Source organism: Neopelma chrysocephalum, unplaced genomic scaffold, assembly GCF_003984885.1.
Source record: "Neopelma chrysocephalum unplaced genomic scaffold, ASM398488v2 Primary Assembly neopelma1_95109, whole genome shotgun sequence".
NCBI lineage: Eukaryota > Metazoa > Chordata > Aves > Passeriformes > Pipridae > Neopelma > Neopelma chrysocephalum.
The window spans coordinates 21,203-87,301 of record NW_020923804.1 but is presented as its reverse complement, the minus strand read 5'-3'; the positions used below and the strand labels follow the sequence as shown (position 1 = coordinate 87,301).

Here is a 66,099-nt window from a genome sequence, read left to right as displayed (position 1 = left end):
AAACTTTTGCCGTCTTTCTAAATTCAATAAATGAGATTTTTCTCACACATGTAAGACTCACTTTGTGCTTCTGCTGACGCTTTCCTTCCCCACTATGCCTTAAGCCCCTTCTCTCCCCACACTCTCACCCAAGTATTGCCTGGTTGTGCCTCCCTCTGATTTTCTGCTGTCCTGTTATTTTCCAAGATCAAGCTGTTGGCCCCCAGCCCCCATACATCATACACCCATGTATGATCCTCACCGAGACCTTCCCTCCATGACTCTCTTCAGCTCTTCTGTTTCAGATACTGAGGTGTCACACAGCCATGGCTGCTCATGAAATCTGGGACAAAGTTCCTCATCTTTCCACCTTTCTCTCTCTGTCATTTGTCAAGCTAGATATAAAATTTCTCTCTCTCACAGATTAAACCACCTTTGGGGGGCAGGAGCAGTGGAAGCTGTCTCCATTCTGCAGCTCTGGCTTGCCTCAATAACCTCAGTTAAGGTAGGCAGATGGGCAATGGCTTCAAATATCTGCCCTACCTTTTACAGGATCAGTTGATGACCAAGTAGTTATGCTGCTATTTTAAGCTTTAATCTCCTTGCTTTCTAGCTAACTGCAGGCAACTGAGAAAGTGGATGTGTTGCTACCTCCTTGCACATCCACGCTGCAGTTCTTCTCTCTGTGTAGTAAATCAGGAGTCCCACTCCAGTACAAAATGTCATGGTGGAATTTCAGTTGCACTTGGCTCTAACCCCCTTAAAAAGCAGAGAGGAGGACAGAATTCACTTTCAAGTACTTTTAACCCTCTTTACCCTAAAATTATTTGAACAAGGATTTGGTACCTTATGTGTGGTGGGTTTGAACTCCATTCTTCAAGTAGCATTAAGGTGAAAGTGCTAGATGCAGGGTCCCTTGTTGGCACGGCACTCTCCCACAAGGCAACAAGACCATAAATACAAGCAGCAATCTGCCTACATTTCATTCAGAGACAGAACCTAGACCCAGGCCTAAACAACCCTGAAACTTTGCTTTGAAGTGTGCATTTGCCTTGGGGTCAGTTATAATTTAAATAATTTATTTGAAGTGCTCACTTTGGGAAGACAGGAGGGAGTTACACACTCCACACTGTCCCCATGATCCTGGGCACACAGGCCAACATACATGGAAGCTCTTCTAATTCCAGATGATCTCATGATGTCCTTTTCCATGTGGGACCTCAGCATCTCCTGGGAGATGAGGTCTGTGGAGCATAGGGCCAGACACATACCTGCAAGAGCAGGGACTAAAAGGGAGCCTGTGGCACAGGTGGGGACAAAGAGCACATCAATAGGTGCTGCTGACACCCAGGCCTGGGGGAGCTTGTGGGGATCTGGCAGAAGCCCTGGGATAACGTGGGTCATGGCAAATTCACATCTTCCCATCTCTCTGCCTTGTCTTTGCTCTTCAAATCTTTTGCAAAGTTCTTCAAATGTGCCCAAAAAACTTGTTTGAAGCTGAACCAAAGAGCACATGCCCCCAGGATGATCCGGTAAAACCACTATGAAATATAAATGTTCGTCAGTGAATAGCAAGGGATTCATTTGGCCGGCAAATGGCAGGTTTTTCCAGCCAGGCACATGCGAATTCTCCTCCGACCAGGCAGACTGATGGAGACACAGTGCCATCAGCTGGGCACTTGCAGCCACCTGCTCGGAGCTTTCCGACCAGAAGGCGGGGGCTCCACATAACCACATCTTTTGTGCTCGAAAAGCTCTTTGTGGCAGACAACAGCGCACTCAGAACATGGGTCTGCCCCAGGTGAGGAGGGGAAACCAGTCTGCAGCACAAAATCGAGATTAGGAGGTCTTGAGTCCACTAAGAGGATAGCGGCTAATCCTGGCTCTGAAGCAGCTTTAGGGACCTTGTATCCCGCATGGTGCACCCCACCATCCACTAGCACTCACTACCTGGAGTGTGTGCTGGATTTGACTGAGATAGAGTTAATTTTCTTCAGAGTAGGCAGGGCTGTTCTGGATCTGTGCTGGAAAAAGTGCTGATAATACAGGAATGTAGGGGTTTTTATTTCTGAAGAGGGTTGCACAGCATCAAGACCTTTTCTCCTTTTCTCACCACCCCATCAGTGAGGGGGCTGGGGGTGCACAAGGAGTTGGGAGGGGACCTAGCCAGGACACCTGCTCCCAACTGACCAGAGAGATATTCCAGACCATATGGTGTCAGGCTTAGTATATAGAGCTGGACAGAGAAAGAGGAAGGGAGTGTGTTTGGAGTGATGGCATTTGTCTTCCCAACACCTGCCTGCCCATGGGAAGCAGTGAATAAACTCCTTGTTCTGCTTTGCCTGTGTGCATGACTTTTGCTTTACCTGTGAAACTGTCCTTACCTTAACCCATGAGTTTTCTCACTTTTACCATTTTAATTCTCTCCTCCATCCCTCTGGTGGGCCAGTGAGGGAGCAGCTGTGTGGTGCTCCTTTCTGGACAGGGTTAAACCACAACAGCATGGCACCAGCAGTGCCCCTGCCATAGAGGCAAAAGCCTTTGCCCACAATTTGTTTTGGGAACCTCTTATAAAGGAGAGGGAGGTGGCAAGTTAGAGAAGTGGTATTCCATAATCTTTAATAGCCAGAGGAGTGCAGCCGACTGTACAGCCCAGCAAAGTGCAGACAGCCTTGAAAACCTTATTAATTATGCTCCCTCTCTTCCTAACTGCAACTAGCCTCTCCACTGGAGTGTACCAGCGCATCTCTCCCTGAAGGTGAGAACTCATATTTCCTCCTCTCCTCTTACCTCCTGCTGCCTCATTCTCTACTGGAAAAACAGCAGCAGACCCTTTTTCCCAGGTGTGCTTGGTGTTATGCCATGTGAAAAAAACTTCTTTTCTCTGCTTTGTCTCCTTCTATTGCCTCTGTTCCTCCCCATTTATCTCCTTGCTGCCTGTCTTCTTTTTGCTGCTGGCTGGCTGCAAGGCTTCTTAAATCTGGTTTTAAAATGTAAAGTGACTCCAGGACTGCGTGGCTCCGGGCCAGGCCTTCACAGGCAGTGGCTGAGAAAGAAAATGTACTTATTCACTGCTTTCTGACATGGGTCAAAGCTTGTTCCAATAGGTGCTTTGGCATGAGAGGAGCAACTTCAGAAACTGACAAAATTATTTGATTTGAAGAACTCAGCCTTCAGCTTCATGGATGGGTGACTCCTGAGCAATATACATGTTTTTATGTAATGGGTCTTTTGTTTCTTTGCAGCAGCTCCCAAGAACTTTTTTTGCTCTGCTTAATTTGAGTCTTGTATATGGGTATATCCTACTTATACAGATATATACTGTGTCCTGAAGAGTTTCTCTGTCTCTCTCTCTCTCAGCACTTATTGAGGAAATTTGCCTGTCTGGCCACCAGGAGCCACTACCCAAGACTTTAATTACTGGAACTGAAGCCTCTTCACAGCAGACAGTGTGAGGGGTCAGAAAAGAAAGAAATTCACACTAGTTAAGTGAAATTGAAGGTGAAGGCATACTCAAAATGTGCACAACCCATCTCTGTTCAGTTTCCTCTGCAGCCACATACAGTTTTTCTTATCACTGTACTGATCTGAAGAAGACTGTGACCCAGGGTGCAGCTGTGAGTGTCTGTGATACTTCTGGTACCATGGCATGGGGTGGGATCCAGGAGGTTTTAGAAGCCTGTCTCTTGGAAAATACACTCTCACACTCATGGATGAAGCAGCTGATTTAAAAAATGAAATGGCATGTGGTATACATGGGAAATTTGTGCAATATCAAAAGTATAAAACAAAATAAGAAGTGAGAGAGAAAAGAAACGTGGAATTTAACAGTAAAAGGTACTCCGGAGAACACAAGGTATGGTTTGATTAGGCATGGTTTTGTGTCACGTCTTTAGGAATTTTATAAAGTAGGTTTTGGGCCATGTGCAGATAATAACCTTTGTATGAACATGAGGAGTACCAGGAGCATGCAGAGATGCTTTCACCAAAATTACAAAACTAATCTGTGTGAGAAAGGATGTTTGTGTCTTCTGGAAGAGTCTGTGGTTTAACATCAGGCCAGCAATACTCCTGTCCACGAGCTAAATGACCTCCTCTGGGGCAGCCTGTTGTGCACCTTCCCAGCTGTGCTTACAGAAGTCAGGTTTCTACAGAGGCAATGAGCAAAACCTCCAAATCCAAGTGCTGCAGCTGATAAAGGAGATGCTCCATGACACATTTCTTTTTTTCTTATTTTCCTTTCCCCTCAGAAATACCCAAAGCTTGAACTCCAGGCTGCATGGAGCAAGGGAGAGTGAGCCAGCACAGGCACTCTGCTACCGGGTGCAGCATGTGTCCTTAGTGGATTCAGACTCCAAGCTTTTCTGTCACATTGATGATGTGAAGTTGGAGCTGGGGTGAAAAAATATTTCATCCTGCCTATCCTGATTTATTGTGTACTGAGTGACGATGGTTGTTTGGTGGTTTTAACATCAATCTCACCAAACAACTTTCTTCCCTCTTTGCAATCCAGTGCCCCTAAGACAGATTTACCACTGACTTAGAGTGCTTTAAATGAGGAGCCCTAATTTGACACCTTATTTATACTGGCATGAGGGTATCACTAAATGAAGAGCAATTCAAGTCTCAGGTTTTTTTGTTTGGTTTGTTTTATTTTTAGTTCTAGGGTTTGTTTTTCTTTTTCTAAAAAAAGAGTACCTTAGTGTGTTATGCTGGTTTTGACCAGCATACAATTAATTTGCTTCACAGTAGCTGGTATGAGGCTGTATTTTTAACTTGTGCTGAAAACACAAGACAATATAGAGATGCTTTTGCTGTTGCTGAAGAGCGCTTGAACAACATTCAGGCCTTTTCAACTTCTCCTACTGCTCTGATGCCAAGGGGGTGGGGGGGTTCATGGGAAGCTGGGAGGAGACACAGCTGGGACAGCTGATCCCAACTGACCAAAGCAATATACCATATATTCCAGACCACATGATGCTGGGCTCAGCATATTGAGCTGGGGGGAGAAGAAGGAAGGGGAGGACATTTGGGGAAATGGCATTTGTCTTCCCGAGTCTTCATTAACCCATGACAGAACACAGCTTTCCTGGGAATGGCTGAACACCTGCCTGCCCATGACAAGCACTGAATGAATTCCTTGCTTTGCTTTGCTTGTGTGAGGGGTTTTTCTTTACCTGTTAAGCTGTCTTTATCTCATCCCATAAGTTTTCTCACTTTTACTGTAGTGGTTTAGTCTAGGCCTTCCCTGGCAACCAGGTCAATATCCAAGGAAATATCCATGTCCCAGTATTCCATTCAATTTCTTTACGTAAGCAGAAGAAGGGGAAGAAAGTTAGGGATCAGATCTCTTCCTGCGAAGTTGGAGACAGCAGGTTCCCTGTGGCTGGTCTCGCTTATGTGGGAGTGAGGCCTGTGAGGCCTGTTGTTTTTCCGATCCAAGAGGAGAGATTTAGTAGAATGGCTCTTGTTTTCTTAAGGAAAGTATTAAAATTTTGGTTCGTTAGTTCATTATTAGTTGGGTATATCTGTTTTTCTGGTTTTTGGGGGTTGGGGTTCTCTTTTCTTATACGTATATAGTGTTTTTGTAACTGTAATTAAGTATAAATATAGATATATATTGCTTTAATGCTGTTATTTTTGGTTCTTTGGGGTTTTTTTTTCCTCCCTTCTCCCTCTTTCCCTGTTATCGAGAAAGGAGGGGAAAGGTCTCACTGTGGTCCTGAGGACTGGGCGAGGAGCCAAATCCAAACTAATACATTTACCCTTCTGCTTCTCTCCCCCATCCTGCTGCTCAGGGAATGAGAGAGTGGATGCATGGGGCTTGGTTGCCAGCTGTGGTTAAACCACAATATGTGTATAAAACCAGAAATGCAGTAGATTTTAATGTGCATTCCAGGGCAGGAAAAGCAGTTTTTCAAGTCGCAGAACAGATTTTACTCTCCTTCCTTTATAACTGGAAGAACTACTAAGAAAATTCATCAAAACCCAAAGTTCTGCTACAGTAAGTATACAACACACAATTCTTACAGCAAACCAATGTGTGTGTGTAGATTTTAATTTTAAATGATTGCAGAGCCTGTAGAAATAAATAATATAATAAAGCAGAATAAATAAAAATAAATAATAAAACAGATTTGATAGCCATAGCCTTCTCTGCATGCACATAAATAAAAACTTACTGTGTTTCCCTCAGCACAGTGACTAATTCAAAAAACAGAGGGAAAGCCTGTTTTCGTCTGCCCACTGTCCTCTCTTCTTGACATGCGGCAAAGGACCCCAAGAGAGATGACAGAAATTGTCAGAGAGGAGAAGGAAATTTCACAAAACTTGTTTTCTTGAGTTATGATAGAAACACTGCATTAATTGCATTTGGTATAACGAGCCGTCATCAGACTGAATTTTGAGGCTTTAGTATTCATCAAGGTAACAAAGCGATAATCAAGAACTGTCACGATCTCTTAGCCCATCCACAGTGACTTCCAGGAAGCCCTGGGTGTGGCCCACAAAAGCCCTGCTACCCAGCTTAGCTATTTTCAGGCAGTTTGCTGGCAGGAAAGCCAGGGAAGTCTTTGCTGTTCTTTGTTTCCTATCCCATACATTGAGGCACCCAGGATTCTCTGCTGCTCCACTGATCTCCCCTCTAACTGGCTGGTTGTGCTGATGGTTTCTGACCTTCTTCTCAAAGAGGGGAAAAAAAAAAGAGAAATTATGCAGGAAGAAAAGTCTGCAACAATGAGAAGCCTGTTGGGTCAGTTTGTCTGGGACTTGCTCCTTCTTTTTGTACATGTCCACATGTACCCTCAAAAAACACAGAAGGGCTCCAAGTCAATGGTGGGAGTGAGTGGCCCTGTGGGATCTTTTTAAACACCAAAAAAAAGACCTTTTCAAAGTCACAGTGACTTTGAGCTGCACAAGAAGAAAGGTAACTTGAAGAGCCATGCTGAGTTGCATATAAGCAACCTCAGTGTCTGTAGGGAGTTATCACAGGGTCCAGCCCTTCTCAAAGCAAACATACTATGTCATAAAGGCCATCCATAGCCTCCTTCCTTTTTTCTTATTTAGTTAACTTGTTTTTTCAGACAGAGTTTTAGTATCAGTTTTAACTACTTTCAAGCCTTCATCCATACAGAAATGCAATAATTTGCTGCCTCCTCCTCTCACAATACATAGATTTATCTGGCACTGCAAATAAGTGTAAGTCTGCGGTCCAACTATCGTTTGAAGAAAATACAACAATGGCATGCCTGGAGCAAGAAGAATAGGATATTAACTTTCTAATTCTCATGAGTCTCAAGGTAGCAAGTGCTTCTAGGAGGTGACTAGGTACGGCTGAATCTTGGTTTATGCTTCAGATATTAAATGTAAGAAAGTAATATGTTTGGTGCCAGAACAAAATAGCTCTGGAGAAAAGTCCTTTCTTACATTTCTAACCTCAGTTTTAAAGAAAACTGACAAATAGATGCACCTAATTCACCATCCAGTGTGGACACAATTTAAATGCAACTTCTAGTTATTCTGTGATTACCCACGTTGATCCATTCTTGTTTTAGGGACCTGAAGTATTTTCCCCTTCTCCAACTTCTTGCCGTTGTTTCCTTTGAGTCTTCTTTCTGTGATATCTCTTTTTTTGGCCTAAAATATGCTAACAGCTTTAACTTACAAGATATTCTCTGTCCCCTAGCATCCTGGCAGTAACATTTCTGCCCATACATTAGTTCAGTGACCGTCTGCTTGTCCAGGACCCAGGTTCCCAAGGGCTTCCAAGAAATTGCACAGGTTCCTGTCATGTTCCCCAATTTCCCAGTGTATAAGGGAGCAATAAGTCATTACAGGTTCCTTTAGGACCAACTCTAATCATCTGAAGTATTTCTTTTAATCAGCCCTTTCCCTTTTAAAAATCTCCCATCGGGGAAAAAAAGAACACAAGCAACTATAAAGAAAATATTCTTAGTAGGTCTTTCGTTGATCAAATTCAAAGATTCGTAGAATGGTTTGGGTTGGAAGGGATCTTAAAGATCATGTAGTTCCACCCTCCTGCCACAGGCAGGGACACTTTTCACTAGACCAGGTTCCTCCAAGCTTCGCCCAACCTGGCCTTGGACACTTTCTAGGGATGGGGCAGCCACAGATTCTCTGGGCAACCTGTGCAAGTGCCTCACCACCCTCACAGGGAAGAGCTTCCTCCTAATACCTAATCTAAACCTTCTCTCCTTTAATTTGAATCCATTCCCCCTTGTCCTGTTACTATATGGCCTCGTCAAAAGTCCCTCTCCAACTTTCCTGCAGGCTCCCTTCAGGTACTGGAAGGCTGCAATTAGGTCACACCAAAGCTCTCTCCTCTCCAGGCTGAACAATCCCAATTTTCTTAGCCTTTCCTTGTACAAGATATGCTTCATCCCTCTAAACATCTTGGTGGCCTCCTCTGGACTTGTGTTCACAAGAGTGCTGAATGAATCCATAAAACTGTGGAATAATGTCTTGATGGTGACCCTTTCCCTGCATTTGTAGTTTAGAAATGAGAAGGCATACAGGAAGATGTGAGGCTGAATCTTTCCACATAGTCCAGATCTGGAATTAAGAAGTGAGCCCACAGCTGCAAAAATCAATTCAAACACCCACCCCAAGACACTGCAGAGGATTTCAGAGCCAAATGTGCCCCTTTCTGAGGCTGGTGTTACTGGCAGCCTGGGTGACCACAGCCACTATTTCTGATTCCACTGCCAACTTCTCTCATATTTTGTTGGTAAACAAAATTTGGGGATAAACAGGGACCTCTGGAGATCACCCAGTTCAACCCTGCTGCTAAGGCAGGGTCAACGGGAGCAGGAGATACAGGAACATGTCCAAGTGGGTTTGGAACGTCTCCAGAGAGGGAGACTCCACAATCTCCCTGGGCAGCCTGTTCCAGTGCTCTGCCACCCTCAGTGGAAAGAAGTTCTTCCTCATGTTGATCGGAACTTTTTGTATTTCAGTTTATGGCCACTGCTCCCCGACCACTGAAAAGAGGCTGAGACCATCGTCTTGGCACCTGCCTTGGAGATATTTATATGGATTAATGACACTAAGCAGGCCCAGTACGCCTGACAGACACTCCAACTCCGCGTTCCTCAGCCGGAACGCTCCTCCTCAACCCCGCACGCCCCGGCCCGGCCAGGGCTGGGATTCGAACCCGAGGGCCCGGGAGCGGCGGAGGGCGCGCAGGCGCGCGCACGCTCTGTGCGGGCGGGGCGGGGTCGCGCGGCCGCTTATGCCGGGGGCGGGGGGAGCGCATCTCTGTATCCCTCTGCCCCGCATCCCCGCCTGCGCCGCTCCCACCGCCATGGACGAGGAACGCGTGAGTCCCCGCGGGGCCGGGCCGGGTGGGCAGCGCCGGGGCGGAGGGGGGGGAGAGGGGCTGGAGAAGTGTCGGCGGAGCGTTTTCCCGGCCGTGTTGGCGTTTCCCGACGCTAGGCCTGGCTGCCTGGGGAGGGGTGGTGGAAGAGGGAGTTGTACGAGAGGACAGCGGCGCAAGGGAGGACTTCGGGGGATGCGCATCCAGAGAGGCTTCCCCGAATCTGCTCGCTCCCCGCCTGTGTTGCGGGAGCAAGGAATATCTGCAGACGAGGAATGTCTCCCTCTCTCTGGAGATATCTCGGACCCACCAGGACGCGCTCCTGTGTCACCTGCTCGAGGTGACGCTGCCTGGGCAGGGGGGATTGGGCTGGATGATCTCCAGAGGTCCTTTCCAACCCCAGCAATTCCTGTTGTTCTGTAAGGAAGTGCGACAGCGGTGCGGAGCCCTTTCACCCTGTGTATCCCTGTCATAAGTGATTATGGTGCGTACATAAGCCCTTCTGTTTGCCACTGATGCAATCTAGAGTTGAAGGGAATTAATGAATAAAAGCGTTTTGCGGCTTTTCTTTTCCCAGTGGCTGCTACCCTACAATTCCCTCCTTCCTTTACTTGCTATCACCCCCCTTGGGGAAATCACTGGCCAAGATTTGGGGCTTTCTAAAAATGATGCTCCCCTGAAAAAAGTTATGACTCAGCCTTTTGGCTCTCAGTCTGTTGGTGCAGAAGGGCTTCTGTTACTGTCTCTGTGAGGATTGTGCTTTCCTCAGCTTAGAAACTGGCTTGTGAGTGGGGTCAGAGTGACTTAGCGCTACTGATGGCTTGAAACTTACAGATTAGGGATGTTTGATACTTCAGTTAAGTGTTTGTGCACTGCCAGGCTGTGTGTTAGAGGAGAAGTTGTTGCCTGAACATTCTCACACCATTTAAGGAGTCGCAGCTTCTTCAGGCTTAGCCTCAGGTCTCCCATAATACAGTCTTCAGGTGTCAGATTTACCAAAATAAATCCCTTAAGAGAGTGGTACAGCAGCAGGTCAGCTTAAGCTGAGACCCAAAACAATCTCCTCACAGTTATGCCCTGATGACTTTGCACATGCTCACGTGCTTTTGGTCTGGTGCTGATTTTTCGTCTGGGGTCCTCTGACACATCTTGGGATTCTTTCTCTGCATCCACACAGGCAGGCTCTTCACTGTTCTTACCTTGTTCAGTTACAGTTTCTGCTGATAACTGTATCCTCCTTTGTGCCTCCAGTGCACCTGCTCGCTGGCAGAGCATGGGAAGCTAAAAAAGCCCCAGACTTGTGGTAAATGTTACTTAAAGACAACCAGAACATCAGTGTTATGTCAGTATGCTTCACATCCTAAAGCCAAAACCCAGCACTGTGCCTGCTACTAGGAAAATTACTGAGGAAATTAACTCTGTTCCAACTGACAGCAGAGCTTGGTGTGAGTTCCCAGCTTGTGGTCAGCAAATCCAGCTGCTCATCCTAAGCAAGTAAAGCTAAGCAAGCAATATGCCAGATCACACAGTATTGTATCTCTGTGTAACTCATTCTCCTTAAAACTTATTTATGCTAAGCAACTAATGTCTCTGAACACATGCTTTGGAAGGTGAGATTGATGTGAAATGGCAATAAGTGTACTTCTGGTAGGAACTATGTGAATTTGAGTCTGTCTGCCTTTGCCTGCTCTATGTGAGATTAGTCTCTGGAAGATGAGTAAATGAGGGCTGCAGCTGCTGTGGGTGCCCTAAGTGGTTGTTTCTGAATGGACTCATATTTGAATTTCAGTGCTGCTCAGAGGTTCTGAATACAGTAGCAAAATTGCAGAGGATCTCACATTTTACAATACTTTCTCTAAGAGTATTAAATTTGCTACTGCCACCTGCACTGTATGAAGTTCTCCTTCAAACTTCAGCTTCAGTGTCTTGACAAGTGCAGAAAATTAAATTAATGAAGGCTAAGTAAGCATGTCCTCTTTGAAATTTGATATGGGCGTGAAGGTTAAAATGTCTCACAATTTTGTCCTAGGCCCAAGACTGCTACAGAAACTGCTCTGTATGCAGACAGGTCATAAGCCTTCAATATGATCTTGATCAAGTTGATAGCTTCCTTCTTAAACAGAACTGCTGTAATTGTTTATTGTTTATCAAAGTTTACTCTTTAACTTTTATGAGGGCCCTCTCTGCTTCTAGAAGTGGACAGCTGTCTTCCAGTTGTTGCTATGTTTTTGTGTCTAAACGCTTTTTAAATTACCCTCACACATAGATCTTCTTCTTTAATCATAGTGTGGCTATAGAACCCAACAACATTGTTCAGCACAAGAAGACTTTTTTTCCCCATGTGTTTCAGCTAAATAAGCCCTAAGATCCTTGCTGAAAGAGGATTGTGAGTTTCTGTGTTCATCCAAATTGACAGTTCTGCTCATAGGATCTAAGGCTTATCTCCAGGCTATCTGACACGTGAAAACAATTGCCTCTGGTCAGTGGTGAATGCAGAAGCAGCTGGTTGGACAATGGTGATTCGTCTGCCATTCTAATGTACACAAAACTGCCTTTAGCCTTGCTCAGTTTTCACCAGACAACAAAAAAGTTCAGTAATGAAGTGATCGAGACTTGCTGTACTCTTGTTTCTGAGAGGAGCCAAGGTCTTGTTTCTGTTCTGAGAGTCCTGACTTCAGCCATTGATAGCTGGTCTGTTACCTCTGCACATTACACCATCAACACCTGTGCTAAAAGCGCTAAAATTCCAGATTCCTCTGTCAGTGGTTTAACTTTGTGAGCATGACACCAGAAAACAGGCAGTGGGCTGGGATACCAGTAAATACCTCACTGCAGATTTGTTGTAAGCTGCTGCGGAAGGGATCAGAAGAAAGAGGAAGCAGCATGGCTTAGGACCAGGGGAGAAGTTCCTTGTACTGGATGTAGTGTTGAGATTCACTGTGGATGTTGTGAAAGGATAAAATATTCTTCTTGCTTTCCAGCAGACAAATGTGATCTAAACAGTACATGGTTATTAAGGAATTGCTTGTGGAAGGAACTTCTGCAATATCTCTTTGGTGGTCTGGGTGCTTTTAAAACGTGCTTATTATTTCTCCATGCCTTGATTTCTTAAGTGTTGTCAAGTAACAGTGTTAGGCTGAGCTATTGAAACTCTGAGTCCAGCTGATTAATAATTTATTAATTATAATTAGGACAGGGATTACTTTTTTTTTTTAAAGAGCCAAATTTAGCATATTAGAGTTTGATTTGCTTCTGAAACTTCTTATCAACCAGCCTGAAGTAAAATTACAGAAAATTCTTTGTTGCTTCGTCACCTTGTCCTTTATTTTTACTTACATACGGTCATATGCTTTGAGCTTTACTTGACTTAGGTACCACTCACTTATGTGTTTTTGTCAAATTCTTAGAATATGTGACTGACTACTCAACAAAATTAGACTTGGTAGTATTAATTAATTTAGAATACATTTTGATGTACCTGATAGTTTTGCCTGCTTGTATGTGCTTTTTAAGCTGAATCTACTGCTTTTTGAACATGTGGATTAGTACATCACTGAAATAATCTTGGTTCTCTTTCTAGGCTCTCAGAAAGCTTTCCTCTTTGAGGTCACTTTTAATTGGAATATGAGACTATTCAACCAAACTGTTTTGCCACTTGTAGAATAAGTGTACAGATCACTGTTACAGTTTTATTTCTGTATATAGAATAAACTGTCAGCTTAGTTATTTAACACTTGTTTCTTTCAACACTGGGAAATGCTAGTTTTTCTTCTATGTTGCCTTTTACCAGCTTTTTAAATTTTCTTTATTAGTTACCTGTTTTGTTGCTCAGGCACTGCCTTCCTCATCTGGAGAAGCTGTGTGTGCCAGAGGTGTTCTGGTGTAGGTGACTTGCTTAGCAAAACATGTGGAACAGTGGAGTATTATAAAACAGGTTCTCGATTTCCCTCAAACTAACACCTGGAGATCTTCAGTTTGGTGGAATGCTTCTTAGACCTGTGGTATCCTTTCCCTTTTCTAACAAAATGCGTTTTCTGATCCCATCAGAACGCAAGCTCAGTTTGCCATGCTTGGGATGTGTATGATGAGTTTTCATGTATGGTGAAATGGTGATGACCAAAAAAATCACGAGGTGATTTTACAACTTCTCTCACTTGTTTTTGTAATTCTAGGAGACTCTGCAGAGGATTGTCAGTACTCTAGTGAACAAAAATGATGAAATTCACAACTTCATCGACATGCTGAACCATACAATATCAAATGTTCAGGTACATATATATTGAGGTTCATAGCTTGTAGCTGAGAGGGGAGCACTTTTCCAATTTTGTTAGTCCCAAACTGGATAGTGTCTAAGGGATGGGCTGTAAGAATCAAGTTCAAAATACTGCATGTCAGAAGTCTGTCTGTAGATAAAAGGCATGATAGTTTTGCATCTCATGAGAAAAGCCGTTGTAGAACTTCATTTGTGTGGAAAAGAGAATTTGGATTTGATGCAAGATCTCAAACTCCTGTTAGATGGAAGTACTCTGTTTTTTAGACTTCTACTCTATTTGGCAAGCTGAAAAATGAGATCGTCCTGGTACTTGAGAGAATATTATTTGCTCTTTCACTTTTTGGTAGTTGCAAATTGTTGGGCTTAAGCTGAAAGTTAGGCCTAGCTGTTAAAGCATCTACACGAGGATAAGGTTTAGGTTCTTTTAGTCTGTCAATCAGCTATAAGTTGTTTCATGCTAAAGCTGAGATAAGTTAACTGCAGATATGGAAATTGTCCAGCAAATCTTTAAATTGATGTCTTGACTGCAGCTTTTAGTATGATATGAAATCACTTTACATGGAACTGGATAACTGCCTCCTTCCAAACATCTAGCAAGCCACATATAGTTGTAGGAGGGAAATCAAGGCTTCTTTTGGCATGGTACAAAGCTGCCAGGTATGCTGGTTCTGTGCAAGTTTGAGCATCATGGAATTTTCATGCGTGTCAGCATCCAGAGTCCAGGATTTTTCTGTCGTTCCTAATGCTTTTTCCCTTTTGATAAGTTGAGGAGCAGTCACAAGGTATCTAGTGGTCCTGGCAAAACACATGTGGGCAAATAATGTGAGTTTCAGTCTAAAAGGCTAGTTTTCATTGTTTCCAGTGTAAACAATATTTTCAATTCTCTTCTTAGGTAAACTCTTCCAATGCAATCAGTGAACTGGATGAAGAATTTGATGGTCTGTATTCTGTATTGCATGAGATGAAGGGGAGTATGGCCAACACTATCCAGCAAGAAGAGGCTTGTAAAATTCAAGCTCTGCAGGTAACTATATAACTACATTTGTAAAATTCTTTTAAACTTCCTCTGTTCCCGTTCCTCTGCTGTTCCCGTCTGTCATATAGCAATATTGATTTTCAGGATTGTCTTGTGACAGTTCTGGAGCTGGTTGGGGATAAAGTAATTGCCTTTTTCAAAGCTACTGCTACATTAAACACTGTCATTCATAGATCAGTAGTATGCAGTTCTGTAAATAGAAATTGTAATGCACAAGAATATAAGTGTTTATTTCTTTACTTCTGAAATCCTTATTTTTTGGGGGGGGGAGAAACAGGCCTTGAAATTAAATCTGGCTTTTAAATGAGACTTCACCACCTACCCAGCTTTTTCCCCTTTGGAGTTGTAGGATGTGGCATGTACCACTGCGCACTTGTGAAGCACAGTGAAGTTTTGGTTGCATGCTGTGTCAGAGGTAATCACCTTGATTATATAAGTTGATTTATAATAAGTTGTTATAAATGCATAATAAAGCCATGTAGTTTCTAGGGCTGGTACTTCATAAACCACTTTTTAAAATGTGAATACATCAAATTGTTCTCTCTGTTTTTGCTTCAGGATCAGCTTAGCCAGTGTAGTCATGCCCTGGAGAGTTCTGAAGAGCTACTGGAAATTGCTGTGCAGTCTCTGGACATAAAGAACCCTGCGAAACTCTTAGAGGTAGAAAACATTGAGCAGATGGACATAAGGCCGATGTTGGTATCCATCTCCATTTGAAATATCCTTTGCATTACTCTCCTGGACCCTGTAAACTTACCAACTGTACTGACAGTAAGGATAGAGAGGCATGTAAAAATACAGTTATTGCTCTGTTAAAGAAGCCAAGTCAAGCACTACAGTCTTGAATTTTTATGCAATTTCTAACAAAATAAGGGGTTTTTTTGTTATTCAGAGTGAGCAGGGAAGGAAAACAATGCCTTCTCCCAAACAACTGCCTTCTCCCAAACAAAATGCTTGACTGCCATTGTTAAGCAAACTTGCACTGATAAACTCAGGAAGTGAAGGTGAAATAAATCTCTCTAAAGCTGAGTAAAGACTTAGAAAATGTGTGATGGCCAGCACTCGAAGTCACTCAAAGTGACCTGTCCATTCCCAGTGCTGATCCATGATGCTTGCAGACAGTCTCTGGATTCTGTCTGTAGGTGATAAGATGTTTGTTTTGCAGAACTTAATGCAAACTGTGGATCTTGAACTCTGCAGCTGTGCTGAACGATCTTGCAAAACTAGATTCAGTTCAGAACTTAACTTAGCTTGAAACTGAATTCTGTATATTCCCCAAAATCTTCCAACACGTTTGTGTAGACAAGAGCCTGGATTTGGGCCTTGCATTGTGATACCAATACAGATAATTTTTCTTTACCACAGCAGATTTGTAAATCAGGTAACATGTATCTAACTGGAAGAATATGCTTGTAAGTTAATGAAGCAGTTCCCCACATACACTTAATCAGTACACTAGTGCTTGCTACAATAACCCTTGTGGTAGTACTGGGATCAGCTGCACCAAATGCAAGGCCAAATTACTTCTTTTCTTCCTGCCTTTTAGCGGGACACAAATCTTGTTAAAAGAGTGAGGAGGAAAGCTATCTTACTGTGTCGGTTTTAGCTTTTGGCAGCATGTTTGTGTGCTGTCTTGTTTTCTGAGTGTAAGCTTTGATTTATGTGGCTTGAAGATCAACGATTCCTTAAGCTGAGCATTTTTCTTAGGACTTCAGTTGGAGTTGTTCTTTCTGTCTTGTCACAGTGATGTGTAAAAAATAAAGTCAGCTCTATGCAGAGTATAGCGTAGACTTTATTGTAAGGTGTTTCGTTTCAGATATCTCTAATGCTCTATTCCAATCAAATAGACTAAGGAAAGCTATTTGAGTGTTTGCTGGGGGGAAAGTCTCTTCAGGTTTGGCATCTGAAGCTTAAGATACCAAGATCCAATTCAATGAACTCTTAATATCTAGCATATGGTACTGGTATTACACTAACTAGCATTTGTGCATTTGGATATGGCATTTTAAGGTAATATTGCCTTGTCTATTAGGCAGACAATTCTATTACTCTGCTGGTAAGAACAACAAGTGTTCCTGAAGGGAAAGCTCCAGCCCATGCTCTTCTATTGGCACAGATTTTCTTTGGATATTCTAGGAGTGTTGTGAAGTAGCTCTGTTTATCTACAGCTGTCATATAGGAGAATCAGCCCATAGCTTCTACAATAACTTTGTTTTGAGGTAAAATAAAACTACCTCTTTAATTAAATTATTTCTAAACACTTGGTTTTTTCCTGCTTCCCACTTTTGGAATATACAATTGGTTTTGTAGCAGGGACAACATGATTTTTTTTTTTTAATTGAGTATGACTTGTAATTAGTGAAAAATTGGGAAGTTCTCCACTTTTGACTTCAAACTGGAAAGCTACTTGATGTTTCTTGTCTCCTCTTTGGAAGGAAAACCAGTTCAGCTGAATGGCAACTGCATCAAATAGCAACATTAGCTTCAGTCATGGATAACAGACACAACTAGACCATCACTACTTCAGCAATAACATTTGTTTTAGGTTTGTAGCTCCTCTTCGTGAAGGACAGGAATTTTTGTCTTTCTAAATGCCAGTTAGTCTTTATCTTTGAAATATGTTATCACCACTTCTGCATCTGCTTGAGGAGTATCATTTAAGTGCTGGGAAGAACTATGTTCTGTCGTTTTTTAATAGTGGCATGCAGAGACAACATTTAGGAAGTATTGTTGGAAGAGTTTAATAACTTTCATAGTAAAAGTTAGAGCAAGTCCTATTTTTTCTTGTTTATCAGAGCATACATCCTATGATGTGTAGCCAAACAAGCCATGTGTGGTCACATGCCGCTAATAAGCACTTCATAGCTTCACAGAAAATACCATGGTAGCTAAATGTTGCTGGCTTAGTCCTGTACCTCCTTTAAAATGTGATGGGGAGTAGATTTCTCTTCATCAGTTTAGTTAAAAAGACAAAGTCACACCCAGAAAGTTGAGCAATTTGGAATTGGTTTGGTGTGGTTGTTTAAATCAGTAATTTTTTTCTCAGGTGAGATGCTGTTGCCATGCTAACCCATGCTATTAGTGTGCTTAATGGGACAATCTATTTTGATAAAAATGTTAAGCTCATTTTGATCTTCAAATTTGAGCAATGCAGTGGAGATGGTTCTCAGCCTTCTTGCATGTTACTGCCATGGATACTTGCATGGAAATACTAACTGCTTTCTCTCTCTCTTCTTCCTGACATGCATCAAGGCTGCCAGACAGATCAAAGATAGGTACAGTACAAAATCTATCACTTTTCTGTCTTTGAATTAATCTTATCCTTGAAAACACATTTATTTTGAAAGGGCCATAGTCAGCTTAAGTCAAATTTGTTGACCCTTCCCTAAGTGTTAGCTGCCACAACTCTTGAGAGAGAGCTAAAAACTTCTGTGCTGCTCATGTAGTATTTTTCCTGGCTTTTCATATCTTTAAATAAATAGGTTTTAATGAAGGGAATGGAGCTCTGTATCAGCTACTGCTATTACGATTATGTCTTTAAATATATATATGTATATAAATTATTTTTAATAATAAGCTTATTAATACCTGATGGCTGAAATTTAATGATGTTTCAAGCTGACTCTGCCCCTTTAAGTTATGAGAAAACATTGTTATTTGTCTATTTTTTAAAATGCTTAAGGACTTTTGCTAGCTAATTTTCCTTCTGAATGTCAGAAGTCTTGTAGCTGTTAAAATATTTCTGGTGACATCACTCTGACTAATACAGTGAAATTATTATTTCTGGTAGCTTTTCTTTGAGCTGTGTTTTCAAACTATTGTTTAAAAAGCAAAGCTTTACTTTTCAAAATAAATGCTAGGGCCATTTTTCCTTCACTTAGAAGAATGTTAACTATATTCCAAGAGTCTGACCTTCTGGTTCAAAAAACTTACTATGACGTGCATAATACCTTGAAAGGCAGCTGACAGGGTGTTTTCAGCATATGTTGCTCTTATGGACCAAATAGTTTGTCTTTCAGTTTACAGGTTTTTCAAGGAAGGGTCTTATGGACTAAATTCTCTTAAGTGCTGTATAAAATGAGTAATTGCTAGAGAAATAAAACTTTGCATTTCCAAGGGTAAAGATTTAGGGTCCTTAACAAATCAGAGGGAAAGTGGATAGTAGCAGTGATGGGAATCTTAATACTTTTTATCAGTAGTAATTTCTGGTTTCTTGAAATGCTGTATCACTTCATCCTTTGTGGTTCTATAAGACTGGTGTCTAAACAGAAGTTAAAAAGCTATCTGAAGCCAACTGCTCCTTGGTGTTCTCCTACTGCTAATCAGAGGATTATTTTTCCTTAAGGAGAGATTTACTCTACCCATCTGGCCTAGCAGTGGAATGTGCCAGACAGCCCATATAGAATTTCAGAACATGAACCCTGTCTTGGGAAATCAATTGACTTGTCTTTTATGATATTCAGTTCAGTCTTGTGTCCCAAAATTGTAGTGCTTGTCACTCCTGATATATATATATCTTTAATAATAAACTTGATATTTCCTCCCCCTTCCTTACTACCAGATTTTTTGTTTTTCACTATTATTTGGTGTATCTGTGGTTAGCACACAATCTCTCTTGCATGCTAGTGAAGTAATATGAACTAGGTATTCTAAAGATGCCACACATCTGTGGATGTAAAATAAATTCAGGTATTTACAGTTGACTTTTGTGGTGTGTATAATACTTTGGACCCCTGGTGGCCTAGTGGTTAGCATGCAGGACTCTCACTGCTGTGACCCAGGTTCGATTCCTCAGTCCCCCGGGCAGATGGAGCCCGTTAGCCCTGTGAGGCCATCCATCTATGAGAAGGTCACTCTAAACAAACCTACGTCCTGAGGACCTCACTGCCATTGTCCAAGCTTGCTTGGCCCCGGCAGATGAACCTTAGGATTAAAGGGTGGGCTCAGTTCAGCGCAGGCTGTGTCTCACCTAAAAAATCCATTGCGCAGGCTGGAAAGGTAAAAGACCTTTCCCAAAAATCTTCGTTCGCGAAGACTGGCCATTATAATACTTTATAGTTAAGAATTTTGTATTTTTTTTTAAGCAGAATTTGGGACCTGTGTGCTGTCGGAATCAGTGTTATTCAAATTCTTCTGCATGGCCTGATGTCTTCAGAGTCAGAGAACTATTCTAGAAACTTGTCCTTGTAGTGTAGTTGGAGTACAGAATTGGGAGTATTCAGAGCAAGTGCTGAGCTAAGATTTCAGAAGTGGAAATGGGAGCACAGGATCACAGGATGGATCGTGGAGGGAGTGACCACAGTGGGTCATCTGGTCCAACCTCCCTGCTCCAGCAGGGCCATCCCAGAGCACATGACACAGGATTGTGCCCATACGGTTCTGGAATATCTCCAGTGAGGGAGACTCCACACTCTCTCTGGGCAATCTGTTCCAGTGGTTGGTCACTGCACAGCAAAGAATTTCTTCCTCATGTTCAGGTGGAACTTCCTGTGTATCAGGTCTGCCCATTCCTCTTGTCCCATTGCTGGGCACCCCTGAGCAGAGCCTGGTCCATCCTCTGACCCCTCCCTGCAGACACTGACAGACACGGACAAGGTTCCCTCTGTCTCTTCTTGAGACTGAACAGGCCCAACTCCTTTAGCCTTTCGCTAATTATCTTTGTAGCCTCCACTGGACCCGCTCCAGGAGCTCTTTGTCTGTCCTGAGGAGCTCAGAACTGGATACAGCACTCTAGATGTGCTTCACAGGGCTGAGTAGAGGGGCAGGATCACGTCCCTGTCCTGCTCGCAATGCTCTTCCTGATTCACTGCCAGATGCCACTGTCCACCTTGACCCCCAGGGCCCACTGCTGGCTCAGGGACAGCTTGTTGTCCACCAGGACCCCCAGGGCCTTCTCCACAGAGCTGCTTTCCAGCAGGTCAACCCCCAACCTATCGTGATGCCTGGCGTTATTCTTCTCTGGGTGCAGGACCTTGCACTTGCCTTTGTTGAATTTCAGAGAGTTCTTCAGTGTATCTTGTAAAACAGGTCTGATACATGCATGTTCCAAAATGCAGTTTAGCATTTCTCATATCCGGATACAATCAGACATAGATATGAAATCAGCATAGTCAGCTTGTTTAGTGCTGTTTAGAAATGCCTAAATATGATCCTGAGTCTGGGGTGCTTTAGATTTTTCACACTTACTGATTTTATGTCAAGTGATATGGATTTTGTTTTGTCTCTTATCCAAGCTTTTCAGTAGCAGAAGGGTTTAAGCTCTTCTCTAGTTGCCTCTAGTATTTATTTGCCTAGTAATATGGAACAACTGGTAGCTTGCACTATTATTCTGAGACAGTTTATTTTTGAGTGTGCTAAATGGTAAACAGTTATCTGTTAGAAAAATGTTCTTCTCTTTGATCAGTAGTTTGACGTTAATGATACAGGTTATCTGATTGCAGTTTTGAAAAATGGCTTAAACAATGTAAGATACATTTTGTTAATGCTTCTTTCTTGACTTCAGTGTCACAGTGGCTTCAGCATTCCGCCTCTCCCTGAAACCAAAAGTCAGTGACAGTATGGCTCATTTGATGGTGGACTTCACTCTGGAAAAGCGCATGCTTCAGGCTGTGAAGTTTTTGCCAGGTAAAAACTGTATGCACTGGGTTTAATTTGTTATTACATGAAACAATTTACTATCTTCAAACAAACCAAACAAAAGAAAACTGTACCGCTTGCACCCTTTTTCAGAGTACCTAAACTCATTCTTACTCATTGCATGTTAATTTGAATACCTCAAGGATGAGAGTTTTCTGGCTTTTTTGTTAGTTTCTACATATGACAGGATTTTGGAAAATAACATTGACCTCAGAAGTGAGAATGAGTCTTCCAGACCATGTTTTTTTCTGAGTTGTCAGTTCTCTGTACTTTGTGAAGTTACCTGAAGTTTCTCTTGATGCTCAGTGACACTCCAAAGTCCTGCTCCTCTGCAGTAGTGTTATAGATGGACATGTAAACTGATATGTCACTTTCAAGAGTGGTGAAATGGTCTGAAATATAGGAAAGAGATAGTCTACTAGTGCTGTGATTATGATTACCATAACACAAAATGTGTATTGATACATCTATTCCTGACAGTAGACTTAGGTGCATTAGACCAGTATATATCTTTAATGTCTTTTTATTCATATTGCTTCCCTATTTAGAACACTTTGCCCTTGACTGTTACCAAGAATATATTGACAGGAATATGCTGGCAGGGATGCAGATTGTTCCATCTCTGGGTCGCTGATCAAAATCTGTTAAGGACTCGGCAGCATCAGTTTGCATCTCTTCCCGTTTGTCTTGGATACAGTATGTGGTAGCAGGTGTAGTAAATGACCAGTGTTATTCCTGGTGGTCATCTATCAGAGTCCAGGCAGAAATTCACCTTCTAGTCTTAGACTCTGGGTGTCAATCATTGCTCTGTATTCCATAGCTAAGGGTAAGCTGATCACAGTGTACCTGTTTAATAGGAATGACAGTGTAAAGATCTAACAGCAAGTATGAACAAAATCTTGTGTCTAGATAAAGGTATTATTTAGTATGACCTTTTTTATACATGGATTTTCCTTGTTAAATACATAGGAATTTAAATTGGTTTGGACCTTTGATTTTTTTAAATAGGAAAATTGACTGTCTGGGTATAAATCTTGCTTTTTTTCTACTGTAGTTCCAAGCTTTCAAATTATTCAGACACCAAATACTTAATAACAGCTCAGGCAAATTTGTACTGAGCATTGACAGGCCCTCATACATGAGGAAATACTAATGTCCTAGTCTAGGAAGTTGAAAATGGGTTTGGTGGTGTGGTATTTTGAACACTGCTTGCCAGAGAATTATGCTGAAGGCTCGGTGTCACCCCAAGCACATATAAGACTCTTTATCTGGTATCTTATGACAAAAATAATGGGAGTAAGTAGCTAAACTTAAAGGTATAGGAGCTGAATTGCTTGTCCTAGTCCTAATTTTTCTTTTGCCTATTAAGGCATCATATTGAATTAATTTCAAATTATTGCTGGATGAATTTGATGGCAAATGCATGTAATTAACACTTGAACCTGTGTTGTAGTTTAACCCCAGCAGGCAGCTAAACACCACAGAGCTGCTTGCTCACTCTCCCCTGCCATGGTGGGATGGGAAAGACGATAAGAAGGGTAAAAGTGAGAAAAGTTGGGGGTTGAGATAAAAACAGTTTAATAGGTAAAGCAAAAGCTGTGTGTGTAGGTGAACTTATCTCCATCATGGGGACTTGGGAGGACAAGACGTCATCACTCTGAACATCCCCCCTGCCCAGTTTATGTGCTGAGTGTGACGTCATATGGCCTGGAATATCCCTTGGGTCAGGTGGGGTCAGCTGTCCTGGCTGTGCTCCTTCAGCTCCGTCATTGACAGGGTGGTGAGAAGCAGAAGAGGACTTGATGCTACTCAAATTAACTAAAACCCCTGTGTTATCAAAACTGTTTTCATCACAAATCCAAAGCACAGCACTGCACAAGCCTCTGTGAAGAAATGTAACTGTCCCAGTGCAGACTTCAATATTTTGTGCTTTCAGTCTCTTCTGTGCTGCTCATTTGTTCTCAAGCATTTTAAACCTATAACACCAGCTTCAGTGTAATTCCTGCTTGGCTTAAACTGCAGGGATGTAAGGGTAAAAGGGTGTGTTTCAGCAGTGCTGTGTTGAAATATTTGAAGAGATCATGAAGAGAAGGTGTGAAAGTAGTGTTCATGAAGCAAGTTAGGCCTTCTGTTTCTAGTAGACCTGCTGTAGCTCTAGGAGGCGTCTGTATCTAGAGTGTAAAATTACACATCTCTAAAGGACTGAACCATAAATAATGTGAAGTTGATTGTCATCAGTCACTGTGGAGGGGAATCATGGATAACAATCTGTTCAAGAAATAGTTATGCAGAAAACTGCATAAAGGCAAAAGTGTATGTAATTAGGACTTGGTCACAGAAAGCACAGTTAAAGGCCTGAGGGTTATGAAAAGAGATGATTTTTGACCAAAAAAAGTCTGCAGGTCTATCAGTTCCACAGAGCATCAGGATTATCCTTTTTTGTTGCTCCTACTTGATACATTGACTTGCAGGCCACTCTCGTGTGTATTTCAAGCCTTTATCAATGCTGAAACAAAGGAAAAGATTTTTGCAGAATCTTCCTCCAAAAAATGCAAACAGTAAGAAGTCTTTGTTACTTCCTCCAGCTAAAGTCTTCCTTGAATGTACTTTAGACACTATAAATAGTATGTAAATGCCTTCTTTTGCAAAATATTTTCCCCAGACTGAAGTGCTCCCTGATTTCCTGGAAATAGACTTCTGTTGTATATAAACAAAACTTCAGCCTTTAGTGGATCTTTGGAATTGTTTTCCCTTCTTTCAAGACAAGGAGTGAAAAGGAAAGAAAACTAGGTGACTGTGGAGTGGTTAGTGGGAAACACTGTGTATCACTAAAGACAGTGTAGTGATTTATAGGAAATATAAGTGATGCTGTGTGGGGGCTGCAGATGTACTTACCTTCCAAAGACTCAGAAACAGAAGTTTGCTTTTTAATGTTCTCCCTGTGCAGTATTTATTCTAAATGTAGATTCATAATTGTAAGTCCACTCTACTCTAGCAAGTCCTTCTTACTGCTTCCAGAAGGGAGTCAGCCTAACTTACAGACAAAACAAACATCTGGAAGATTTGAAACAGATGCTCACTCTAGAGCTCATGTGTACTTCTCATTTAGTAAAACGTATGTTAAATAGAAGAAATGAGTAATAAGCCTAGTCTTTGATCATGCTTTGCTAATGAAACAGATCCTCTAAAAGGAAGGAGTGTTACTAGGCCAGGGGCAACTTCTGGATTCTGTAAGTCTAAGGAGAACAAAGTAATACCCATCATCGTCTTTAAGCTGACCTGTGTGCTTGTGCAGTCCCTAAAGCTCCAGAGATAGATGTAGCAGCGTGTCTGGTTGCTGATAACTGCATAACAGTATCATGGAGGATGCCTGAAGAAGACCCCAGAATTGATCATTTTGTACTGGAGTACAGGAAAACCAACTTTGATGGGCTCCCTCGACTAAAAGGTGAACAGCGCTGGGAAGTGATCAGCTACATCAAAGCCACTCAATACACATTATCAGGTAAAGGTCTTTTATACTCCAAACACCAGAATATCAACATAAGTCTTTATGCTTGGAAGTTTTGCAAAATACCCCTTTTTCTGCATGTAATGAAGCTTCCATTATATCACGTTAGTCTTGAGTGCTTTGTACAGTAATAGCTCTGTCTTTTATTTTGACTTTGAGGTTTTGTAAAAAATCATGTGTTAATTAAAGTTCATGCTGATATTTAAGCTTGTTTTTTGCAGATTGGGGTAAATGCAAGACAGCTGCATGGAATAGGCCTTAGTCTTGTAAAAGTTGTCAGTAAGCAATGTAATTCCAGGTTTCTAAACATTTGCTTTTTAGGTCTGAAATTTGATACAAAATACATGAACCTTAGAGTACAAGCTTGCAACAAAGCTGTAGCAGGGGAATACTCTGATCCCATAACTCTGGAAACCAAAGGTAAAATTTGAAAGACTAACCTTAGCTGTAGTGAAAAACCTGTACTTAAACTTTTCTGCCTTCTTTATGAACCTGTATGTTGAATCTGCTTCTGAACAAACACTGCTGAAGCACGTCCTAAGTAATAAGGAAAACAGCCATCTCTGTAAAGGATTAAGAAGCATATTGGCACAAAGCTGTGCTTTCAGAATTCAGGCCTTGAAAAATGGGATAATAATGTCAACTTTCTCCAGCAGAGCTTGACATTGGCTGCTTTGAATTGTGGATTGACAGTGCCATGTGCTCGTGCATCATGCCAGCATACAGCAAGAGAAAGATGAATGTTGTGGATGAATGACTCTTGGGGCATCTAAACAGTTGGTGTAGTTATCTGGTTATTAGTGACAGATACAGCTTTCTGTAACTAGAAGGGGCTGGAAAGGGTTGATTTGGTTTTTTGTTTTTTGGTGTTTTGTTTTTTTTTTACTTTGTAGCTGTAGATTCTAACCACTGTCAATATTAAAAAATAAACAACTTCAAATTTGCTAAAGGTTTACAGTCATTGTGTTCAAAATTGGTTGGTGTGAGGACTGTTAGGATGGCTTCCTAACATCATCTTTTAAATGAGCTAGCAGAAAAAAATCCTGGAAGTGATGTTTTCTGAGAGAACACAAGTATTAACTCTTAAGGTGGCGATAGTGATCCTGTGGCTTGAGTTACAGCTAGATCTGTGGTGTAAAGGGCAAAATGACTGGTATCGACTATATAAATTTATATGTAAATTCTAATACTTGTGGAAGCTGTTTCATAAGAACAAAGCTATCTATATGCAGTTTGAATGAGCTAATGGGCATTCTGATAACTTTCCTAAAATTACTTTAATACTCTTAAACAACAGTCATTGTCAGACACATAGTATCCACTTAATAGCCACTTACATTCCCTACTCCAGTAACAGAAAAGTAATTCTGGTTTTGATTGTTTGGGCAGTTACCACACTTCCTATATTATTTTCATTATTTATGGGTGAACATTTAGTTCACTTTCTTTATTAATCCACCCATAGAAAACCAGCTTCCTCATCCATGTGATTACCTGACTGTTCTTTACATTTGTGTACTGTTAAACTCTAAACTCTTAAAAATCTCAAGTATACTTTCTTTGAGAATCAGACTGCAATATCTGTTGGTATTAGGACAGTTACAGAACAGTCTGTAAATATCTTTAGGGAATTTCGCCTGTTGTGTTAGGTTTTTTTTCTTGCACGAAGGGCTTGGCTGCCACAAATACCAAGTCTCTTCCTGCTCCATGAATCCTCTGCTGTTCTTGTATCTGCAGCTGACTTCACAGTTCAGCATTGTCTACCTGGATGTGCTACCCTGTCTACTGAGTATTCCCCAAGTTTGAAGTCCTTATAAATCATAAACACCTTGTTGGAGAATCAGTGCTGCTGAGCATGGAAAATAAGCCTTCCTTTTTAAGTAATTCATTATTATAAGAATCTTGAGTAGGCTGTAAACAGCAGCAGCAAGGACTAGCTGAATTTACTTCCTGACTCTGAAGCATTTTAGAGATGATAATACTTACTTTGTAACCTGTGTACTGAAAGTAGGTTGATGGGCTGTATTTGAAGGGCTCCTTACCTTGATTACAAGTGTCAGACTGAAAAGCTGATTTTTCTGTTACATCTCATAATGCTGTGCTGCAATTTTACTGCTCCTTGTATCATTTTCTATGAATAGTCACAGATGGGAGAGAGCGTTATGCCATTTCACTGTTTTCTATTTTATCTTGACCAGCATTTTTGTTCAGTTTGGACAGTACTTCATCTCACCCGAACTTGAAGGTTGAAGACACTTTTGTTGAATGGGATCCCACTGGAGGCAAAGGTCAAGAAAAAATAAAAGGGAAGGAAAATAAAAATAGGTAAGATCTCTGTTTTGTAAATGTCAGGGATACTTCTTCTGGCAATTGGAGGGCAGGGGGGAATTAAAGCATTTGAGGACAGTGGGGCATGAGAGGAATTTTCATTCAAAAAATCTCTCTCCAGGAGAAATTTTAATTTTATTTTTTTTCCCCTTCTCCTGTCACACAGATGCGGAGGCTAGAATTATGTCATAGTTGTTAAATAATATTTATTTATTTTAAAAATACATTTGTTAGGCTTATCATTCAAGGTTCTGAAGTACGTTGTAGATCTGGTGGATTGACCCTGGCTAGCCACCAGGTGCCCACCCACCTGCTCTATTGCTTCCCCTCAACTGGACAGTGGGAGAGAAAATATGATGAAAGGTTTGTGGATTGCAGCTTCCTTCAGGGCACATCCACCCTGAAGTGTTTGATGTTATCTCAAACCCTCCTTGGTGAGGGAAAGGTACCAATAAAACAAACCTGATAGCAAAAGATAATGGATAATGAAACATAACTCTTGTGAAAGTGGCTGAGTTCGTGGTAGATTGTTAGATATGAGCTATTCTGAATCACTGAATAAATACTGTTGGAAGAATATTATTAGGTCAGTCTGCTCTTGGCTGAACCTTTAATATGTCCAAGGATGAAGCATGTATGGATGAATGTGTTAACTTGCTGGCCCTCTATTCCAGGCCACCTTCATGGAAGGGCAGGAATATCCTGATACCTGACTGGAATTTCCTGTGGTGCAATGAGTACCAAGTGCCTCTCAATGTGCACCCCTCTGAGGAAAGCCTGGCTTGATCTTCTCTGTTCCTGTTACATCATTAAAGACAGCAGTTAGCTTTTGTCTTCCTCAGGCTGAGCAAATCCAGTTGTCTTTTGACCGTGCCCCAGTCCCTTAATTGGCATTTAAAATATGGGGATAATTTACTGTAGTAATTGAACAGTTCTTTAATGCCTACTTATTTCTGTTGACAGTGGCCAGAATCCTCTGCTGAAGAGCAATAGAAGGTGATAATATACCTCTTATTCCTAGGATGTAGCACCTAGTTTTGTTGGGGATCTGTGCTACTTTCCTTTGCTTGATGTCATGAGAAACAAATCTAATAGCCTTTATCAGTAACAGGACATATGCTTTTAGAAGTTATTTGAAAGTTTAATTTGGATTTGTAGAGATGATGTTTATTATACATTTTCCAGTGACTGGAAGGATGCATCCTAGTGTGTATGAAACCTAAATTGCAATGGTTGGAAGAGCATTATGTACTTTAATGTTGATACAAAGATCCCTGTTATTTACAGACATATTGAGGCTTACTTACAGGATGACTCACTACGGTTTTTTACAAATGTAGTAAAGATCTCCTTTCAGAGAACTTTAAAATATTTTTTGGTTCTTATTTTTGAATCTGAAAACCTCTTTCCATCTGAACTTGTTCTGTAGCTTTTACTAGATATCAGAGGGTAAGAAGTAGATGTTTTTACAGGCTAAAAAAAGATGAAATTTAGCCTGATGACATGTAAAAGGCTTCATAGCAATTCTAATTGCAGAACCAATTGTTCAAATGAGGGAGCATCTTTTTTGATTTAAAGTTAGGTAAAATATTTTCCTATTCCTTGTGCGGTTGTGGGTTTTTTAGGGTAAAATTTTTTCTTTTGTTTTAATAAAACTCTTTTTCGAGAGATTACTTCTCCTGTTTTTGCTCTCTTACTTTTTTCTGGTGGTTTAGAATTGAGGGGACAAAAGACATGCCTGTCTTGTAGGTGTTACTCTCCTGTGTTTATCTATCAGGTGAATCTACCTTTGACTTGAGATCAGCAATAAAGAAAAGCTTGTATAGGCAAAACAAACTCTTGAAGTTGTGCAGTGTCAATAGTTCCACTACGCAGTGTGTATTGGTTTCTGCTAAACTAAATTTTGAAAGTGTCTTGGAGGTGTTCCTACTTGCCCAACTCCGGGAATCTTGTACTTTGGCCTCTCTTTGTAAAGCGCTTCCCTAGTTCTTGCCTTTGCTTTGGTAGAAGGACATGGTCACATGTTCAACTTTACAACTTAGACCAACCTTTTCTAGCAGGAGATATCGATGAGCTTTTTTCTGGTAGGAGTCTTTTGTTCCCTGTTAAGAGCATCTGTGGAATGTCTGCATTAGAATGAAAACTTGGAGCTGGCTCCGTAGTAGGTGGGGAAAAAATTGCACTATAATTGTTTTAATGCACAATTCCTAAGGGTTGGAAACATACAATGGCAACAAAATGCTTAATTATCTGTAACTTATTAGACTAGAAAAAAAGCCTCTGGATGATTTCTGATATCCCTCCTTGACCTTTCTTCTCCAAAAGAGAATACGTATTGCTTAAAGTATGTTTTGTGTGCTGAAATGGATCCTAAACAATCTTAAACCCATGAGATAAGAATATTTGACCACTGAATAGTGGAAGAAATGTGTCAGTTACTCGCTGTTAAAGACTGTGCTGTATTGGAAAGTGGGCACCAAACTGCTATAAAATTTGCTGCCTTTTCCTATTGGAAGGGAAACTTAAGCACTGTGAGAAAAAAAAACCTGAAAAACTGGTTTTTGAAGCTTTTATATCAAATATTTAATGTCATTTTCTCAATTCTTGAAGGCTATTAGATTTTGATCAGGCAAAGCACATGCAACGGCCATTTACAGACTTGAGCAAAATAAATGATATTGAGAACCTTTTAATGCTTTCCTAACCTAGAGAAAATACTAGCAAAGTACGTGTGTTTTTTTCTTATGGTGATTCTCTAAATGGCCACATTGCTTTCTGCGTAACTCATTTATACTGGATCTAATAGAAAATTTTGAGCAGCATTTGTTGGAAGTGTGAGTGGAAGATGCCTGATGCATATGAAGAAGGATGCAATCTACAAAGAGTGATGGTTCCTCCTGAAATTATGCTTTAATTCTTGGCTTTGCTTTCCCCCCCTATGCTATCACTTGTTAACTTTTTATTTGGTAAGTAAACTGCAGTATCCCCCATTTTTACAAAATTCAAAAGTACTTGATGTGATGCACCTGCACAATATTACAACCCCCTTCATGTAACTCTTGTCTGCAGTTTACAAACATAGCTGTCTTCTGATCACTGTTGTCAAATTTATGTGCTGAATTGTAATGAACAACTTTTTCATCATCACAAGTAATTTCTTGTAGAATTCTGTAACTGGAATAGAACAAACCTAGTCATGAACTGGATTTTAGCATACTTATGTATGACAGCTTAATATCGCTCTGTTTTTGATTCCCATGTGGCCTTATTTTAATGATGGTATTAAGCAAAAAGGGACCCTTTCTAATCCTTTCTGAAATGCTATTTGAAAATAACTCCAGAAAACTTGAAATTAGCATTGAGCAAAGTGGAAAGGAAACAAGCTGTATTAATGGATGTTAATGTAGCAAATAGCTTTACCAAGGCTAATGTACTGTAGACTACAGGGGATGAGAAATTGAAAATTACTTCTCAAGGGTATTTCAGAGACTGATTTTGTAATTATTTGGGGGGTTTTTGCCAATGAAATTCACCTCAAAACTGCATAGCTGTTTCTGAGAAATTAAAATTCTTTGCTACTGATTGCCTTTAAAATAGTAATCAGATGTGATTTTCTGGCTACTGAGGAATATTGCAGATAGCCTTTACTTGGTTTAATGGTTAAATTGCTGAGAATTATTTTTGAGGGTCTAACAGAGGTTAAAAAAAAGCTTGAAAACCTCATTAGGTTAAAATTATTCTCTTATACAACTGATTGCTCGTTAGAATATTCTCCAGCATGAAGTGTGTCTCATTCAAACCATGGGCCACACATGTGTGTTTTTACCCCCCCCTCCTGTGTCTGTTCTCAGCTGCCTTTGAACTTGTTTGTTACAACATCTTGTATTATTTTTCTGTCTGTCACCTCTTCCCTCCCAGTCCTTGTGCATGTGAGCTGTTAAGAGCTACTAAGTGGCTTAACTAATGTGTCGTTTCGATACCTTTGCGTGTCTCTTACTGACTCGGGAACACTTAAATGTGCCTTTCTGTAGCTGTGTCCAAATCTTGAATGGTTCATCTCTTTTTAGAAGCAATGCAGCATCTCCGAAGAAAGCCACCAACAGCCCAAGAGCCTTAGCCAGGGGCAGCAGGGATCGCTTTGCTGGTGAATCCTACACAGTGCTGGGTAAGGTGGACCTGTTTGCTCTGCTAGGGGTGTGATGTTGTGGAAAGGGCAGATGAGGCAAGAATTTGAGGGAAACTTTGTGGCAGTTCAAGGCTGTATAATTAACGTTGTCCTGCTCCATTTGCCCATAAAACACCAGAATTTTGTGCTGCAGTGTCTTCAGGTCTGTTGAAACTCTTTATTACAAAGCTTTTAATGACTGACATTCACTGCTGTTCAATGTAAATTGATGTTAAATATGTATTATCTGAATTATAAATACAGTCTCATTAGTCTTTTATATTTACATTCTGTTGTACTTTTTTATTCATCCTTATAGTTCAGATTTTTTTAATGTCTTCACTTTAAAATAAAACAGAGTAGACATCACTGGTGCCTGTTAGGAAGGCAGCATTTTAAGGTACACTTGATTACAGCAATTAAATGTATTTCTTTGGTAGGAGACACTGCTGTTGAGAGTGGACAGCATTACTGGGAAGTGAGAGCCCAGAAGGACTGCAAATCCTACAGCGTGGGAGTCACATACAGAAACCCAGGGAAATTTGACCAGCTCGGAAAGACTAATTCAAGCTGGTGCATCCATATCAACAACTGGCTGCAAACCACATTCTCAGCAAAACATAATAATAAAACAAAGACTCTTGATATACCTGTTCCTGACAGAATAGGAGTATGCTGTGACTTTGATGGAGGTAAATTACAGTCTTAGGGGATTGAGGTAAAAACTTAATTGACTGTCTGTGTGGAGTTGGAGCAGTACAGGGCTGAAGCAGTGCATTACTTCAGGAATGATGGTCTGTTATGAAAACACAGGCCCAGAGCTGTTTGTATTCTAATTCTTGTAATGTCAAATGACTTGAGTTCATCTGTGTGACAGAGCTACTAATTGTGAACTTTTCTGTTTTGTGGACTGTACTTAGCGTGTTCTGGAAACCTTTCCCTGGGAAAGAATCATATTTTTGTAAAAGTTAGACAGCAACAGCATCTAAGTGTGTTTAAATGCTAATGTTTAAACTTTATGCCAACTTGTTTTCTTTCTCTTAGGTCAGCTCTCATTTTACAATGCAAACTCAAAGGCGCTGTTACACACCTTCAGGACTAAGTTTACCCAACCATTACTACCAGGCTTCATGGTCAGTATCTATAAAATTTTGTTCAGCTTGTAGCACTGAATTCAGTTTACCGAAGACTGAATTGCTTTGTCAAGAAGGAAACTGGAAGCACTGGTTTTGGCTGACTAGTAATTTTAAAAAAATGTTTAACTCTTTTCTATTTGATTTCATGTGGTGCTTATAGTAGCACTCTAGTAGAACTTTGCATGCACACAGGGACAAGTTTAGCTTCAGAAATGTTAGAATGTGTTAGCCCTCCCTCTAGCATTGCTAAGACTGACTCATTAAGTCACTTCCTGAGTAACACAAAATAATATATTATAAATAAAACATAATATTTTATAACTATATAATTTAATATATATTATAATATGTTATGAATACATATATGTATATAATATTATAAATAATATATTAGTAATGTAATAAACAGTATACTAGAAAATATATAATATACTTATTATAAAGACAACATTATTTTAGAAAATAAAACAGATTTTTTTTGTACTGTGTTTACGTTGACATAAAGCATAGTATGTGAAGTGTCTTAGACTTTATGGACTTAAAAATTAGCTTGTCTTAGATTAGAATGCTTTACAGAATGCTGTGACAAGAGCAAGAGAGAAGATGTGGAGCCGCAGGATAACTTTTTTTTGTTAGTTCCATTGTGGGGCTTGTGGGATGGGAGGAGAGAGATGTATGTAGTCCATAATGTAGATTTTTCTTTTTCCCCTTAGATCTGGTGTGGAGGTCTCACAGTGAGTACTGGATTGCAGGTGCCAAGTGCCGTGAAAACCCTTCAGAAAAGTGAAAATGGATTGAGTGGCTCAACAAGTAGCCTAAACAATGTTGCCTAGTAGTGTCTGTTAAACATTTCTATTGCTGAATGTTAGGTTTTTTCTGTGTAGCTACTACTCACAAAAGCTTGTGAGCATTGGATTAAACTGGGTTTGCTACCTTCTGCTGTTTAGGGCTTGGGTACTGATAGTGGAAAGGTTTGAGGCTAAAGTGCTAGGAACCTACTGAAAATCCAGACAAATGTCAGAAAACTGAACTGTTGCCTATTTAAAAAAAAAAGAAAAAGAAATCAAAAGCTGTAACTATGTACTTTTCTAATACTGTATTTAATCATTTTATTATGGACTCAAATATTAGTTTTATTACAGATGTTATTCTTCTATGAAGAATATAGCAAATACCATTTTATTAGCTCTCCTAATACAACTTATTTAATTATATATTTTATTACTAGGCTTCCCATTAGAACTTGTGATGTCAGACATACATTTTGAAATAATACTGATTTGTTGGCTTAGCCTGGTAAAATATCACAGCAGCATGAATTCAGAAGAATATTAAAAGAATCTGTAGGCCTGATATGAAGAAACAGTAAGAGCAGACTGTGATTTTTTTTTTCCTGATATAAGATTTTCCTATTTCCCATGAGTAATTCATTTAAAAATCATGTATATAGAGATTGGCTGCTGTTTGTCACAAATTACAGAAAATGTAACAATGTATAGGTATTTAAAAGCATTCTTATGTCCTCAGTGAAGACACATTATGATACCCAGCCATTGAGTGAGGAAGTATTTTGGAGAAGAGGTTCAGAACCAAAAGATCCAGAGCTTTTTTTTTTTAAAGCTACAGGATGATACTAGTCTCTCAAAAGCTCTCAGCTTTGGGTCCTCTCTTGGCTTTTGAAATGTTGAGCCACGGTGTTCCATCAACTTGTCTTCTAGTTGGAAGCTTAGTAACAATAGTCAAATCATTCATAATAATGGGAGAGCTAAAAAAAAAAGTAAAAAATCATGTTATATTCTTCATGGAAAATTTCAGCTTGTCAGTGAGAATTACTGGTGTCATATAGATTGTTTAAATCTGTTTTCTTCCCTCCAATCGAGTCCAGGAGCCTAGAAATAGTTTTCAGGTACACATTTAAATCAGCTGTTTTCATAACTGAAGATTGTTTCCTGGTACCACCTGAAAACTGTTGTGTAAATTCATGCTGATAAGGGTCCATAATTAATTGGCTCTTTTCCTACTGGGCCAATGTACTTTTTCTTATGTGTATCCTTTAGCCCATAAAAAAATGAACATCTAATTATGTTAAATCTTATTATTATCAATGGCTCCTTTCTGTCCATCACAATTTCTCAAGAGGAGGAGAAATTTAACTTCTAATAAACTGGCTATGGTGTTCAGTGGGAAGTTAAAATTAACAAGAAAATTGACTAGAAAGTTGGGGGTTTTTTTCAGAAATCATGAAGTTGACAGGATGGTTGAGCCCTTAGTGTTTATTTTGCATCTGGAACTTGAGCATCTCTAATTATTTATGTTGTGAACAGTTACCTGTAATCTCTTTTTGCAGAGAAGAGTACAAAATAATTCCCAGTTAATCTGTACCTTCTTCTGTGAGTTCAGTGGTTGGGATCTTGGGGCAAAGATACTCAAAGGTGACATGGTTCTTAGTTAGCAGTGTCTGAATCTGTTTCATGCATTTTTCTGCAGATGTTGTTATCCCAATAATCTATGTATAATCCTTTTCTTTTTACTGCAGTGGACACCTGACTGGGAGTTTTAGGGGATCAGCTGCTGGGAATTCAGTTTTGAGGCCTGTTCTTGTCTAGGACTGTGGTACGCAGACATCAGAACAGGCTGACATCTCACACCACCCAGCCACTGGCTTGATCTTGGGTGTTCAGCTGCAGTTCCTCTTTAAATTTCCCTTTTTGGAAGGAAAGGGGATGTTTACAACAAGCTAATATGTAGTAAGAGCAAACTATGACTAATCTCCAGCCCTATGTAAGAGCATTTAAATTATAAAGTTGGGGGTTTTTTTTAGCAAGCTGTAGTGCAACCTGCAAGGTGGATTTGATATGCACAAATGTAAAAATGTAATTTTTTCTTGAACATTTAGTTAGAGAAAAGCTTGGAGTGTTTTATACTGTGACTTGTGACTTGCAAGTTTTGGTTTAACTGATGTCCTAGATGAACATAACATGTGACTCTTTACCCTTAAAAGGATGGACTTGTTATATAATAGTTTGCACAGATGTCAAATTTTGCTGCTAACATCTAGTCCAATTTTATTTTTTTTTTTTTTAGTAAATGGGGATATGAAAAATTGCCTTAAGCACTTTGGATATTTTTAGACTTTTTTTTTTTTCCCTGAACTAGTGTCTCTCAGTACCCATCATCATACAAAGATGAGCGATGCCACACTGCTTCCAGTGATGTTTTGTTGCAGCTGGTGCAAGTTCTGTACCTGCAGCTGGAGAGGGACACCTGGAGCCCGTGGGGTTACCTTTTTCCTATGTGAATCCGTTTCAGGGATTTGAGAGGTTGTTCTTTGGCAGTGGATTAGACCTTTTGAATGTCTGTGGTTGAAGCCACCAGGCATGTTGTGCTTAATACTCCCAGAGTCTCTCTGGTCTGGAGCTGATGCTGTGTGATGGCAAAACAGAAATTTTCTGCTCTGTGACCAAAAGGAGGAGTTCAATTTTTATTTTTTTTTTTTTTAAGTAATGATTGCTACTTTCAGAGTTAAAACAATTTCACAACTTGTGAAGAAGTAAAGGGTTTCCCCTTGAGCTCTTAATATATCACATGAGTGTAGCTCCCATTTGATTCTGTGGAAAACAGTATGAAGAAAAACTGTATGAACTGCAACAAGGGATGTCAATGTCAGGATGATTAAAAAAAAACATCCAGGGGATATAGGTGCTTCTGCAAACACCAAATATTAAATAAATGGCAGGAGGTGACAGGTTTATTTCTTAGCCACCCTCTACACAAAAAAAAGCAGAGGCCAGTGTATAAATCCTGCTTCCTCCCTCGTCCTGCGTTTCATATGAAGACTGGGGGAATAATCTGAAAGAATATTGGGCTTTCTCAGTGTTTTAGTTGAAGGACGGTGGTTGTTGAGGGGGGCGGTGGTCGTGGGGTGACTTGTGTTGGTGTTGTCCCCCAGCATCACTTTGTTTGCGGCAGGGGGGAGCCTGGGCGTGTGTTCCCCTCGGAGCAGAGCCCGGTGGTCTCCCATGTCCCGGTGGCCCCTGTGACCGAGCATCCCTGGACCGAGGATGGAGCGGGGCGGGGGGAGAAGGGCGGTGGTCGCAGGGCAGGGGGGCGTGCGCGTGTGACACGATGTTTTGTACTAATACAGAAATCCTGGAACCCCCATGTGCCTTCATTCTCTTTTTTGTCCGGGGCGTGTTTGGGGGCGGTTGGGGTGGTGGTTGGGGAAGCTTTACGACGGCGGGAGGGGGCGGCTTTACGACGTGTCGCGAGGCTTTGCGGCGGGGGCGCCTTACGGCGTGAAGCCGCTGTGCGGTGAGGGCAGGCGGGCAGGCGGGTTCCGAGCGCTCCAGGGGCTCCCAATGCAAAAAATCAACAGGAACGCGGTGCTGGCGCTCCTGTCGCTGGCCAGCCTCGTGTTCCTGCTCTTCCAGCTCTGCTACTACAAGTTCTACCTGTCGCAGAAGGTAAGGGAGCGCTGCCCCTGCGCGTGGGTGGGTGGTCACTGCCGTCGTCGGGGGGCTTTGTGGGCGTTGATCCCGCCTCCTCCCCCCCTTGGAATTCCCTGGAGCGGCTCGAAATTCCCGCAGTGTGGGCGAGGAGACAGTGTCTGGTAGTAGGGGTACGGTCAGGTTTCGGTTGTCAGCCCAGTATCCAAGTCACTGTGTCATCCAGGGGCATCCCATGGGAATGATGCTCCAGGGCTAAGCTTTTAAGTCTCAACTCTTGTTCAAAGACTTTTATATGAAAACTGAAGTCAAACCAGGACCCTTGGTTGGCCACCTATTGGCCACAGGTTTTCCAACACTGGTGTCCTGGACAGAAAACCCAACGTTTTCTACAGTTTTAGTGCTTTGTGGCTCAGTGTTCCTAATTTTCTCCATGTTACAGATTAAGTCCTGCTCTTATACCGGGAATGCTTTTTATACCTGCTTTTTTATACCGGGAATGTTTTTTATACCTGCTTTTTTATGCCGGGAATGCTTTTTATACCTGAAATGCTCAGGCGAGTGATTTTCCTGTAACAGAAAGAGTTAATTATTACTGTAAATTAGGTAAATGTTACTGTAAATTAATTACTCAGGTGTTTTCATAGTTTAGAGTTGCAACAGAGGAACTCTTTTTATTTTTACAGAACTCTGTAGGTATCAAGTTTCCTGACTTTGGGGTTTGTTTTTTTTTCTTTAATTAATGCAGGCAGTTTTAGTGCCAGGTGGTGCTGCAACCTTTGACTTCTTTCTTCAGTTTCTGATGGTTAAACGTCAAGGCTGTGAATGAGAAATTCTTTCAACTTTTGAAAAGCTTAAAAGCTGAGCCACAAGCTGCCCTGACCTTTATCTTTAGGATTAAATTGTCTAGAATTACACCTGGAAAGACAGGCACAGTCCTGCTGTCTCTCTCCCCCAGTGGTATTTGTCTGATACTGTTTGTCATCTCCCTGTTTAATGTTTACTGGCATACTGACTTGGAAACCTGAGGCCTCATCACACAATCCCTGCATGTCTGGAGGTCCCGGAGGCTTGTGTTGTACTTCTAAATATATCAATCCAGGGAAGTTGTTTATGATTTCACATTCAGTGCTGTACTTGAGTGACCAGAGGCAAAACCACAACCATAACTCTGAAGTGCTTACTTGGATAAATGTCCACGAATGTCTTGTTAAGAAATCCTAAGCAAGGATTCAGCTGAAACTTTGGGTTTTTTTCTCATCTTTCTCTCTCCTCCTCCACATTTTTTTTTTTTATAGAATGGAGCAGCTTTTTCCAAAGTCAGAGGAAGCCAGTCAGGCCAAGACAGCACTAGATGGGTATGTACAGTGTCATTGGTTCATACAGCTCTTCCCCAGGTCTCATCAAGAACTCACATGGAATTGCAAACTCAGGGTCCAATTCTCTTCCCTCTTGATACAGTTCCATATAATAATAATAATATAAACAATTTTACTCCTCATAACCCAATGCCAGGGGTACCATTAGGTACTTGAAATGAGATTTCTTTTTTTTGTTGCTGTGTCCTGCTTAAGGTTTGCACAGCCAACATATCATCTCATCCTTGAGGGGGAATAGGAAGCTCAGTTATCATATTTGTAGTTAGGATTTGTTTGGAAACAATCTTACAGAAGTCTTTTGTTAGCCCATCTCAGTGGAAAAACAGAACAGATGGGTAAAGGGAAGGATGTGCTGGGAGCTGGCTACCTTTCAATCCAAATGCAACATGATAATGTTACTAGTTAGCAAAATAGCCATTTAAAGGCCCTGTTTCTGCTGAGCAAGACGGAAGGTGCTCTGGTTAAGAGCTCCTCCTGGACATAATCCAGACCAGCTGCTCCATGGGCTGCTTGCTTGTGCCAGGAATGTCTCACTGTTCTTGGAGATGACATCCCTTGGTGTTGGGTGTCACAGTCAGCTCCCAGGCTGTGGGCAGGGTTATCCTCAAGGTTTAACTGGCTCTTAGCACATCATTAGTGATAAAGCAGAATGTTCCATGGTCCTGCCAGGGACCCACTGGACTCCAAACTTCTCCAGAGCACCTGCAGTGATGTGTCCAAAATACTCTGTTTCAATGTTGGCTTGACATCAAGGCCATCTCTTTCTACCAGATATTTAAGTTTCAACTGAAAGCATCTGTTTTCCTGGAGAAGTGATGGGGTAAGGGAGGGGAAGTAGACGCTTTTGTACAGATTTGCTTCCTATTCATCAGTCTTATCTGCCAGTTCTAGTTACAGGTGTATTGTGAGCACATCAGTTACCTTTTAGCTCCGTGTAACTGAAATCACTAAGAGGGTCGCCTTGCTTCTGCCTGTACCACACAGGTAATGCTGCTGCCAAAACTCTGTTGGTCACCCACATCCTGTCCTTGTGTTTTCACATCTCTTTGAAGCCAGAGCTTTTAAGCCATTAAGTTTAAACATTACAGTTGAACACATCAGCTACATTTTAAATAGTAGGATGACTATGACTGCTGTCAATGCCATCTGTGTGCCATGGACATTTAAATGAGCTTGATTAAAATTCTCCGCTGAGTCAAGTTAATAAATCCTCTCATCAGGCACAGAGATGGTACAGAGACTGGTACAGCTTTTAACCCCTTAGTACTTGCATCCTACCTTCTCACTCAGTCCTCCCACATGTACAGGAGTCCTTGTGCCTGAGGTCTGGGCTCCCTGTTTGGGATTGAGCCAAAACCTTGGAAAAGGCAAGGTGTGAACAGTGTCCATGGCCTTTGCCTTGTGGTTATATGCAGTGTGCCTTTGTCTGGCTTTTCCAGACACATCCTTGTTCTTTATGTGCTTGGATGGGACTTTACAGGAGCTGTTGCTCCAGAAGCTTCCTGGAGGTTGAGTTTAAGGTGACCAGAGTTCCCCAGATGACCAGATCTTTTTAAAGATGGCACAAGATGTACCTTTTCTCAGAACAGCTCTTGATCACTAAGACCTTTAAAGATGTTGCAGAGAAACCTTGAAATTACACCAGTCAGCTCCCTCAGCAGCCACATACACATGACATCTCATTCTATAATCTCTGGTTTATTCAAGTGCTTTCCAACTCAGTCTGGAGTTGGAAAAAATCTTGAGTTTAGCCTAGAATCTTTTCTCTAGTCTAGCATTCCAGAGCTGTAGAAAGTTCTAACTGAAGCTGGGAGGTTTTTACTCTAGTCCTAGAGACCTGAAAAGCCTGGGAGCAGTCTGTTCTTATGAAAGAGAAAACTTCCATTTCCACAGTTGTTTGTGGAAGTAAAATGTACACTCAGCAGATGTATTAGGAGGTAAGATTTCCTTCTTTCAGTGATTTGGGTTTTCTTCTTTCTGTCAGTTTTAATGTTATATATATATAATATTAGTGTTTTATACTGACCTTTGTATGCTTAAAGATGGTGTTTCTGTCCTCTGTCAAATAGCACGTTGTTAGGAAGTTCCTAGGCTTAATATCCAGCCATAATATTCCAGTGTATTTGATTGATCCTTTGATTCTGGGACTGGTTGATAAAGACTTTGAACAGATCAGAAGCTCTGCTGATGGCCCCAGTCCAGAATGCAAGTACTTCTGTGCTCCAAGAGACTTCACTACGTTTGCACTACTGGACAAAACATGGAAACATGAAGTAAGTGTCTGTCTCCAGTACACACTTGTGTGTTGTAATGCATTCAACTGTTCTATGATGCTGTGACATAGTACTTTCCTGTTTGTATGAAAACCTCTGAATTCATTTTGTGGTAATATTTTAGGCAGAGGAAACTTTGTTTTAAAGTAAAAGTTATCCAGGCACTAACCTGGATGCATTAAGGGTCATTTACAGAGAGCTAGAAGTTCTTAGAATATTCATAAACACTTGCAATAAGAGGCCACACCAAAAGAAAAGAAAGAACATCTGTTAGAAAGGAAGAAGGAGAACCTAATGTCTGTGATGTGGGTGAGGCTGTTATAAATCTGGAGTTTGGGGATTTATCAAGGAGGAAATGCAGGTATTGATGTGACAAGACTGTAAAGATGATCGTAGTCTGCTGGTTTACATTTCTTTTAGTACATCCTTGTACTTAGTACCATTTCACTTAAAGGATTGGTACCTCTGCTTCTCTTTGGTGTTAGGAGTGGTTTTTTTAATTGGATGTGTTAAAAATAGAGATGTAGCTCATGATGAAGGACAAAATTGAATCTAAGATTATCTCATCAATTAAGTCTAATCTGGAAATATTTATTAGATTTAATTTGTACAGATTAAAGATACCAGTGACAAACTGCTTTTTGCTTTTTTTTTTTAAATAGAAAAAGCAGGAGACAGAAATGGTCTGTTAGTATTTCACTGAAGAACTCAAGAGTAGTGTCACTCTGGACTTGATCAGCAGTTGTTTTATCCATGGCTGTAAAGGAATTAAAGAAACTGAGAATAAGTTTGTGTGGCAGCACACTGATATAAATCCATCTCCCCGTTCCTTTTTGGTTCATTGATATCTGTAGCATCCAGAAGAGAAGCTGATATGCTTATATAAAACATTTCAAGGAAGGGCAGTTGGAAGGATTTTCAGATGCTGATTGGCCCTTTTCATATCAGGCAGAGTTTCTTTCCCTTTTTCTATGGAAATATGAAACCCTTTTACCTAGTGCAGTGTTCTGTGTTTGGTGAGATTCAGACAAATATTTATTTGCTTTATAAAAGAAGATTTTGCAATAGTATTTTTTGTATTAGTGGTGTTGTTATTCGAGGACTTAAGAACACCAAGTTTGGCAGAAGAATAATTTTAGAGAATGGTTTGAGAATGCAGCAAAGGGTGCTATGGCAAGGAGCAAACCTAGTCCAGGCATGGTTTACAACATTTATTTGTTGTTTTATTGAATAGTTTGAAGGACAAAATTTAAGGAAATAAGGTGGTTGGACTTGCTTGTGGTTGTTGATCTTCATCTTAGAAATTTTTGATTCATATGTGCTTAAGTCTAAAAAAAAATGAAAATGGGTAATAATGTCAGTTAATAATAAGCAACTTAGCGTTCAGTGTTTGTTTCTCTAATATTCAGCCTGCCCCACCTCCTGCCTCTCTTGTTTTTTAGGTGGGTCTTTTTAGAACTGCTGAGAAAATGGGATTCCAGTGGCTAAAGATTATAAACAAGGACCCCCGCTTGGATGGGATGGATGACCTGTCTGGAATGGAAATTCCCTTGCACTACATATTCAAGCTTGCATCTCATGCCATTCACCTGGTGGTCTTCTATGAGAGGAGTGGAAATTACCTGTGGCACGGTCCCCTGAGGCTCAAGCAGCACATGGACAGAAAGTTTGTGCCTTTCCAGAAACTCCACTTCGGTCGCTACCCTGGAGCGTATGAAAAGTGAGTTTGGAACAGGGGAAGGAAAAAGCCATAATAGCACTTCCAAAATAACTTCTGTGTATAAAATTACACTCTTTCCTGAAGCCAGGTTGTAAAACTTACCTCATGTGTAAATCAGAACCATAAAGTGCAGGTAAAAGAAGGTATGGAGGTAAATCCAATTCTGATTTTCCTGAAAACAAGAGCTTCACACTATTCATAAATTAAGAGCTGCATTTTAGAGCAAGTTGCTCTGTAGCCAGATGGAAGCAGACAGAAAGGTGAGAGAAGTAAGAGCAGTCATGACTGAGATTGAAGGACCGCAGGATCTTCTGCTATGGTCAGTGGTTTACCATTTATATATTTAGAAGTTTGAAATCTTATGATAGCCATCTGTGCTATCAACACAGGGGTGAAGTAGAAGTGGCAAGAAATTTATTATTACTTAATAGATATCACAGTGTATCCAAAAGTTGAGTGTGGGTATGGAACATTAAATGAAAAGGGGAAACAACAGAAATCCATTCAGGAACAGTCCAAATAATCAGTATTGAAAAATTTTAATAAAGAGAGGTGACGTTTGTACCATAAAGACATGTGCCAAACACTGGATCTAACTCATGCTCTTAATGTTCTGAGGGGATTCTTTTCTAATTTTTAAAAGCAAATAGCCTCAAAGTACAGGGTAAAATTTGGTTCTTAAGTGCATCCCACACTTAGGTAACTAACCAAATAGCCTGAATTTTCAAATGCCCTAAACAACATTTCTGAACAAATTCAGTGCAAGTTGTGAGTCAGTAAAGGAATCAGTAATTTGACAAACTAACTATGGGCTTGTAGGCATAGAAATTCTTTCTAAACAAAATTTTTAAAGTGTATGGGGAATTTGTTGAAGCATGTGTTGCCTTTTTTTTAATATAGTTGGGTTTGGTTGCATTTGGACAAAGGAACCACTACCTGTAGTGTGCATTAAGATTTTAACTTGAGTTAGAGGAAGATGTGCCTTGTGGTTTGTAAAGGAATTAAATGGAGTAATATGTTATCTTCCTTTTCCTGCAGACCAGAACTTCTGCATGTTTTCATCGACGACTTAAAAGTTCAAATCCCGAAAAATCCATCCAGTTTTCTAGAGGAGATGTCACACTCTAGATTCCTTGAATGTAGGTACAGAGAAGCTCGGGCTTTCTTACAGGTTAGTGGTAATCAGGTGGTGTCTCTGGGATATAATGTGTGTTCTCACTGATTGATTCAAACCTAGGAACAGTTCACTGTTTGCCTAAATTGGACTGTTTGCATACCTAAAGCTTAAACACAGACCCTGATTCTCATTCCACAGAGTTTAAGTGGTAATAAAATCAAAACGTTACCTAAAGATTATGAGGGAACCAACGTGTCCATAGTTCTCACACACTGTTACTGTTAAATAGGTCTCATGTAAATAAGAGTAAGATCTCGTGTATCTTTGTGGCTGAAAACTTTCCTTATGGCAATTCTCAAAAGTTTTGTGTAGTGTCTCACTTTACATTTTTTGAACCATGTGCTGCAGTTTCATGTTCTTCATTTGGCTCATTTGAAATGGTATATTAATTCCAAAGTGACTTGTTTCATTGCTTTTTTGACTATGTAAGCTAATGGATTTACCACTATTTAGAGCATTATATTTCTAACTGATTTAGTAGATAGTAGAAAAGTTTCTGCTGCAGTCTGGGCAGCATTTTGTCCTTGTAACTTGAAAGGGGACAGGAGTTATAAAGTGATCAAGAGTTAATTAGTTAAGACAATTAAACAATTAAGACTGTGGAGGCAGAATCAGGTCACTGAATCTGAGCCATCTCTGAGTTCATGAAAGGGGAAAAAAGGACAGTGAAGGCTCCATTCTTCAGTCATTTATGTCTTGGGGAAAGGGAGAACCATTCTTGTTCAGTCTAATAGGCTGTAGCTTCCCGTATGTGTGGCAGGACAGTCACTTTACCACAGGGTGTGTTGTCACTTCTCATGTGAAAGACAGAAAGTCTATTCTCCTTCAGCTCCGGAGCCTCCAGGCGGTATTCACCTCCAGGCAGAGAAAATGTGGCTTTGAATGTTTACTGAACTTTGCTGGAGCTTGAATTCTGAGATAAGCAGGTGGCACCAGTTTAGAAAAGTATTCATTTCAGCCGTTTGTTGCCCAAGAGCTCTTCAAGAAATCAGCCATGAGGCTGAGCAGTGTGTTGTTCCTTTGTTATACTTGGTGATGTTTGCCCAGCCTGCCGTGCTGATTTTGGCTTTGCATTGACAAAGTGCTGATTTTTGACTTTGCAGATCCTGCCACAGGTGTGGCTGGAAGATGTTCAGGGATTTGTGTTCACTGGTGTTCACTCCGTGGCTGTTTTTCCTTAACATTCAACATCCAGTTGTAACACTTGGTGGCGCCAGATAAACTAATCCTGGAGTCCTGGAGGTTGGAAAAGCGTTACTGTGCCGAAGGGGATTGATTCTGTCCCTCTCTTCCCCCTGGGCTCAGGTTATTGACTTCAGCATGTGCAGAACGAGGGCTCATCCATGTTGCTGCAAAATTATGAGAATCAGTGTCTAATATGTATTTTCTTAATCTAGTCTACTGTGAATTTGCATTCTGCTGGTTTGGAAATACTGAAGATTGATGTTCCAGAGCTTAAATTTAAACTTGCCGTTTCAGTGCATGGTCTCAAACTGGGCTGTATATGTAAAACCAGATACTAGTCCAGATATTAGATAAGTAAATTTTTTAAAGTAATTTTTCCTTGGGACACTAAAAAGAATGAAGGGACATGTTTGTTCTCTGACAATAACTTTCTTACTCTTCTTTTGCCTTCCAGCTGTATCCTGATGATGCCTCTCTTGATGCAGTGGAATTCAGAATAAAAGCAAAATCCTTGCTTCACCTGGCTGCCCTGACACTGAATAACTTGGGAGTAAAGTTCTGGCTGAGCAGTGGAACATGCCTTGGTAAAACATTTGTGTCGTGTTGCATTTTTAATCTCATCTGAAATTTTAAACATTTCATCCTCCGTTATTTGTGATGTCAGCAGAGGCCAAATGTGCTGGGTTGGAAGGTAATATGTGGCATTAGCTGTATTGAAATAGGCCTTTTTGCTCCTGAAAAATGCTTTCTTTAGAAACCTGAGCCCTGGAGATGCTGGGCAAATTTCCACTGAAGCATTTAATTTTGACAGTTATCTATGTTGTGTTCATCACTGCTAGAAAGTAACCAACAGTTCCCTAATTTGTGTGACTTGGAATTTACTGAAATGCTAGTGGGGAAACCCAGTGACGGACACATATTTCTGCTGTACATGTAGACTTGCCTGATTTTGCTCCCCATGCAATTTAATGCATATCACTGACTTTTAAAATATAGTTCATGTTTATTTATTTTTAAAAATCAACCTTCTAATACAATGTGAGCCTATTAGAGTAGGTAATACAAGCTTTCAGTTCTACTGAAGATGGAAGTAGTACCTTATCCCTGGTGAGGATTCTTTTGTTACTGAAACAGTTTGTGAAAACTTGTGTGTGCACATTTGACTTGTATTTTTTAATCCTGGGGAATATAATTTTCTGAATGAACAGTTACTAAAAGCTCCCTTAATGAAACAGACAAAAGAGTGTCCCCCTTCTTGTCTTTCTCTTTTGCAGTGGTGATTGGAAGATGATTAACATCTTGGATGCTCTATAAAACAATAGCTGCAAATCAGAAGCACAGCTGTGGCCCTGTAGCTGTTCATTGCTGATTAGATTTGGGCCCAGATAAAGAATATTTTTTTTCTTTAAAGACATTTAGATTAGAAAACTGAAGATATTTTATCTTTGAAAGAGTTAATGCTTTCTCTCTCATTCTTGGCTTTCTTGGGGGAAAGAGCTGTGACTGTAAGTGCAGTAACATTTGATTTCTTTGTGGTTCATTTCAAACTAGAGAAAGGCAGAAGTCTTGTTTATGGCCTCAATCAAAGACTTCTGCCTGGTGACCTCATGGCAATTCATTTTTATGTTGCTTTTTTTCTACTGAATTCATGTTCCTCAATTAAACTTAATTTTTTTCTGGTTTATTTTCTCCCCCTTAGGCTGGTATAGACAGTGCAATATCATTCCTCACAGCAAAGATGTGGATTTGGGAATCTTTATAAGGGACTACAAAGCAGAAATCATTCCAGCTTTTCAGAAGGCAGGGTTGCCACTGAAGCACAAATTTGGCAAGGTACAGAGATAATGAACTATGGCTAGCCTCTCTGGGGTACCAGTTCTGGTTGCATTCCTCCTATTGTGGGGTTCCATTTCCGAAGGCTTGAGGTGGATAGGGAAGGGGTTACTCCAGCTCCAGGGGTTTCTTCAGGTCCTGGACGCTGGAGGGGTTAGGTGCTCCCCCTCCCCCCACCACGTGGTCCCATGGCAGCCAGAGAGCGGCACCCAGGACTTGGAGAGGAGGCCAGAGAGAGAGTTTATTGTTGGGGTGGTTACATATATAGGGTTTAGAGGATTCACAGAGTGACCAATTACGGGGTCAGGGGGCTTACAGGACATCCAATTGCAGGAAGGGGTTAACAACGAATAGGAAGGGGTTAAGAGGTCCAATGAGAAGACTTCTTGATCTCTTCTCAGGACATTCCTGAGACAGAGATAAGAACTGGCCGTGGGGGATTTTGGGAAGAAGAACATGAGTTAGCAAAGAGACTACAAAAAAGCCATTTTAAAACATGTTTAAACCACAGTTTTCTCATACAAGGCAGATTCACTGCTACAATGAACACTTTACTTCATGTAGGTTTGAGTACAGTTGCAGATCACTTGTGTAGAAGTGGGTATCTGAAATCTCCTCATCAGACGCTTACTCAGTAGGGTTTTACCTAAACAAAGAATTGCTGATTTTTGTGTGTTCTCTTGGACTATGTGTGAGAAAATACCCTTCTTAAAAGCTTCAGCTTTGTTTGGGAGGTCTGAATTTCACCTCAGAAGTGTTTAATGAGTTTTAAGGGGATCTAATCTGTGTCAATGGTGCTGAGGAAACATAAGGCAGAATTTAGTCCTTGAGATTGGATGTGCCTTGTCATATTGGGAGGATTGGCACTGAGATTATTTTGCTTGTGGCAGAAGGCAAGGAGATGGTGCTGAAGCTTTTGGGGGTAAAGGGAAGAAAGAGAAGGTAGCTCCACTGAGGTGCAAAAAAATTTCTAAGGTTCTTAAGGCATTTAAAAAAATGGCACAATTAGTGTATTTTCTTCACTTAGGATAGGAGTCACCCTGTATATCTGATGAAAATAATTTTGTTTTCTGACCTGCTGATGAAAGTTGCCTTGTATTTTTATATGTATATACGTTGTGTATGTTTGTCTTGCAGGTGGAAGACAGCTTGGAACTCTCTTTCCAGGGACAAGAGGATGTGAAACTTGATGTTTTTTTCTTCTATGAAGAGGAGGACCACATATGGAATGGAGGAACTCAGGCCAAATCTGGCAAGAAATTTAAGTAAGAACTGGATTTGTACCACTGATAGGAAAGAAATTGAAGTCACTGTTTATTGTTGGCATTTTTTGTGTTGTGGGGATTTTGCACTCTGAGACCAGGGTACTAGAAAGAGAACAGTCCTGTGCCTTACTAGAGAGGTGCTGGGCTTGGGAAATCCAAAGCAGTGCTGGCATATCATATATCAAGCAGATCTTATCTGACTGTGACAAGCTCCAAAGTTACCTAAACACCAAGATGAGAAAGAAATCTCTAAAACACAAATCAATTTTGCAGTAGAAAATTAATCCTTGGACAACTATCGTAATGAGGAGGCATTATGGCAAAAAAACCTCAACTGTCCTTGCAAAGTAAACCCCATAATTTGGGATTTTAAGGTAATGATTTGGAATACTTTATTGACTGTAGTGTTGTGACAGCAATGCACATGACTACTTATTGTTCCTGTTGTGTAAATGGAATTTTGAATAGGATCCTAGGTGTCTTGTTTCATACTCTTCAGTATTAAAGGAGCAACAGCTTCCTAATCTAGTCAGCAAACTGAATATACATTTTCTTAGTTAAATTTGTTTCTTTCCATCACCCACCTTCACTCAGAAGGAGACAGTTGCAGACTAATTGAAAACCTTGCTGACTTCTGTAGGATTTCTGTAGGATTATCATAGAATCATAGAATCAGCTGGGTTGGAAAGGACCTCTGAGATCATGAAGTCCAACCCTTGATCCACTACCGCCGTGGTTACTAGACCATGGCATTAAGTGCCACATCCAGTCTCATCTTAAAAACCTCCAGGGACACAGAATCCACTACTTCCCTGGGCAGCCCATTGCAATACCTGGTTACCCTCTCTGTAAAGAATTTCTTCCTAATATCTAACCTAAACCTCCCCTGGCAGAGCTTAAGACCATGCCCTCTTGTCCTACTGATAACTGCCTGGGAGAAGAGACCAACCCCCACCTGGCTACAACCTCCTTTCAGGGAGTTGTAGAGAGTGACGAGGTCTCCCCTGAGCCTCCTCTTCTCCAGGCTGAACAACCCCAGCTCCCTCAGCCTCTCCTCACAGGACTTGTGCTCAAGACCCTTCACCAGCCTTGTTGCTCTTCTCTGCACCTGCTCCAGCACCTCAATATCCTTCCTGAACTGAGGGGCCCAGAACTGGACACAGTACTCCAGGTGTGGCCTCACCAGCGCTGAGTACAGGGGAAGAATCACTTCCCTGGTCCTGCTGGCCACACTGTTCCTGATCCGGGCCAGGATGCCATTGGCCTTCTTGGCCACCTGGGCACACTGCTGGCTCATGTTCAGCTTCCTGTCAATCCAAACTCCCAGGTCCCTTTCTGCCTGGCTCCTCTCCAGCCACTCTGTCCCCAGCCTGTAGTGTTGTATGGGGTTGTTGTGGCCAAAGTGCAGGACCCCGCACCTGGCCTTGTTGAACCTCATCTCGTTGGAATCAGCCCAACTCTCCAACCTATCCAGGTCCCTCTGCAGAGCCCTCCTGCCTTCCAGCTGATCGACACTTCTCCCCCACCTTGGTGTCATCTGCAAATTTGCTGATGGTGGACTCAATCCCCTCATCTAAATAATCAATAAAGATATTAAACAGGACTGGGCCCAACATTGATCCCTGGGGGACACCACTAGTGACCGGCTGCCAACTGGATGCAGCACTGTTCACCACCACTCTCTGGGCCCAGCCATCAGCCAGTTCATAACCCAGCACAGAGTACCCCTGTCCAAGCCGTGAGCTGCAGCTTTTTCAGGAGTATGCTGTGGGAGATGGTGTCAAAGGCTTTGCTGAAGTCCAGGTAGACACATCCACAGCCTTCCCCTCATCCAGCAGGTGGGTCACCTGATCATAAAAGGAGATCAGGTTGGTCAGACAGGACCTGCCCTTCCTAAACCTGTGCTGGCTGGGTCTGATCCCTTGTCCATCCTGTAAGTGCTGTGTGATTGCACTTAGGATGATCTGCTCCATCTTTTATATTTTGCCTGAACTGTATTTGCTTTTATTTGTCTGATAGGAACTTAGTGAACACTGTGGCAGAACATCCAGTTGATGATAGTGTCTGAGTCCTTGTCTTAGTTTCTTAATTCTTAAAAGTTACAAACGTGGCTTTCTAATTCAATAAGAACTAGATAATAACTTTGCTTAGGCACAGGAGTGTAAGGAAGCCAACCCTCTAATTCTGAGCTAGTGCTTCTTAGTCTTAGTTTCATGAATACAGAAGAGGAGCAAGAAAACTGCTTGTTTACCATTATAAAGGCCTTGAGCCCTGACAGAACATAGCTGTTCAGAATCCTTAGCCAAATAATTCCAGGTATGTATTATTCCAAACACATTCTCAGAAAGGGAAAAAACTCCAGCTTTTGTAACTGTGAGATGTGATCATTGATAGGTTTAATCTGAATGACCCCTAGTTTTGCTTAGTCTTCAGCCCTGTCAGAATTTTGGAGGAAGGTAAAGTGAGGAGGTCAGTCAAAAGAAAAGTGATTGTTTGGTCATGCTGAATCCTAAATCCACTCTAACAATTTAAAGGAATCTCACCAGCTGATTATGTGGTATCAGAAGAGATATTGGTTGCTACTAGATCATCACAGAGAAGGGTGAAATTTCTCTTCTAAGATATTTATATTTTTAAACCTGAAATGTAAAAGATATTCTCTTCAGAAAGCTAAATATTTGCAAAAGCCTACTTTCTATACATCTTGCACATGAAAGCGTGGAGAACTGAATCTTCTCTCATTTAGTCTCTAAAATATCTTTTCATAGTCCATTTTAGTCTGTTTCCTTGGAGACCTGGTTTCCAAACCTCACAACCTGTATGTTTTGCATTCCCATGTACAGAAATACTTCCCCAGCATTGCAGACACAAACAGGGATGTGCATCTTCCTTATCTTGTCATGGACTTGCAGCAGTTGAGACCTCCTGTTTGTTGCATTCTCCATCAGAGAATAAGTATCTACAAAAACTGACTCTGGGAATCAGATCTGTATTTTAGGCTTTAATCCTTAAAATGAGTTAATTCTGTAGGTTTTTAACTAAGAGGACTTTGTGTAAGTGTCTAATCCTTTCAGTGCTTTCATGTCCAAAGATTGATAAAACTGAAATTGGAAGAAAAAAATTGTGAGTAGTGTATATGTACCAGAGCCTTGTCCCAGCAACTTGGCATGAGCAAATGGTGAACAAGGGTTCCAGTAGTGTGAAGCAATACTGAAAAGCATTGTTTTTTGTCAGTCAGTGTAAACATCAGATTTTTAATAATAGTTAAACAATTATTTGGGTAAAAATTCCAACTGACTTTTTAATTTGCGGAGTAGTTTATTTAAATTACCTGTATGTTCTCCATAGAATTATTATTCAGAGCTTTCTATCTGGAGGATATATCATTTCAGTGGTTTGCTGATAGCTTTTTTTTTTTTAATATATGTCCACTGATTTCTGACAAATTAATTATTTCCTGGATTAGTAATAGCTGAATAGAATCACAGAACAGATTGGCTTGGAAAGGACCTTAAAGATCATTTCAGTCCAACCCCCTGCCATAGGCAGGGACACCTTTCACCAGACCAGGTTCCTCCAAACCCTCTCCAACCTGGCCTTGAACAATTCCAGGGATGGGGCAGCCACAGCTTCTCTGGGCAACCTGTGCCAGGGCCTCACCACCCTCACAGGGAAGAGTTTCTTCTTAATATTTGATCTAATAGTGCTTCTTTCAGTTCAAAACCACTCCCCCTTGTCCTATCCCTACATGCCTTTGTCAGAAGTCCCTCTCTGGCTCTCTCCTAAGCCTCCTTTAGGTACTGTAGGGCTCCTTCAAGTTCTACCCATAACCTTCTCCAGGCTGAACAACCCCAACTCCCTGAGCTTGTCTTCATGCAAAATAGCTATTTGATGTTCACAAATCCAGTAATAAAGTTTGTTTACCTTATTTTCCCCTTGGTAGCTGGCATTCTTTTGCTTTTTTGTTTAGTTTAGAGTTAATCAGTAGTCTCTGGATATATATCCAGAAAATGTTTGATCACTTTGTTCTTTCCCTCCACTTAAAGCATAAAGCAGAGTTATTTTCTGATACTGTTTACTCAGAGCTTAGAAATAAAATTAACTTTATACTTACAAGAACAAACATGGAGAGGCTGGTTCTAGTTCATGCAAATGCACAAATCTTTTAACTTTTTTTCAAAAGGACTAAGTACTTATGGTTTCATTTTAATCTGTGGAAAGGAATTTTAAGTTCACTTTTTTTTCTTTTGTGGAAGTCTTCAGAGCTTCAGACGTGGGAGTTACCCTCTGCAGAAACAGTACATAGACTTTGGCATTTATTTGTTTAACACATCGACTCTGACACTGTGCTCCTATAGGGTGTCATCCTGATTAAACTCTGCAATTTACCTGTGAACTTCCACTGCTCTAAGTGTGTCTCGCCCTCTTGACACCTTTCTAAAGAGGGAACCGTTTAACCACACTTGTAAGTGGAAAAACAGAGAGAGGGACCAAGTGATTTCCTAGGGGTGGCAGAATGATATTGGAATAAGCAGCAAAAGAATTAGGAATGCTCCTTCCTACACAAAGTTTCACCACTTACTGTTGATAACACCCTTGTCCTGTATGTAAATAATATTTCATAGATAAGAAATTATGAAATAAGAGAAAAAGTAGAAGAATAGGCAGCTTGCTTTCTCCTTGAACTTACTTACTGAGAGGTTTATGTCAGTCTTCTGCCAGTGACTGTGTTCTTTTTTTATAACACAGGTATTTCTTTCCGAAGTTCACTCTGTGCTGGACTGAGTTTGTAGAACTCAAGGTACATGTGCCCTGTGAAACCCTTCAGTATGTTGAAGCCAACTATGGCCCAAACTGGAAGGTTCCTATTAAGGTGTGGGACTGGAAGAGCTCCCCATCCAACGTGCAGGACAATGGTGTCTGGCCTGTCGACGAGTGGGATGATGTTATCCAGATCTACTGACCCCTGACTGCTGTCAGAACATGCCTGCTGTCCTCAGAACTGTCCACTTGTGATTCCCTGTTGCCCAAAGGCATCAACATCCGTTCCTTTTGTAACTTCTCATGTGTTTCCTAAGGAGACATTTACCTTCTTTTTGCTTAACAGGTATTTTTTCACCTTCACCATGCATTTTCCAGGTGGTTAAAGGAGAAGATGAAAGGCAGATGAAGAGAAGGGAAGCTGAAAGAAAAGCTGCACAAAGAAAATAGAGAAGAAATGTTATAGTATATGGGCAGTTGACTGTTTTAAGTGTAAACAGTGGCCAGGTGGCTTAGACTTTCCTGGGATCATCAAAACCTTCAGACTGTTTACTTCTCAAGCTTCAGAGAGGGTTAAGATGGAAAAATCTCAGGTAAGTCCCTCTTTTTTCAAAGGAGATCCTGTGAATATTCATCTTCTAAACACTAGAGTTACAAGTACCTCAGATGTCCTTGATTTGAGACTGACACATTACTACAATATGCAACAAGTTGCTCTTGGGAGTGGAGTGCTTCTGTTGCATAGAATCCGCATGGCCAACCTGCTTTACATGTAGGAGATAACGGTGTAATACTAAATGAATGGATGGAGAAACTATCCACATTGGATGTCTTCCAATCTGCTTTTTTCTTTTTTAAGAACATGAAGTTGCATCTGCTGGGATGTATTTCCCATGAAAAGAATAAAATTCTGGTTTTGACATCTCAGTTCCTGTGTTCTCCCTGTGAAATTTTTGACTGGTTTTCAGAAAATTAGAGCTATCCCTGCTTTCTTGCAAGTAGGTAGAAATGGGGATTGTTCATAGTTTCCTGTTTCACATGGGCTCACAGAACAGAGGCCTCTGAGGACTGCAGATCTTCCCTCTCAGCATCAGCAGGACTGTATACGAATACCAACGGCTTCATTAAATTTGCAGCAGCATAATTGAAAGTGAAGTGTCAGTGCAACATGGGGCTTTGGATGGGAAGAAAGTGGAAGCCTGACAGCTCTCTCCTGCTTCTGTTTGTGCTTTTCCTTAATGAAGTGAGCTTTCTTCAGCAATTTGGAGGGGGATATTTGCTTTTAAAGGAGTGTGTGTCCAAGTTTGTTCCAGTCCTGCTGTGCAGGGAATGACATGGGCACTAGAGCTGCTTGTGAGTTACAACTATAGTACATGGTACAGACCCAGGAGTACTGGTGAATCAGTGCCAAGGCACTGGATGGAGCTCATGTTTACTTGCAGCAAACCTGTATCTGTTCATCTGCAGTTTCTAGCAGTGTCCAAAGTGTGTCCAGTTCTGGAGAGGTGGCATAGCCACGGCCCTGTGACAGTTTTACTGCTTCATCATTCCAGGTGCACCCTGGGGCTTCCCTGCTGTTGTTGCCCTGGAGTGTGCTGCATGCTTTTTCCTGTCAATCCCTTCAGTTCCAGTTTCTTCTGCCACTGGAGCTCCCAGAGTGAATTATTCAGCTTCTGGCAGCGACTTGTCATGATCGATGGCTCTTCAGTTGGTATGGTAACTTTGTTAGCTTTGCCTAATTAAGAAGAGAGAGATGTGAAATCCTGCTAACTTGGTAAACATTACATCATATAAGGGATAATTTCTCAGGTTGAATTTTCTGTATTTTTTCCTTTAAGTGAAAAAAGCTAATGTTCTTACGGTTTTCATGTTCATAACTCTGTTGTCTTGAACTTCTTTGTTTAATAACATGCAAAAAGCCTGTAAGTTTTTCAAATGTGATAACTGCTTTAGAATGAAAGAAGAGATACTGTCAGAAAATTATAACCCTGTCAAATTTTTGACTTTGTATTTGTAGATGAAAAGACTAATGGTAAAAGAATGCATGTCCCTGAAAGGGAGAATGTCTTGAACAGTTGATTATACCTGTAAGGTATTCTTCAGGTTAAAATATTTTCTCTTCAGAAGGTACAAGTGTGTCTTTAACACTGATTAAAAGAAGAAGAGTCTAATTTGCAACTCAAGATGCTGTTTCATCCTTTGTTTTGTCATCTTGGGCAGCATTTACCACACTTCATTGCAGTTACCGTGACATAATGCACAGAGAAGAATTTTGAACTGTTTCTTACACTGCTTATTGACTGTCCGTCTTGAGCTTTTGTTTTTTAATAAAGATAACTTGGACACAACAAAGATATTGGGAATAAGGCAGGTGCCCATTTGTAGTAGAAAGGATCCTTCAACTGCTCAAACACATTGCACTTCTGCATGTCTCCTGTCATGCTTTATGCAGTGCCCTGACCAGAAATCTCCTGCTTGGACACAGATCGAGTCCCAAGGGGTGGTGTAAACATCATGGAACTGCTGCTGTTGGAAAGTTTGAGGCTGCAGCCTCACCATTCCCATAGAAACAACGAGATCTAGGCATGTTTCCTGTTAGGTTCTCCTGAACTGCCTCATCTGAAATGGATTCTTAATTCTGTGGTACCTTCTTAACTTACTAACCACCTTCATTTTGAAAGTGCTCTGCAGTGGAGGGCAATTCCTAAATTCTCTTAGTGGTCTTAAGCAGCAACATGTTGTTATCAGTTACCTTGGCTGAACGCGTGCTGTACACTGAGACTCTGCCCACCCCCCCCCCAGAGGGAAAAGGAGGAGAGAAGGGGGGAAAGAAGAGGGAAAAAAAAACCTTGGAAAACCAAGACTGCCGAGAAAGGCGGTTTTATATTACACAGAGAGGGAAAAATAAAAGAACTATAAGCACTATACACACAGGAAAAACTGACAATAAAGACTACTTCCCCACAAAAAGTGTTTTCCTCCTCCAAATAACAGCCATCTATCCCATGCAACTGTCCTGGAAGAGAAGAGAGGGAGTTGTTTCCTTCTCATCTCTTTATATCTGAGCTGGCGTAACATGGTATGGAATACCTTATTGGTAAAATATACATCAGGTGATCTATCCTAGTTCCGTTTCCCTCCCAGGAGGGTTACAAACCCACTACAATCTCCACCCCTTATTCCATACCATTTTACGTCACACTCATATCCCATATTGTCCTATATCCCGTGCTTATACAGGTCTTGTCTTCTATGGCTGTCTTATCGTTGAGCACCAACATCAGTTTAGTTCGGGTCTTTCCCATCTGGTGACTTATTTCCTGCAACATACAACTCAGAATACAAATTAGTTTTTTCCCAAGGTTAAATCTTGAGGCACGCACGAGGTTTGTCTGTCTTCTCTCATTATCCACCAAGTATTTCTTGGTCCTTGAGCAAAGACAATCCCATGAATGGGTTTGCCTTTGCTCGAGGGAGGGTTAATCCAAACTGCTTTACCTAACATACCTCTCAAGTGAATTACTGGGACTTTGTCTCCATCCACAGTGTGAAGGGACTCCGATTGGGCAGGGCCGGCTCGATTGACGGAGCCTCTAGTGTTGACTAACCGTGTAGCCTTTGCTAGATGCTGATCGCAATTCTTGGAAGTCCCCCCACCCAATGCCTTCAGAGTAGTTTTCAGCAGTCCATTACACCACTCAACTTTCCCAGCAGCTGGTGCATGATATGGGATGTGATATACCCACTCAATGCCATGCTCCCTTGCCCAAGTAGTAGCTAAACTGTTCTTGAAATGAGTCCCATTGTCTGACTCAATTCACTCTGGGGTGCCGTGTCGCCACAGTATTTGGCCCGGGCCTCCCGCCTGGCAGGCAAGAATTCACTACACACGCATATATGTGTGCTTCGGCAGCCCATATACTAAAATTGGTGCCAAAACCCAGGAAGACTGCCAAGAAAGGTTGTTTATATAAACACTACCTTGCTTATCTTTTTGGTTTTGCTATCTTGGGAACATACTAATATAAAACATGGCCTTATGCCTAGCTTTAGTATTTATACCCATACTTTTACTAACAGTCTTTCTGGGATGTAGGACTTACCCTTTGAAAGACCTCCAGGGGGACGGATACAACTTTCTTTCCCTTCTTAATTTTTACATAGATGGCTTTGCAATGAAGGTACCAATGATCTTTACTAACCCTTACTTGAGCTGTCTAGCAATGGGACTGCTTATAACCAACACTATAAGAACATTAGGGGTATTAGGGAATGTAGTATTGTCTTTGTTGCCTTGTTGCAGGACAAAACAAACTTCAAGAGAGAACTTACTGGGATGTGCCTTAAAGGGCCCAGTTCCTGGGTGGCAGAGAATGTGGATGAATTTAGGCAGGTTCTTAGGGCGTTTAACACCCCCCCTTGCCTGGGACTTCACATCAGAACAAGTATTCAACCCTAACAAACTGACACGTCGTTTAATGGACGATGCCTTGCCTACCCCGATCAAACGCAGCAACTTCTTGCCCTGTACTGGGGCCTGGCCTGTGCTTATCGAGCTGCAGTTCAATACTCTAAAAAGACCATGACTGAGACAGGGACCCAAACTACGACATCTGAAGTCATTATTGCCCCTGTAGTGAAAAGGAAGACATGGGTAAGGAGATCTACAGGATCTACAGGCCTACCTCCACGATTAGTAAGGGAGGAAGAAGGAGAAGGATCTACCCCGCCCACACCTCCAAGAGAAGAAGGGGAGGCAGGACAAATAGCCAGTGATTCACTAGAGGGAGCGGAAGTGGTTCTCCGTGAGAGAAGCAGAGAGGAAATCAGACAGGAAGGTGAAGTTACCCAGTCCCTGAGCCCATCAGAACTTTGGGATTTGTGGAGAGATTACAGCCGCCAGCCTGGTGAACGAATTCCTACCTGGCTGCTCTGCTGCTGGGATAATGGGGCTAGTAGTCACCTGTTAGAAGGTCATGAAGCACAGCAACTAGGATCTATTGCCAGAGATGTGAAATCATAAAAGAAATTGGAAAGGAGAGGGGCATTCACAGTCTTTGGGTTCAGCTCCTCTCAAGTGTGAGAGAAAGGTATCCATTCAAGGAAAATCTAATGAGCTCCTCAAGAAAGTGGACTGCTGCAGATGGAGGCATCCAGTACCCGCGGGAATTGGCAATGCTGAAAATCCTTTACAATGGCACATACAATCCCCTCTTCAGCAATCCAGAGGATGGCCCTTGCATGCTGCCCATGTGGAGAAAGGTAATTCAAGGTGCCCCCGCATCATATGTTAACTGCCTGGTGGCAATATACCATCTGAAGATGGATGAACCATCTGTGGACACAATGTCTCCCTGGGTACAGAATATAAAAGAAAGTATGGAAGCCTCCTCACTCCCACAGGCCAGCAAATTAGATTCCAGAGACAGCTCTGATCTCCGCCACCGGTGCACTTACACTGAGGAGGGGCCTTACAAGTGCCCCGAATGTGAGAACCGCTGCAGAGACAGCCTAAGAGATCTATCTCGGTCTCCTTCTGTCCCACTGAGAAGGAAAGAAAAGGAAGCCACAAGAGCAGGCCACGTGGTGAACTATGGTTCTTTCTGTGTGACCGAGGGAAAGACATGAAGTCCCTTGACTTTCCTGCAGCGAACAAGGCACTTTAGGTATGTGCAGCTGTTAAAGAAAGCAAAATGTTCAAAGCTCCAGAATAAGGGCCAAGAAAGATTGAAGAAATAGCATTGCCTGAAGAGAAAGGACCATAAAAGACCGCTTTCAAAAGCCATAAAGGATGGTTGCAAAAAAGAAGGGGTGTATGTGTTCCCTTTCTGTGGTTGGTAGGAAATAAAAGTAAATGGGAGTAATGCAAATTGAACCACCTGTGTAGAAACTGGAATATTTTACTTGTGGAAATGTGTAAAACCTTTGACTTTGGGCATCTCTTAGAACACATCAGACAAACGTCAGTCAAAACTGACTGTAGTTAAGGATTGACTGTAGTTAATCCTGTCTTCCAGCTGGGGGGGAGTTCCTATTTCTAGGAACTAATCCTGAAGTAGTTTTCCATAACCTTCTGCTTTTACAAAATGGAAATTGGAATCACATGAGCTTAAGGAAGGTTCTATTTCTAGAATCAGATACTAGAGCTCATACTGGGAATGACAGTGAATTGCCACTGCTCTGTGGTTGAGTCTTTCCCTGCTGTCCAAGTGAAAAAGAAGCAGCTGATCTCTTTATGCTCTTTCTCTTGAAACAGAGTCTGGGACATGTTGGTTCCTGGTATTAAACAGCCTTCATCCTTTGCTGCTTTAGAATTCTCTACCCTCATCATAAGTCTAAAGTCTGTCAGCTCAAGAGAAAACCAGTCTCTGCTTTGCACTGTCAGTTGGAATTGTGAGTTTTGCACAGATGAATGAGATCTTAAATGAGTAACATCTGTGTAATAATGAAGCTACCTCCCTTCAAGGGACTGGCTTGTCACAGTGACTTTCAGGAACTTGTTTCTGTCCTTCATTACTCATAGTTGTAATTGTCTTGAGTTCACACTTTGAGTTTTCTTGAGTTCAAGAAATTCAGAGGCAGCTACCTCACTGTTTACAGATTTCACAGAATATTCCAAGTTGGAATGGTCCCACAAGGATCTTAGGCTTGTCTTCTCTCTCTTCATGTGTTTCTACCATACTGTGTGTTGCAGAACAGAACACAGGAACTTGAGAAACCACGTGCAAGCACATCAAAGCCTGTCTGGCGCATGTGCTCAATGATTTACATCAGCTGTTTTGTTAAAGTGGCACCAGCAGCCCATTGACATCAGTTGATAATCTTGCTTAATAGCATTAGATTTCCTAATGGTGAGTTCTTGAGTTCTCTACTGAGGCCAGTTTTATGCATAAATGTTGCATTGATTTAGGCTGCAGCAGAGCACTTGAGTTATGAACTGGATGAGTCTTACCAAACCCAAGTCACTGCTCTAACTGAGGAGGATGGATGAGAGCTTTCTCCTTGAAAAATGGAAGGTACAATGGATGTTTTGTCCTTAAAGGACAGAAGATGACACTGTTGTGGTTGGGCCTGTTTTCCTGAGATAAATCTTTCCTAAAGTTTGAAAGAGAAGTCACATAGTTTACCTGGAACATACTAGGGGAAGTATCATGCCAGGTGCTTTGCAGATAGGATTGTGTGTTCATAACTTTCCTCTTCTGGCCCTAAAACTTCTGAATATCTCCTGTTTTGATGGGAGTAATTAGCTTGAGTGTTACTGGATATAGTGTACTTGTATGTTGGGTTGCAAGGGCATATCTGACAGTGCAGTGATTTGCACCTACACCGAGATTAGTTCTGACACAGAAAGCAATCAAAGCAGTGGTTGATAACATCCTGAATGCACAGAATGATGTTGGAACCAAGGGAAATCCAGTGGGATGTACGAAGAGTGACATGGAACTTTTGTTACTGTGTTATGGGGGCTCTGAGCAACCTGGTCTGGTTGGAGATGTCCCTGCTCATTGCAGGGAGGTTGGATTAGAGGTCCTCTAAAGGTCTCTTCCAACCCAAACCATTCTATGTTTCTGTGTATTTCAGTGTAGGATCAATCCTGGTGGACAGGTTGGGGAGTGTCTGAAACCACATATAAGGAAAAGTAGAAAGAACTGCTGAGAAGGATGTGGCAAGCACAATATCCCATTCACTTGGTTCATAATGCAAGAAGCTTAAATTTCACCAAGGAAGATCAGAATGAGGTGTAGAGAATGTTTGAGATATTTAAGGACGGGAATAGTTTGGGGAAGGGTTGTATTATTTCTACCCCTGGAGGCCTTCAAGAATGTGTTTGGTTGGTAAATGGAACAAACTTATGTGATTCCACGTATTCTTGTCATTAAGTGGAAAAGGGCCCAACTGAGTTTTGGGAATTATTTTCTTATTTCTTTCTTTTCTTTTGATTTCTTTATTTTCTTACTTTTTGGTTCTTTGGGGTTTTTTTGTTGACAAGAAAGGAATCTTTGACCTGCACAGTTGAGCCTGCTGTGAGACCCAGTGGAACATCTTTTTCTCTTGAGATGTGGATAATGTTATCAGGCTACAGGTGCTATTCTGGCACTGGCAGGTCATGTCCAGCTCTTTATCCACCACTACCCCCAAGTCCTTCTGAGAGTGCTCTCAATCCACACATTGCCCAGTCTGTATCCATGTTTGGGATTGTTTCAACCCAGGTGCAGGAGCTGCAAGCAATCTTGTTGAACATCATGAGATTGGTGTGGGCCCACCTCTCAGGCCTGTCAGGATTGTTCTGATGGTATTCCTTCCTCTGGAATATCAAGCGCAACACTCAGGTGGGTGTCACCTGCAACTTAGCTGGGGATGCATTCAGTTTCACTGTTCATGTCCCTGATACCGATGTTAAATAATACTGATCCTAATAGAATATAATACACCCCATCTTTTAAAAAGGCAGGAGGATGATCTGAGTCATCCTCCCTTCTGCCTGGGGAGATGGGAAAATATGGCCTGAGTCTTCTTGGTAACCATTTCTGTGCACATGAGAAACCAACGCGGGTGGGGACAGCAACACCAACTACATAGTTAGAAATACCCATGGGCACGTCCCATGAGTTTTCATTCTGTTCCAAAATCAGTTTAAGGAAGTTTTATGATGACTTTGATGCAATTTGGTTTAGGCCCTCAATGTGGACTTGGAGTGCCAAAATTATGCCCTTTGGACAGTTGTAGTGCTTCAGTTTCTGCTTCTCCCCAGCTCAGCCATCTCAGTTCCTTCCACTTCTAAACCAGGATAAGCCAAGTGGCTCTTCTTGACATAAAGCAACTAATTACAGCACCTTTTACCCAGCCCTTTCCTGTCAGAAAAGTCAAAACTCTTAAAGCAGCTTCTACAGGGAACTGCTGTTGAACTGTGTGGCCTCTCTCCTTGAGCTGACATTAGCCCTTGTTTATCACTGCCACTGTCCAGAGCAGTGTCTCATAAGCCTGGTGGGGCCGCAGGAGCATATTCTGTTGAAAAACCTGTGTGTTTGCTCTTTTGGGTGCCTGTAATCATCTCACATTTTCAGCATTCAGGCTTGGTTGCCTGTTGGTAACAACCTTTCCAGCTGCACTGAAAGAGTGATTTCTGAACAAACATGGAAAAGAAGAGAAGATTAAATAGGTGACAGCCAGTGAAGACAGGAGCCAGGCTGGGCTGTTGTTTTTTGTTAGGGTTTTCTTTAAATTAATTATTTTATTTTGGGAAGCCAAGATACATTTGTGTCCTGGAGGAGGGGGCCCTCCATGGCTGACCAGACATATGGTGCCTTATTCCCTGGACAAACTGTTTTTATTGCCCTGGTTTTGGATGAGACAGAGTTAATTTTCTTCTCAGTAGCTGGTGCAGTGCTGTGTTTTTGGACTCAGTATGAAAACTGCTTACCCTAAATCAAGATCTTTTCAGTTTCTCATGCTGTGCCAGTGGGCAGATGCATAAGAAGCCATTAGGGAGCATCTCTGGGGCAGGTGAGCTGAACAATCCAACTGCTTCAGAGAACATCATGCTCTGTATATAAACTGGGGGGAGCTAATTAACATTTATTAAACTGCTCTTATCTCAACCTGTGAGTTTTACAGGGGTTTTTTTCTGGTCCTCCTCCCCATCCTACTGCAGGGTGGGTGGTGAGCAAAGGACTGTGTGGTGCTTGATTGCCAGCTGGGGTTAAACCATGACATTTATCTATAAATACAGATGCCTTGCAAACTTAATTTTTACATGTTCATTTCCAGCCACATTCAAAGAGGAAACACACAGAATTCCTAAGGTCTTGCCTTGGAAGGCCTTGGGAATAAGCAGTAGTATTCCCAAACACAGCTTCAAAAGAAAAGCGAATTTCTGTGGCTTGTAGTCCTAGCACAGACAAGGGAAAGGATGTCAGTAGGGTTTTGTGGTGTTCTTGGGTGGTGGTGTTTTGCTCTGTGAGCCTAATAAATACATGCAACATACCTGGAAACACAGGGACAGTGAAGGAGCTTGGGGCCCACCTCCAGCAAAGACCTTGGCATGAGCTGCCTGTACCCATCTGTGATGACTTCCCTGCGCTGCTGATGCCTTCAACACCTGTCTGCTTGATGCAGTGACTTCTCTGGGTTAATGATGCCTCTGTAATGCATTCATTGCTTGATCAGAAAAATTACCTGTTCCTTCTTGCAGGGATTAAACTGTTGCTGAGGTCAATGTGCTGAGACCATTGTTAGTCTTTTCATTACTGGTCTTTTACACACACTTTATTGCAGGCAGCTAATGAAGTCAGCTAATTAATCTGCTGCCCCTTGGTCCTCCTCAGATCTGCCTTTCCCTGTAGTACAGTAGAGGTGTTCTGATCTATAAATAATGGTCCACAATATCTGCTGTGAGCAAGACAAGGAAGGGCGCGGAAAATATTGTTACTTGTTCTTGCTTTGACCACCAAATCTCCCAGTATCACTCCTGAGAGTCTCTGAGTTGTCAACTAGTCCTTACTAATACCTCATCTGGCAGGCTGACATGAAGCTGCTTGAAGCCTGGAGATGGATACTTTGGAATTTGGCCAGAGTGGTGGCCAGACTGCCACATTTACCATTTCACTGCTTGAAACAAGGGGTTTCATGGGAGCTTGGACTGAGTGATAAAAGGCTTTGTCACTGAGGCCACATGAGCCCATATTTCACCTACAAATGGTCCTGCAAAGGAGGAACCTGTTTGAATTGGGGCTGATGCAACTTTTGTGCATGGCCACTGGTGCTCATTCAGAGGACTGGAGTCCTTAAAAGGTGCTAACGGGACAGTTGTCCTTGCTGGTAGTACTAATTGTTGCATTATGCTACGACATTATCAAGTAGTAAGATAGAAATGCAAAGCGCCACCAGAGTACTCTCTGCCCTGCTAAGGTCTTGCTGCCAACACACACCAATAAAACTGTTTGCAGCAATAGCAGCTGGAAACAACAGGTTATGCACATTAAATGACTTTGTAATTGCACTGGCTGTCAAAGCATGGAAGATTTTGTCTTGTTAACAGTTTACATTTGTGTGGCTGCCTTTCTTTGGGACCCATCATCCAGGGTGGGCTGGAGAGGAACTTAATCAGAATGACTGTGTGATACCTGAATAATGCCCAGGGTCTGGGCAGAAAGGGGCATCTACATCCTGGAAAGGCAGTAGTATCTGAACAGAATGGCCCCGGGCGCTGAGAAAAAAAGGAAGGGAAAGGGGGAGCACCAGAGGGTGTTCTAATAGTTTTCCTTTATTCATCAAGGCTGTTTTACAGCAAAATGCCTGACTAAGGCCAGTTTGAAGAGGGAAGAGAGAAGACTTCAAGGGGTTTGGGAGTCCCTCATGCTTTTTTTTTTAAGTGAGGGAAGAGGAACACATGAAGTAGAGGGAAACAGGTATAACCCTTCCTTCCTGATATGATTCTTAGTTGGTACCAAGCGCAGCTGCTGATTTACACCAGAAGGGTCAAATCCAAAACACCCACTGCTCTTCCATATGCTGTGTATGGATCAGGACCACGGCTCTGACAGTGACCAGTTGCAGCTGGAAGATTTCGGGCTATTCTTCCTTGTTATCCCCAGCCCTCCCCCACTGCTTGTCATCCCTAGTCTGTGTTCCATCCCAGAGACCTGGGATACAAGCAGGCACCTTAATTTATAGGGGGAAAAAAAAATGTACATGGTGGTGGACAGAGGGGTGTGAGTGGAAATGAGTTGTGCTGATAAGCCTTTCAACTGTACTTTATTTTACCGGGGCTCTTAACAAACAATCTTTATGAAATGCAAACCTGGCTTATCAGGCTAATGCAGATTGTCTGAAATCCTTATCTCCATGGGCCAGTTAGCTGGAGTGATTCCCTTTTCACAGGGAATAGAGAATGAAGAGCTGCACACAAGCCTTCCCCTCACACACACACCCCCGCCCCCTCCCTCCAATCATTGCCATTTACTGGCAGTGAACCAAACGGCTCTGATTTCCAAACTCATAAATAACGCAGCGCGGTCTCAGACCTGAGCTCTCCCGTGTCTCCAAACAGTTGTTCAGCTGCACAGAGAGACAGGAATTGGCTCATGAGGGTCTTGGGGGCAGGGCTGGGAAAGGGAAAAAGGGAAGAGTCCCTGGTTTGTTGCACCTTTCTCAGAAGAACAGTCTATGTTTAAACTGACATCTAATGCTAGAGCAGCACAATCTCCTTCTAACCAGGTCAACAGACCTGGGCCTTCCCATTTAAATGTTTTCTTGATGTGATTTTTGCTCCACAGCTTTGTCTGCTGGGGAGAAGCTGCTGATATTTGTATGTTGAAGATTTACAGTGAGAAATTAGCATGCGGGACTCTCACCACTGCGACCCAGGTTCGAATCCCAGTCCCCCGGGCAGATGGAGGTCGTTAGCCCTGTGAGGCCATCTATCTATGAGAAGGTCACTCTAAACAAACCTACGTCCTGAGGACCTCACTGCCATTGTCCAAGCTTGCTTGGCCCCGGCAGATGAACCTTAGGATTAAAGGGTGGGCTCAGTTCAGCGCATGCTGTGTCTCACCTAAAAAAATCCATTGCGCAGGCTTGAAAGGTAAAAAAAAAAAAAAAAAAAAAAGACTTTTCCCAAAATCTTCGTTCGCGAAGACTAGCCATTATGTGGATCAAATTCTTCCTCTTTCTCTGCCTTTGATGTGAATGTGTGTGGGAGGGTCCATTTCATACTATCTGATGTTTCTCCTAATCTGGAGATCTGTGTCTCCCCAGTTCTTTCCATTCTAGAGTTAACATGTTTCTCTCTTGGAATTTCAGTCCTTCATCATGGGTAGATGTTTGGGGTACGGACCCAATTCTGTTGAAACCAGCAGCTGCAGTTGTCTTGCCAGGACCTGAAATTCATCCATCTGCCATGCTTTCTGGGAGAGCTAGACTCAGCCCCAGTCAATGCCCTGATGTGCTGCTGAGTTTTGTGGTGCATTTAAGGAGCATTTATCTGTCCCTCCCTTCAGGTTGTTTTTTTTATCCTGCCTGCTGAGTTGCAAAAGGCAGTTAGCTGGTCTTCAGTGTGGGAACTGGAGTTAGTTAGCCTGGAGAAAAGGACACTCAGAGAGAAGGGACCTTATTTGTCTCTTGAGTAGCTGGAAGGAGGCTGTAGCAAGGTGGGAGTTGACCTCTTCTCCCAGGTGACAGGACAAGAGGAAACGGCCTCAAGTTGCGCCAGAGGAGATTTAGATTGGATACTAGGAAATATTTCTTCACCAGGCGTGTTTTCAAGCACTGGAAAAGGCTGCCTAGGGAAGGGGTGAAATCACCATCCCTGGAGGTATTTAAATGATGTGTAGATGTGGCACTTAGGGACATGGTTTAGTGCTGGACTTGGCAGTGCTGGATTAACGGTTGGACATGAGGATCTTGGAGGTCTTTCCCAACCTAAATGATATTATGAGTCTAGGGGGAGTCTTGGACTGCGTTTTGGGAGAAAAATTTTGCGGGTTTATTCCTTCTCTCCCTGAGCACACGGGTGGGTTGCTCTGGTGAGTCCTACTGCTTTTCCCACAGCTGCCACCTCAGTCAAGTCCCTGGATGACTGGACCAAGCAGTGACTCATGGACAATAAAAAGGTGGCATGTTGGGTGTGAGGCTTTGCAAGCCTATGAGCAGACTCTTTCCCCTG

The 66,099-nt window shown here is 41.6% G+C and overlaps 2 protein-coding genes across 4 annotated transcripts; both read left to right on the top strand.

The window, feature by feature from the left end:
* The first annotated feature begins 9,215 nt into the window (after positions 1–9,215).
* On the top strand, positions 9,216–33,467 carry FSD1L (fibronectin type III and SPRY domain containing 1 like). Of its 3 annotated transcripts, XM_027707940.1 has the most exons (14): positions 9,216–9,316; positions 13,486–13,581; positions 14,479–14,610; positions 15,181–15,282; positions 17,875–17,897; positions 21,125–21,246; positions 24,554–24,763; positions 25,091–25,189; positions 26,968–27,094; positions 28,061–28,093; positions 31,165–31,262; positions 31,703–31,954; positions 32,307–32,395; positions 33,112–33,467. In XM_027707940.1, the coding sequence occupies exons 1-14, from the start codon at positions 9,230–9,232 to the stop codon at positions 33,229–33,231; spliced, it is 1,590 nt and encodes a 529-aa protein (XP_027563741.1). In that variant the 5' UTR covers positions 9,216–9,229; the 3' UTR covers positions 33,232–33,467. The 3 variants fall into 3 exon arrangements, with proteins under 3 accessions (XP_027563741.1, XP_027563743.1, XP_027563742.1); XM_027707942.1 differs by lacking the exon at positions 28,061–28,093 and having other exon boundaries at positions 31,168–31,262; XM_027707941.1 differs by lacking the exon at positions 28,061–28,093.
* A 3,206-nt stretch (positions 33,468–36,673) lies between these two features.
* On the top strand, positions 36,674–54,662 carry FKTN (fukutin). Its single transcript, XM_027707943.1, has 9 exons — positions 36,674–36,861; positions 38,142–38,201; positions 40,292–40,495; positions 41,938–42,215; positions 43,254–43,386; positions 45,032–45,161; positions 46,277–46,410; positions 47,548–47,675; positions 52,425–54,662. Exons 1-9 carry the CDS (start codon positions 36,757–36,759, stop codon positions 52,636–52,638), a joined length of 1,386 nt encoding a protein of 461 aa, XP_027563744.1. The 5' UTR covers positions 36,674–36,756; the 3' UTR covers positions 52,639–54,662.
* Positions 54,663–66,099: the final 11,437 nt, after the last annotated feature.

What these genes read in the sequence shown, in the direction of transcription:
- FSD1L (XM_027707940.1), top strand. Translation starts at nt 9,230, where the DNA reads ATGCCGGGGGCGGGGGGAGCGCATCTCTGTATCCCTCTGCCCCGCATC. An exon ending in ATACAATATCAAATGTTCAG is followed by an intron (nt 13,582 to 14,478) that starts GTACATATATAT and finishes TTCTCTTCTTAG; the next exon opens with GTAAACTCTTCCAATGCAAT. An exon ending in GTAAAATTCAAGCTCTGCAG is followed by an intron (nt 14,611 to 15,180) that starts GTAACTATATAA and finishes TTTTTGCTTCAG; the next exon opens with GATCAGCTTAGCCAGTGTAG.
- FKTN (XM_027707943.1), top strand. Translation starts at nt 36,757, where the DNA reads ATGCAAAAAATCAACAGGAACGCGGTGCTGGCGCTCCTGTCGCTGGCC. An exon ending in AGTTCTACCTGTCGCAGAAG is followed by an intron (nt 36,862 to 38,141) that starts GTAAGGGAGCGC and finishes TTTTTTTTATAG; the next exon opens with AATGGAGCAGCTTTTTCCAA. An exon ending in TGAAGCACAAATTTGGCAAG is followed by an intron (nt 46,411 to 47,547) that starts GTACAGAGATAA and finishes TTTGTCTTGCAG; the next exon opens with GTGGAAGACAGCTTGGAACT.